Raw genomic sequence first — 72,089 nt, forward strand, 5'->3', positions numbered from 1 at the left:
CTTTCCAGTTGCTAGCAGAGGCCTCTTGATCCAATCCTGCCCTTTATCAAGGGAGAGACACAAGATGGAGGATTAGTGAAACCGACCCCAGTGTTTTAACTCGTAATGTGTTTAAGATCGTTCTCGAGAGGTGTCGATAATCTGTTCCCTTTCCTTTAATCCTTTTAAGCAGATACTGTGGAAGACCAGGGTTGTGCGGTGCAGGTCCAATGCAGCCAACACAATGTACGTTTCCCAGGTCTGGTTAGTCTGAAAGGGTTTTGTTTAAAAGTCGGCGAGCTCAAGCCGCGGTAACAAAAGCGGTATTGTCTTGTGGATCATGAGGAGCCAGGATATTTCTGTCACAATGTCTGTCTCCAGGACTGAGCTGATTAATATGAGGCTTGCTTGCTACAATGTAATTAGTTGTAAACACATTTGGACAGAGACCTTGCTCTGGCGTATGATGTCTCTCCAGAAGCCTTTCCCACGCTATTTCTCTGAGAAAGGCCTTCATACGCCGTGACATGTTTGGCTTGAAGCATCGGGGAGACAGACTCTTTTCACTCGGGTCTCCAGAACAAAGACAACTTTAATTCTCTTTTCATACAAAATATTTAATAAATATGACTTTCAAAAAAATATATTGCCAGATCAACACAAATAATTCTCAATTCATAACACAAGAGTCAAAAGGGGAAAAAGGACACGAAATGTTGCCATGATCTCAAAGGGTTAACAAATGAGATAAAACATGTTTGTCTTTTAAGAGCCTCATTTAAAAAGAAACGAATGTGCAGAGAGAGAACCGAGCAGAGCAGACTCCTGCAGAGCAAGGCAGTGTGTTTGATCACAGTGTTCCCATTGCCTTCCTGTTCAAGTACTCATGGTCTAGCTTAGGATATTATGCGGACTAAAATGCAGACATTACATACACCATCACGTGCCAGCGAGAACTGATCAACGAGCTTTATTTGTAGATCAGTTCTCATCAGTATGTGACATCGTACTATGGAGTATGAATCGTGCACGATGTATACTTGTCGCACACTGAAAATATCTAATCTACAAGCTCACATCGCAAGCTTGTAGGATCTGCCAATCTCGGTGCGCAACCAAGTATAAATCCAGCTTTAGGCTTAAAGCAGATGGGAATTCTGGCGTGTCATGTTGATGAGTGATTTATCTTGCGAGTTGGCAGATTCGAACAGCCTTTTCATGTCAATGGTTAATTTTTTTTTTTTTTTTTTTAGAAACTGCTAAAGGACTTTGTTCCCTTAAGTGTTTATCTTTTTTTGTGGCAAGCAATATGTCTGCCATCATTGTGCATTCCTCAAAGCAGCCCTTCTCTTGTCTTTGTTTATTTCCTACCCCACTTGCATTACATCAAGGTCCTGGCAAAATAAAAACTAAATTCAAATTTGTAAAAAAAAAAAAGAAAAAAAAAATCTTTCAGGCCAAAGTGCCCATCCTTTGTCTTCTTTGAAATTTTGGCATTTGTAGAAGTAAAAAGTAAAAAAAAAAAGTCATTGAAAGAAACGGTAAGCTTCCACAAGCTATCAAAACCTTCAAACTCTAGACAGAACATATAAATAAAAAGGAATGATATCTTAAGGCTCTTGATTATTAAGTTAATAAATCAAATATACACAATGATTAATAAAAAAAATGTACATATCTACATGTTCTAAAATCGACACATAAATTCTTCATATTGGCAGCAACTGCTGACATTGATCCCGCCCACCCCAAACAAAGAAATAAAAATAAATAATAAAGTTGATCTTTTTTTTACTCATTTTTTGACAGTTGCTTAGGTCTAATGCTGAAAAGGCACTTCTCCAAACTATTTGTTCATCACCTAGGGCGAACTCAAACACATACTAAAAAAAATAATTAGCTTTAGTGTTGAATGTCATGTGTACTTTTACTTGTACAACAAGAAGTAATACTAAAAAATATTTTAAATAACGCTGAAAAGAAAAACAAAGACTGGACCAGGGAGCCCCTCCGATGTCTCCGCCAAATTGGCGGGAAGTGAAATGCTTCGAGGACACTTGTTGCATCAAAGGTCTGCGGTGAAATGTATATCGGTGCCTATTATTTCCAGCCAACCAAAGCAACTGTCACCTGCCAGTGTAAGCCAGCTTGTCAAAACTTAAATTAACGCAGGGATGTAAATAATACCAGCTGCGGAGTCAAAAGAATGACACGACAGTTTAGGAACTACATTGTATCCCCCCAAAAAAACTTCCCCGGTTGACCCGCCACGGGGGTGCACGAGGGCATAGGGCTTGGTTGCACGGCAACGCAGCTGTCTGCTATACAATGTAGTCCATCCTGTTTATGCTGTTTGCCGTCTCCAAGTCTCTGTTGTCCTGTTTATTAGTCCAATTGGGGTGTTTGCTGGGCGTGGAGTTGGGGATGGACATGGGAGTCCTCTCCTCACGCTCCACCAGTGTGTATGCTGGCTGTTTGGCGAAGCGGCCCTTCTGTAGGTGCCTCTCCTTGTCGTCCTCGTCCCCCTCAGGGTGATTTGTCCTTATTTTGGCAATGATGGAGTTCTTGTCCTCGTAGTCTTTGATGGCCACCGTGAGGCCCACGTGTTTCTCTATAGGGTTCTTGATCTGGTTCAGCTGCTCGCGCACGTTGTTGGTGGTGTTGTCCTCCGAGCCCGCGGCAGACGCGCCGCCGTTCGCGCCCTGTTTTCGCCGGCGGCGCACGCACCAGAGGAAGACGGACACCAGGACCAAGAGCCATATGACGATGAACACCGAGCTGAGTAGGGGTACCAGGTAGTCTGCAGGGAAATAAATAAAAGGGACAGTTAGTGTCGCATTGACGCAAGCATGCACGCTAAAGGAACATTTATACACCATCTTATGATGGTGTCGCATGGCCGAAAAGAACAGAGGTACACGCCAGCAATATTGCGTTGCTCACTTGTAGATCTGTTGTTTTTGGCAAGCGCTACCTTCACACGATGGGAGTGAAATTAAGCTTAACACATGATCCCCAATCCAAATGGAATAACATAAGGACCATGACAGTAGCATCAGCTCTTATGGCGTTTAAACCCATTAATCATTAGGAGTGAAATACAGCTAAACCACACACACAGTAAACAGTATAGAGCTCTTTTTGTGTCTTCCAAATTCAGCAAGAAAAATATTGATTTTAGGATATCAGATAGGATATCAGAATCCCATGATAATCCATGGCTGAGACAATACATCATTCAGATTCCCTGCCTTTCCAGAAATTCTATTAATTGTGGGAACCCTGCATACAGTATAGAGAAGGTTAAACTGAAAACAAAGTGAGTGGTATTCAATGTTTTGCCTAAACTCAATGCTGGTACTTAAAGCTACAATCAGGGAATCATTTGAACCACATGAACCCTAGCGTTCATATTCTCAGATCAGATCTAGAAGCTCACAATGCGTCGCAACACATTGTGATCTCAGGTGGTCGACGTACTCTTTTCATTGAGAAATGTTGACCATGGTGTCAGGTGTAGAACACTGACTGGTTGACAATATCAATAAAGTTATTTGAAGCAGATGCACTGCCATCTTTATTGTAGTACGGTCATCACTGCAGTTTCCTCCAAAGCATAAAACTAAGAGTTGTAACCACTTCTGAGTTAACATGCTCTACTATATAAAATCTGACCTGTGCGCTCTGAACAAGCAATGAGAGGCAGTCAAACTGCAGTATGAGCCCACAGAAAATCCTGGCTAGACTGTAGTAGAGCATAGCTGTAGAGTGTTACCGCTCTCGTGTGAAGGCAGGGTAAGGCCGAACACGGCAGTGTGCGAGAACTAGGTGCTATTTTTCATGTATGTGTGTTACGTTTTTAACTCTGGTGTGCCGGTTTCTATTCAGGGCTACAGTATCCTACATCCATCTTCTCACTGATCTGTTCCAAAAATCCTCCCACCCTTTCTTTTACACATGCAAGTGTGTGCAAGTCTCGGGGAAAACCTAACAGACGTGAGCAGCGATAAACACAGTTGGAGGGAGGCGGTTCATACCAGTTTTGCTGGGGCTTGGCACGCGCACTTCTGCGATGGCTTGGATGATGGTGTTGTTCCCATTGCGTTTGCTCACCATGTCGATGAGCCTGTCAGTGATCTCTTTAATGGGGCTCCTGTCCAGTCTATGGTCCTCTGTCGACTTGAGAGGGGAAAGAAGAGGTTGGAACGCGTTAGCGTGGGTGTACGTTTTTCACCCGGTGATTATTTAGCTTGCTTTTGCATGCATTTCTTTGCTTGTTGTCAACCGCTATTAGCATAGCATAGCCAAAGCCACCACATGTCCCACAAGAGCATGCTTAATCTGTACCCCTCCTTAAAAATAAGCCTTAGGCCATTAAATAAGAGAGAGATCTTTCAGCGGCATGTTTAGTTCAACAAGTTTTCTTTTCAATAGTAAGAGCCAGACAAACAACAGCGCGTGTCCGCGGGGCGGACGACAGCCTCGAGAAATTACTTACAATACAAACGTGGATCTCGTTGCTGGCCGAGAACGAGGGGTCACAGGCTATGGAGACGGAATGCTCCAAGGAGAGGTTCTTCACCACGTACAAGTGCCTCAGTTCCTTGCACACGTCCTCCACGGTCAGACCCTGGACACAGCGGCGAGAGAAATGAACTCATTGTTAACACATTCATTGCCCGCGGGTTATTTAATCCATTAAATCAGTAGGCCCAGCAATTTATAGCAGCGGAGCACTTTTACCGACAGACCGGATGTTATCCCGGATGTGACTGTAGCAGCTAGATGTAGCCAAAACACTTGAGTCGATCGACAACAACGGGAGGTATGATTAAATCTACCGCGACTAGCGACGGGACCTCTGTGGGCCGTCTATCACATGATCTTTGCTTAGAATTGGACGGAATGATTTAGATCAAGAGTTAACGTTTTAAGATCTTCGGTCTCGTCGGCTATACAGGTGGGGAACATTTTCGATGACGTCCCACTGTTGCGCAACATCGAATGTTGCACAGCCTGTGTTGCTCCCAGCCTGTGGAGCGATGGGATCGGTTTTGATATCAATAATCTCCGTCCTGTTAATCAATCTCCGACTCTAGGTCATCAGACTGTACTAATTAACTGGACCGTCTGGGACCCTTAAACTGTTAATGCACATGGTGGTTGGGGGGGGGGGGGGGGCTAAAAAAAGAAGGAAGGGTCTACGTTGTGTCCAAGGCAATCCGTTTGACACCCTGGCCGGTTGAGGTCCGCCTCGTTTAGAATATTAAGCGGGGCTCACTTGCTTGCCACTATCTGCCGTCATGCTCGTTAGCCAGCTGCAGAGCGATGATCCTACGTGGTGACAGTTGCCCAGTGATCCTGTTATAGCTCAGACCCCACGACGTGACCTCGTAATTACTCTTACAGCATAGTTATGTTAACCACGTTAACTCTGGCGTCAATATACTGGGCACATTGTCAATACAATCTTACATTGGATTTTCTTTTTTAATTATTATCAATGGGTTTTTTTTTTATGTCAGATTGGCCATTTAAGTGGTTAACGAGTGGATTAGGCATTATGTTTTTTTTGTTTCTGGGGGCTACCAAAACCTGTACGCAGACAAGCGACAAGAGACCCCCCCCACCCCCTTTCATCCTGGAACACATGTGCACTATACACGACTGAACCCTTCACGAGACACGCGGACTGGAAACTTATTTCCCGGGAGGAGAGTCTGAAAAACCTGATCTTTCACAGTTTACAGCTTTGACTGAGTTAAGGCTGGACGGAAAAGCAGGGTGGAGGAGGAGTAGAGGCATGAAAAATGACCCAAAAACCTTTAATTCAATCTCCTCCTCTCACTCTCTCTCTCTCTGTCGGAGGCAGTAACTCACTCGAGGCATGGTCTCCTTGTTGAAAGTGAAGGTGATGTTGGCACAGCTGTTGTCTTGGTAACTGGAGCTGGGGTGGCATTTGGTGGAGGGAGGTGGAGGGTTGGAGCGCCAGCACTCTCCGAGGCCCAGGCAGGGCCTCACAAAGCAGTGGCCTTCTCGGATCGGGACACAGCTCTGGCCTGAAGGACACCCGCCACGACCTTTGGCACCCAGCTGACATGACTTTGGGCCACACCACATCTAGATTAGCAAACATGGTGAGAAAGTGTCAGGAGCATGCACACATATTGTGTTTCGTCCGGTAAAAGCTAACGTGCAATCATGTCAAACCACTATTCATGGAACACCATGGAAAAAAAATAAGAAAAGAAAAAGCATGGTAAACAGGGAAAACTCTAAATGATGGAACCTCTACCATCACATTTTCCCACACTCAAGGATTGTGGGGACTCTGATGCGTTTCCTGGAATGGTTTTCACTCTACCATCACTTAATACTAATGTTAGTCACGACTGAAAGATTCTTCGGGATCCCCTTAGGAAAATGACAAAATAGTAATTTCTTATTGCAACTTAAAGGCGGCATCATGTTTAACAGCGAATTACAGTCAAGTCTTTTGTATACATTTTCTTTTTCCTTTATTTTTCTTAAATAGTGCAACTACTGTCCCTCATGCACACACACACACACCATGTCATTGTTTAGAATTATCTTATTGACAATTGTGATTATTCAACCAGCCAGTGCCTGACAAGAACAGCAATATGCCATGTCCTTTTAAATCAAAATTAACCTGTTGTGACAGAGCAGCCTCTGTCAGAGTAATGTAATGTACAATATACATTCATTGTATTGTTTCTGTATGGTATGTGTAACAGGTTGATTCTCAGTCCCACAGAAGGTGCACATTCTGCTGTGACATGTGAATTAATATACTTGTGTTTATCTATGCAGATGCTGTAGTTTTGGAAGCTGCCTTGATGGCCTGAAGAGAGCTCTGATTGCTTGTGTTGTTAAATGCCTTGTGATTCGCTGACTGCTTAGCCAGGGGTGGAGTCAGGAGTCTATATAGAGGGGAAATGGCTCAGTAGAGTTTGTGCTGCCATGGGGAGAGGTTGACACCAGTACCTCTCTGTTCAAAGTTAAGTTGTGTTATGTTGTTTGAGTTGTTTTGAGTTATTTCTTTTCTTTATTATTCACTATGTTGTCCAGGCCTGGAACTTATTAAAACTTATCTTCACCTGCAAGTCTGCCTCATGTCCAATATGTAATTTAAAAGGTTTTATTACTGACAAACAGCCGATCCACAATCCCACTTGGTAACACCGTTTAATCCCAATGCAGTTTGTTGAGCCATATCATTAGGTTTAAATGCATAGTTTAAAACCAAATAATTAATTAAATACAGATCAAGTTGAGTATTTTTTGATGGCCCTAAGTCGTTCAATATGTCTGTCAATGATCCAATATAAAACAAACTACCTATTTACCCTATTGAAATTACTCGTGTTCAGTGACTGTACCCGTCTCTAGAAGACACGTACAGGTACAGTTCTAAGCTGTGTACTGTATGTTTTGACAGGATACAGTATATGCCAGATGTATGGAGGATGGATATGACTGGAGATGCTGCTGGAGGTCTCGTCCGAGGATGAACCAGAGAGACGGACGCTCTATCACTTTGTCCATGGGATCCAAAGTTTGACCCTGACCATCACTTACACAACTGATGAGGTCAAGTAGAAGACGGCTCAAAGTAGGAACCTCGTTTTATATTTTCTTTCTTTCTTTCTTTGCTGCTGCTTGTTGTAAGCTGTGTGTATACTAATGTGATTTAAAGTGTGTTTATTTTGGGACCCAATGACTGGGTGGCTGATGTTCAGTTACTGTTTCTGGCCCTGGAATTGAAGGCTGAAGTCGATCTACTGTGTATATGTTGAGTTGTATCTGAATCTACTGTCAGTGTATATGTTGAGTTGTATCTGAATCTACTGTGTCAGTGTATATGTTGAGTTGTATCTGAATCTACTGTGTCAGTGTATATGTTGAGTTGTATCTGAATCTACTGTGTCAGTGTATATGTTGAGTTGTATCTGTCGTTGAAGGTAGTGAGTTGTAACAAGGAACACATGTTCACATGGAATTGAAGATGATGATGTGGATCTACAGCGTGTCTGTTGTGGCTGTTGTTGAAGCTTATGAGTTGTGACAGGATGGCTGTATTGGTTCATGACTGGCTTGGTGGCTAAACCCATTACATACATTATATTACGTATAAAGTCCTGGACTTTATTGTGTCTCATTCTCTAGATGGCTTTGTGTTATTACTTTTAAACTTAACCATGGTCATGATAAATGTGACCGGTGGGGATTAAACGAGTTAACAACCAAAGTAGTTATAGGAGACCCAGGAACTAACATTTGTTATTTTTAACACCATTGTTGTGTAACTGTTAGAAATACACTACGTCATTGCTGCATTGAACACAGACTGCATCATCGCTGTATTGAATTCTACACGTGACCTGTGCACTCCACCCCATGACACAATCCATTATAGCCTTTGATGGCCTATTGTGTTTCTCTGTAACGTGACGTCCATGAATACAATGAAAATATTTAGATGACAGATCTGATCACGAGAATGCTTCTCAGACCAGCGCAGAGACACTCCGTGAACGAACATTTCATTTTGATTGCATCCTCCATCTATGGAGACATAATAGTATATTATGATGACCTTTACCCTTGTGCAGACGACCTTTCCATTGGAACAGTGGCAGGTGTTGCAGTCATCATCCCATTTGGCACCATCAGGGGTGGCGTGTCCATTAACAGAGCAAGGTCGTCTTGTTACTGTTTAAAACGAAGCAAATGTGTTTAAGTATAATTGAATGAATTGAATAATTGGCGCTTTTCCACTACGTGGTACCGGCTCAACTTTATTTTGGTTTTACATTTCAGAAATTCAGCACACATTTTACTTAGGACTTTTTTTAAATAATATCTGTCGAGGTTCCAAGTGAGCTAAGACGATACTAAAAGTTGACGTGAAAACACTCTTTATTTGCTTAAAGATGGACACCCTCGTCCCGAATACTGTTAAACCTTTGAACTAGCCATTTGTAAATATTGAGCAATTGCATGGTTTATTTCTCACCTAAAATATTAATAAGAACTGCTTTTGTTGGACTGTACAGGTGCAATAGAGCAGAGGTATTTTTATGTAGCTAAGCGTAAAGTACTTCCAGTCCAGGGGACTCGACTCATTTTGCAGTGGAAAAGTGCCATGTGCGAGTGATTTGCTCTTAAGAAGACGCGTTACCTTCTTGACAGCGAGGTCCAGTCTTGTCTGGCGGACAGAGGCAGCGGTAGCCATTGATCTCATCCACACACGTGGAGCCGAAGGCACAGGGGGAAGACTGGCACTCGTTAATATCTGCCAGAAAGAGGGAAAGCTACCAGTAAGGAACGGCTCTCCAACAAACTGCCCCCATGTAGCCACGTCGGAAATCTGCATGCACATCTAAATTCCCAAGGCCCGATTCACCAAAGTCACATGTGTCATTTGAACCACATGCGCCACTATGTGCACGGCAGTTAATAAAAGACAAGCAAACAAGCTTTAAATCAGCCTCGGACCATTTGCCCTGCGCGGCTCGATATTAAAAGCAGCATCATTAGCAGGTATGCGGGAGCTAAAGGCTGGACTTAATAGAACAAAGGGTTCCGAATGGGAAAGAATGTGGCCATCTGAAAGACTTTAAGAGGGAAAACAATCTGTGTAATCAGTGTCAGAGAGCATGGCTGATTAGCTGTTGGCCTGGTAAGCCCGTTTCCCCCCTGGGGACGGGCAGCGGAGCAGAGTGCTGGGCCCGCGCGGCGGAGTGACATGGACATGGCCGGGCCTGGCCCTCTGCCTAAAGCACACATAATTGGCCGGCTAGACCTTCCATTTGGAAGGGGCCGCGACCGTCCCACATTCAGATTAGGCCCAGTCTGAACCAGGGATCAGGGGGGGGGGGGGGGGGTTGACCACTTTCAACCTGGCACGATTTGAAATGTGCACCCTATGGCCTGTGTTTGACTAGGCTTTTACTGGATTGCTGAATTCCTATAATGGTCCATAATGCTTTGGTGCACTGCCCCTCCTTGTGGACAGGGGGAGGCTGCATGGGGGTGTGACTTGTAGTCCAGGAAGGAAGTGAGACCACATTTTCATGACAAATTTTGGTCATGAACATGGCGTCATGACTAAAATAAATATCTAAAAACACACATTGCACAGTAAAAGGCCCAGGAAAGTGTTTCTTGTGTCCTAAACACCATTGAAATAAGATCTGGTTGCAAAAGGGGTGAAGTGGCCCTTTAATACTCACTGATCCGACAGTCTGGACCGGCGAATCCGGGGGCACACTCGCATCGGTACCAGTTATCCCCGTCGACGCACGTTCCACTATTGTAGCTGCAAAAGGGCGAGAGGTGGAACAGTCGTTAGTGTCTTAAGTTTATCACTGGAACATCTCAGGAGACCATAAAGACCTTGCTGATGACATGCTGATGTATATATATCTGTCTGCTCTCACTTATGCGATTAACACTTCACATTCAAAACCATTTCAGGGGTGGAATTTTTCCTCCAATCAACATTATAATAACCATTTCTGGTTTAGGCAATCATGCTTGTTCTCTTTAATGGACACAAGTATGTATGGGTTTGGGAGTGAGCTCCAGAGCTGTGTGGTTAACTAAAGCGGTGCCTGCGGAGCTCACAATAGAGGGTTAGCTGATTTCACCCCAGGAATGACAGAGAAGGGTGTGTGCCTGTTTCCCTCTGGAGACAGCAACACAGAGAGATAAAGACAGAAAGAGCCTGCAGGTGAGAAACTATCGCACCCTGTTTACGCTAATCTAACTCTACAGGAAATGTTTGGCTTCCACTTACCAAGGGTGGGGACTGCAGTCGTTGGTATCTGAAAGAGAATGAAAGAAAAGAGAGAGGGAAGAGAAAGGGAGGGACACAGAGAGAAAAAAACAAGAGAGTGTGTTATTTTTCACATGCATTGGAGTGTTTAGGGCAGATGACAACACGGGGAGAGAGCACGTCTGAGCTTGCGTGTGCAGAGGCGTGTTGGGCCGGTCGGGGCTCCACAGCGACTGATTACTCTGCCTTATTAACTACGCAGAGCAAACAACGCCGGCGTCTCTCACCCTCCAAATGAGTTCCAGCTTTTCCTCTCCTCCACACGAGCAACCCCCCCTGTCCCCCCATAACCCCCCCACCCTCCCCTTCCCTCTCCCCAGTTCCCACCCCGACACTTCTCTCCCTCTGTCATAAAATGTAGAGAGAGAGGGGAATTTATGTTTTGGAGTACACGCATATAAGGGCAGGGATCCCGGCGAAGCCAGGGAAATGGAAGAGGGCTGCGGAACAAGCCGACATGTCACTGTTTGGACAGGAATGCACAAGGAGAGAGAGAGAGAGAGTGGTGGTGTGGAGGGGGGGAACATCTGTCTCCACTTTCCTCCGTTTAAACTCCTTTCTCTTTCCCTCCCTCCCTCCTTCCCTCTTTCTCTCTCTCTCTCATGGCCGGCAACAGCCTGCAGCCAGAGGGAGGTGGAGATGGAGAGAGAGAGAGCAGTGGGATGGGGATGGGGATGGGGGGGGGGGGTTGAGGATGAAAGAAGGGCAGAGGTAAGGATCACAGTAGGGAGGGGGGGTTGGAGAGATGAAAGGTATACACGGGACTGACAAGAGATCTGGGACTGTTCTAGGCAGGGAACGTTTCATTTTTGTATTTTTTATTATCGCTTAACTGTTACTTCCCACCCTGACCTCAACGGGTGTTCCTGCCTTGGAGGCGTGTTGGTACTCACTTTGGGTGCAGGTGGGGCCCTCCCAACCCTCCTTGCAGACGCACGTGAAGGTATCGCCGCTCACCACACAGGTGCCACCGTTCTCACAGGGGTTTGGCAGGCAGCTCGAGTTCTTGGCTGAAACGGGAAATGGGGGGGGGGAGGGGGTTACTTTTAGATTACAATGATTGCAGGTTATCAGCTAAATCAACCGTCTTAAAATGCTAGCGTTACATGAAGAAAACCGATGTCGGTTTAGGTCGATCCATCAAAGAAGCTTGGTTCCTATTTCTCCTTTAGGGAAGTCAGCATTCCGCATGCCTTGAAATAGATTATCAGTGGCAATAGGGGGGTGCTTGAGCCGAGAGCTGTCAACACTGAGGAAAAAAACTAAAACGGAAAGAAAAAATGGTGGAGGGAGATGGGAAGGAAGGGAGCGATGACAGACCTCACAGATCTGGCAGATAAAAAAAGAGCTCTCCCTCAAAACTATGTATTAATACAGGCATGTTCTTTTGTGCGTTTTGGCCAAATAACCAGTGGACGTTTCTTTGTGACTTACCTATGTTGCATGTGGTCCCCTCCCACCCTGGAGAACATTTGCAATGGAACGAGTCTCCTTCGTCATGGCAAGTGCCTCCATTGTTACACGTAGCCTCGTCACACTGGCTCTCGCCTGTGAGGGGGAGGGGGGGCAACATTGAAATATTAGGATTGCTTAAGCTGTACACACACACACACACACACACACACACACACACACACACACACACACACACACACACACACACACACACACACACACACACACACACACACACACACACATGCAGCAGATCAGTCTAATTGCACACAGCCATGAGCACATACCACGAGCCTGCACGGACAGACAACATGAGTTGGGCGGGATGCAAAGCAGAAAAGAAAAAAGGGAGGCTCTTACGGGAGTGGCAGGTCTTTCCCTTCCAGCCGTTCTTGCACTCGCAGAAGAAGTCAGTCACCAGGTCTCGACATGTCCCTCCATTGTGACACGGGTTGGTGCTGCAGTCGTCAATGTCTGGGAGAGAACATCAAAAGGAGCATGATTTATGCTTCGGCATGACACGCAAATCGTCCGCCAAGCAGTAGGTGCACTTGAAACGAACCAGCTATGTTTGAGTGAGAGATTACGACATGTGAATAGATGATGATGCCAGGAATCCTACTCACTGATCTCGCAATGGTCGCCTTCCCAGCCATCTCCGCAGATGCACTGGTACACGCTCACTTTGTCAATGCAGGTACCTCCGTTGCGACATGGATTACTCTCACAGTCATTGATGTCTAAAGAGAAAATAAAATTAGATTTTATATTCTTTCATTCTGAATGTACTGCAATTTGCTTTCAGCATTGGAATGGCGATCTCCGCGCGCCCCTTACTCTCATGGCAGTAGGTGCCTCGGAAGCCCTCCTGGCATTCACAGCTGAACTGGCCCCCGGCCTGGCTCCGGCAGCGACCGTGGGGACCGCACACGTTGGATGAAATGTAGCGCTCTCCTCCTGGCGTGCTGTTGGATGCAACAGCGACCGTACAGCTGTCAATCACTGTGAACCAGAGGAAGAGAGAGACACCCACTGAGTTCAGGTGACAATAGGGACTAACTGAAGTGAACACAGCACACTCAAAATCAACAAATAATCATCTGTGAATCGTAAAACGTTGTTTTGCATCAGAATTCATGCTGCTTTTGTCAAGAACGTGATGGAAAGATTTTATAAGAAGAGGCAACAGCAATAAACTGGGCTTTCGGACTGATCTTTTTCACTATGCTGAAATCCCCCTCTTTTCCCCCACGTCTGATCTGGTTAGACAAGGGGGTAAATTAGCTCCCCTGTAAACACTAAATTCCTGCCAAGAAAGAGGAATCACACGGTCTATGGTATCAGGCTCCGTGGTTGGTCCACACGCGCGCACACACACAAAAATGTGCACACTCATTGACAAAAAAAAGAAAAGAAAAAAAGAAGTCGAGGTAGCCCACCAAGTCATTACCAAGAACACACACAGCGCTATCAGGCTTTTGCCAGATTTTCACTAGACTCGGAGGAGGGGAAACTTTTTGGAAACAACTCTGCTGGTGGAAGAGGAGAGGGGGGGGCAATCCATCAAAGAAGCTTGAGTCAGAAAGCAGCCCACCTTGGCCTATGGAGCTTTTTGCCGTTTGAAACTGAAACTTTAGGTATTGCTCCCATGGGAAATGTGTGGGCAAAGAGTTCGGGCGAATGGCTGAAGTTCGAGCATTGCTACGCAAAAGGCCTGGAAAGTTTGGTACGATATGAGAAGAGCAGGAGTTTGTAGCTGTTGGGAGACGGGCGAGACGTTATGGTGCCGCACACCGAAAATAGAAGTTGGCTGTCGACACCGCGTTATGGTGTCGCGCACCGGAAATGGCCGATCTACAGCCCACAACACCTCACAGTGTGAGGCTAAACCGAGCCTTACCTTTGCACGTGGTGGTGCGACAGTGGTCTTTGAGGTGAGAACAGTTCTTGCCCTCGTAATCCTCTGAGCAGGCGCAGTAGTAGTCCGTGGCCAGGTTGAAGCAGGGCGCTCCGTTCTGACATGGGTTGGGCAGGCAGTAATCGATATCCAGCTGAGGCAGAAAAAAAAACACAAGGGTATTGAAAAGAAGAGCGATGAACCCGATAGCTGACATAGTTTTCTGCAACACTAAACAGAGCACAACCCACAGCATCCTCCCCGCAGATGATGCCAGGACACACACACACACACACACACACAACTCCCTAGGAAAGGAAAAATAAGGCAGAGACATAGGAGCCGTCCTCTGAGTCTGGGGTTCAGTGCTAAGGAATGCATCTCTCTGTAGCCAGGAGCAGCTTCAACAAAGCGCTGCCTTTAAAAAGGAGGATTGTGGAACAAGAGCCATTTAAGAGGGTGGGGCAGGAAAAACTGTTCACAATGAGCCCCGAAGATCCAACAATGCTGGCAGAGGAGAGAGGACAAGACTAAGATGCTAAATGATAGAAGGGTGATGCATGCGTTTCTGTGTGCGGTTAGTGGCGTGCATGACTGATGAGCGTGGTGACAGACGTTGGAGGAGCCATTTTCGCGTTGGGGTCTCTCACCTGGCAGAGGTTTCCTGAGAAGCCAGCCAGACACAGACACTGGAATCCACTCACATCGTCCTGACAGCGCCCGCCATTCAGGCATGGAGCGCTGGCGCACTCGTCAATGTCTCTCTCGCAGTGCTCCCCGGCGTAGCCCGGCGGACACATGCAGCGATAGCCGTTTACCAAGTCCTGAGAGAGAGAGAGAGAGAGAGAAAGAGAAATGGAGAGAGAGAAAAAAAACAGAGGTTACCCTCACGTTGCCAAGAATTCAGTAATCACTTTGAAAGGGTGGAGTCTTGAACAATAACTGTCAAAGTGGGAAGAGAATGAAGAGTAGAGAGGGAGAGGCTGTGGGGGGGGGTGCATTATCACAGCTCCACAATTATTTCAACACATTTTCCTGGCACTGACTCAACACAATAATGTTTATGGTAATTCAATCCGATGGCGGTCAAGGAGCCTCTCTGTCCCTCCCTCACAAACCCCTCTGAACCCACTCCCGTCAGATTTGATTTCAGACAGGAATTCCACAACAATTCCACTGTTGGGTTTGGAAGAGAACGGTTTACAGCCAAACGGGTTGAAAACAAGGAACAAAAGGCAAGTATATAAACAAACAAGGAAGCAAGCAGACAAAGCGGTGAGTCCAGACAGCACGGAAATGCTTCTGACAACAACAACAACAACATACCTTGCAAGTTCCCCCATTCAGACACTGGTCCTTGCAGTCGTTAATATCTAAAACGGGAAAAACAGATTTCTGGATTAATGCTCAGAACGGTGCATGTCTTAGCTTAACAGCCTATTTGTAAAACCAGTTCTCCACCTCATGTTTTCCCCTGCAAGGGGCCTGAGTAAGCTTTGCAGGCGCTGGAAAACATTCCGCCTCAGATAATATGGGTACAGAGTGAATGCAACACTGCATATTGGGCAATACCGACTGTGCCCGTTGCCAAGTGAAACCAGAGCAGGATTGTTTTTAGCTTGCGCTAATAACCACAGCCCTGGCCACACACAGACCCAATAATGATCGAGGCAGATCATTTACACTATAAGACAAGACCAGCCTTGTCCAACTGTCCACTTCTGTCTTAAACGTCATGCATGTGCTTGTGAGTGAGATGTAGCGAGAGAACGGACAGAGAGCAAGAGAGAGGAGGAAGACTCTACACAGCTGAAGCCGACAGCCATCAACTCACTGGTGTCGCAGTTTTGCCCCGTCCAACCAGGGATGCACTCGCAGAAGTATCCACCAATCAGATTGCGGCAGGAGTTTGCATTGACGCAAGGCTTGCTGTCACACTCGTTGGCATCTACAGCGAGAAAAGGGGCCAACAATGGTCATTGAACATCATATTTGTGTACAATCGATACAATTATGACTTCACTTATGACTAGGAGACAAAAGAGAGATTGGAGCTCACCTATGAGACAAGTCTTGCCTGTCCACTGCGTGGGACAGTGACACTTGTAACCGTTGACCAGATCCTGGCAGGTGCCTCCGTGGTTACACGGATTTGGACTGCATTCGTCGACATCTGAGAGTTACGGGGGAGTATGGTCAAATTCAGATGATCCACATCATACTTTGGTTTTTGTATTGAAGAGGATATGGAATGTTTTAGTGTTAGCAGTCTTACTGATGACACAGGATGGTCCACTCCACCCTGGGGCACACTGACATTCATAGCCTTGGCTGGTCTCTGCACAGCTGCCGCCGTTGGAGCAAGGATTGGACAGACAGGCGTGCTCCGCTGTGAAGGAGGTGGGGACACACAACAGTTTTAGAAGTATACCCCCACAAACACACCTTTTAGAGTATTTGGCTTCGTTCATATGCTTCTGATCTGTATGATTGACTGTCCACACTGCTATTTGCAAGTGATCAGATTGGATTTGTTGTGTAATTAGACATCATCAAGTGGTCTGCATTGGTTGTTGTGGTAACAAGGAATAATGCTTAATTTATAGTTACCGACTGTCATATGACAATGTTTGAAAATGGCCTATCTACAAGCTCTCAACACATTGTGAACTTGTACATTTGGCGAGCGATTTGGCGAGCGACACCGTTGTATGACAAAAAGTATAAATCAGGCTTTCAAGTGTCCAGACTGAGACAAATCCTATTTGGAACACATTTACCACCAGGTATTACCAGGTAATATAGGTTAAATGTGCTTTGCAGAAATTTGTTTCTATGGATTAATTTAGTGTTCAGATACATGATAAAAACCAATACGATTCTAATCTGGATAGGCCAACATTTGGCACTCTGCTTTGAGGCTTCACAGTTCTGTCTTGTAATCCAGAGCCCCATCTATAACATCCCACCACCCTCCACCCTCCTTGGACCACCCCATCGTACCTACAGCCCCCTCCACTCTGCCCCTATATCCCGCTCAGATCCCTGTCTTGCTCTTATTACCCGCCCGGTGGACCACACCGACAGGAAATCATCTTTCATGCTAAGTTGACCTGGCCAATGCACCGTGACTTCCCCTCTGTCTCCCCGCCATTCTTCCTGTGAGAGGCGGCACAAGATGAGAGGCTGGGCGGGAGAGAGGGAAGGCTCCGGCACCGAGTTTCTCTTTTGTGGTTCGATTTAAGGATGAGTGGGTCCGGAATGAATCAAAAAATGAATGATTCACACGGGGAGAGTCACCAGGCTGCTGGAGGTGACCAGTGGATAGTTCTTGGTATGCGGCGGGGGGAGGAGGGGAAGAGGATGCAGGGGTGCACTGGGGGCCTCTCTCCGCTACAATGGCCTGGCCAATCCGTTGGTCTGTGGGACCTCCTGTTAAGAAGGGCACGGTTTCCTGACATCTCTGCAGTTAAGCTGTCAGCGCCCCGCGAGGCTCAGATTTAATGAGGAAAAAACCATCATCTCCATGGTAAGTGTTCCCAGCAGCTGAACTTTAGCACCGTACCCATCTGTCTCAAGTGTCTGAGGAGCTGAGCGATGACCCACCCTGGCGGATCAAACCACTGGATTACCTGACTGGGGTGGGGGGGGGGGGGGCAGCCGCAGTAGAAACAGATTAGGGCCAAGTTACCACCTCCTCTGATTGCAAACTCAGGTCACCTCCTGACCCTTTCCTCTACGAGCTCATCAAGGCCAGAATCACTCCCCTTTGTCCAGATTCCAAAGCCTGTTACAGATCACGTTTTTATTCTACTGAATTAACCACGTTCTGGCTTTTAATTGTCTTTTACCAATCTTAAATTATTTTTTAGAAAAAAATTTAGATTTAAATGCTTTGCATTTTAAATAAAATGTCAAAACATAGTGTCAAACTGTCAATCATTTAAAGTCCAAAGTTGTGTCTATATAGTGCAGTGCTATATACTATACAAGTATACAGCATGTACCCAAGTGATACTTGGGTACAAGCCCAGAAATGCTTGTGGTGTTCTTACTTCCAGTAACAATTTAGCATTGAACTTTGGTTTGAGGAACTTACCCCTCTCACAGTTGGCTCCAGAGTAACCCTCAGAACAGGAGCACTGGTACTTGTCTGGTCCCGTGTTGATGCATGTCCCTCCATTGAGGCATGGCTGGTGAGTGCCACAGAAGTTCAGATCTGTCAGGAAAGCATGTTTGACATTTAATTTTATTGTAACGCGACACAACTTGGGGGAAAAGACACATTCACGCAAGCTTTGCAACCAAGACTTCGTTTAAGAAATTGAGAAAGTAAATTAACCTTTATCGCAAAGATGGCCGCCCCAGTTTGTGTCACACAGGCATTGCCAGGGTTCTACACAGGTCCCATGCACACAGCCAGGGTGGGGGATGCACTTGTCACAGTACTGGCCCTGCCAACCATACAGACACCTGCAAGACACAGACATAAGAGCCACCAGATATTTAGCCTCTGCAACTGAACCTAGATTAAAAAGATGCTACACAAACAAGATATGCACACACACGCACGCGCATATGCAGACAACATGCAAATTCAGAGCAATAAAGTCGGTTAAATAATCCACGGGGTATCATTATCAGTTTCATCTGAATATTTTTGGTTCACCTAAATTCCTTTTAAAAGCAATCTTGTGATAATCTGAACTTAATGAACTACGAATTAGCATACACAGATGGAGCCACGCAAATAAACAAACAAAGGCGCTATTCTTGCCCTAACAACTGCGCTGTCTTAAAAGACCACAAATGAATCTTAAGTAGTAGGCATGTTTATGCAACAGCTCTTCAACAATACTTGGGGGCAAACAACAGAGGAGTATTTAGCCCTTTTACCAAACAAAAAAACAAAACACTAAATTACGGCTCCAATGGGACCTTTAGCATGGCTAACATTAGCATGCGGCCAGACGCTCTCTGCAACAACACTATGCCTGTGGCTTGGCAGCAGTAAGTGCCAGGCAGGGGGAGTGTTCAGCCCACTCTCTAAATGGCTGCTGTTACTGTAGAACACAGCAGTAGTACTAGTGGTCCTTCCCATGAGTCAGGAGTTAAGAGCTGGGCCTCGGGGCCGCGAGAAGGACAGAGATTTCTGACCACGGCACGGAGACGTCCAGGTCCATAATTACGCTGATAAAAAGTTGGCCCTTCTTTCCCGGGCTCCGCAATTAAGGTAATTCAGGCCTGGGCCTCTGACTGATAACTGGGCTCTTTTTTAAAAGGGTGGCGATACGGTGCTCCTCGGGAGCACGGTGGCAGGAAATCAGTGTCCCCCTGGGAGAACGGCACGCTGATTAGCCACGAGAAAACGGACGGACTGTAAAAATAAACGCGTGGTTAAGTAAACATGAGTCTGTGATTAAAATGGGCTATTCTTAAAAGCGTGCTAATCCTCTCCATGAGAAGCAGAACAGGATTCCACAGTGGGATCCCAAATTGTCACTAGTTAGTTACATAGTGCCAAAGTGCCAGGGAATTGGACGATACATTACGAAGCACTGGTGGGGAGCACAGAAACAGTTTCAGTTCTAGACAGAAAGCAGGCTTTGCTTTCAAAGAGCTAATCCATGTTTGTAGCTGCATTGCCTGCATATGCAGGCAGTAGTGGCTAACTTGGTCCCTTGGTGCGCTAGCTGTCATAGTTGAATAACAACCATTTTAAAAGGTCCAGTCTAAAATGCCCCAGGGAGTGTTGTTAGCAGTGACTATGCAGACATAAGATTAGCGACTGCCCTGCCGCTCACAGGACTTACTGTAGAACCGCTGTTGTATAATGCTACAATAAATCCCTGTGACGAGAAAGCAACTCGTAGAAAGCAACTCTACAACGTAGACCAAGACCAGCATTTGCCAAGACGGTTTGCTGGCTGAACGCATCTAAACAACTTTAAGCCCTTGAGTTTGAAACGTAACCACACCTGTACAGAGAACAAGGCAGTCCAATATTCCTATTCTGGCAAAGCTAGCCATCATAAGAAAACTGATGATGTCAAAAGCTTGTGAAAACAATACAGCCGCAACAGAGAAAAACAAACTTGATCAAGGAACAGCTTGATTTGTGGCCATACCCGACAGGCGAAAGCAGCCAATCGCTGAGAACCTACCACTGTAGGGCCTCTTCCAGGATGAGGATATGATTGCTTTTGGTTTTAGGAAGAACTGTGCACAATACCCCAGTGCAGATAGGCATCTGCGCCTGGCTTTCCTTCAGGCTGTGTTCACAAACGGCATTAGGAAACCATTAGCTGCACAAACAGTGCACTTTTAGGCTCATCCAAGAGTTCCACACAATTTGACTGATAAAGCCTGTCTCATTAGGGGGAATACATATAGCCCACAATTTCAACATGGAGTCTAGGCCGTTTAGCCTTTCCTCTCTCAAGACTTCCCTAGCCAGCCATCCATCCAGCCAGCCATCCAGCTAGCTAGCTCAAGACCATAGTTGCAGAGGACAGCTTCCTGAACGGCTCAGCATGCATCTATGTTAAAACACTGGTGCTTGGATCCAATCCCTACATGAGTGAACACAGCACTGCAGGCCTTTGGCACAGGCCGGCATCATAAGTTAAGACACTTGAACTGCCCTTCCAATTCTAAACAGCGGTCCTAATACGTTTCACATGATAAAAGCCCACAGTTTGTCAGGTCATGAATCACAGGCTGATAAATAATGCTGGAAGAAAAAAAAAGAGGAAGAGTGAAAAATCACGATAACTTACTTGCAGCCACCTGGCTCCTTGCATGATCCATGTTCCGTGCTGCAGCCCTGACGACATATCGCTACAGGAGGAAGAGAACAATATGTTTACATGCCTGGTCCTCAGATTCATATACATTGTGTAGATTGTAGTGCAGTGGTTCCCAAACTTTTTAGCCCATGACCCAAAGGGGCACTTTATGTCTCCCCGGGGGGTGCCAAAGCGAGTGAAAATAGCAGATCTACAAGCTCACAATGCGCCACTTCGCACCGTGTTGTGAGCTTGTAGATCGGCTATTTTCACTACTTCTTAAACATTTGTTTTCTAATGTATGGAAATTCTTAGATTTTTCCTTGATTTCTTCATGAAATTACTGGAAAAGAAATCATGGAATTTGTTTTTAATTCATGAAAAATGAATGAAATGCTTTTTTGGGACTGTCTCACATCCTGCTGTAGTCCGGTCCTACCTTGATAAACTCAATATGATTTGATAACCTTTATTTAAAAAATGCAAACAATAAACAAAAAGCGGTTATATAAACCTGTGTTGCAGTCTGCCCCGGACCATCCTTCTAGACAGGTCTTGTTTCCATTGTAGTCACAGGTGTAGTGTCCAAAGAACTCGTCCCTGGGTCGGCAGAACTTGTTGCAGCCAAAGCCGTAGTAATGCTCGTCACAGCTGACCCGTATCTGGTACTCAAACTGGGCTATGGGGCCGTTGTGGGTCAGTTTCTGCCAGTGGGGGCCGGGGTTGATCATGGCGGAATGAGAGGCTTTCTCTATCACCTGCCCATCTGCACCTAAAACAGTTTCAACACAGTCAGTCAGTGTCCGTCTATGGATGAGGTTCAAAAATTAAATCAACAAAACTAGGCTGGTATGTTTGAGTACAGGAACTAGGGACTAAAGGACAGTACAGGAACGTGTCATGCACCGTACTCCACTGTACTGTTCTTGTTCATGGGAGTTCCAGCGTAAAGATGTGATGATCACACAGCAGAATCCAAAATGTCCCCAAAACATTCTTCTGACACAAATTGCAGAAGATCTCACTGACTCACAGAATGCCATGTAATTACAAGACCGTGTGCGCCCTGACGAGGAAGGAAAGTGCAAGGCGGAAATGCAGAAAAATGAAAAGCCTGACTGTAATGAGTACTGTTCACTGCCTTTTTTCTCACGCTCTCCCTCCCGGCTCGGTTTCCGTCTCTCAGGTTTTTGAGCGTCAGGATATTACTGGGCTCAGATGCTGCCATCCCCATCTGCTTCGGCGAGGACAGAACCACAGCCACCATAAATTACAGTGTGCAAGGACACCAACGGCACTAGTGGCTGCTGGGAGGCCTGCCAGTGCGCCATCAGCACTTTTTAGCCCTCCCTTATGTCTGGTTTATACTTGGTTGTGCATCATGTCGCACACCAGAAAGAGAAGATCTACAAGCGCTACAATGCAATTATGCAACACACTGCAAAGCCCTTGTAGCTTGTAGATCTGCCTTTTTTTGCATGACACCAACACACAACCAAGTATAAATAGGCCTCTGTCTTTCTCTCTTAGGTGCAATCACATAAAAACTGGAAAGGGTCTTGCTGCCTAGCTGAATATCTGTGCAAAAGCCTAAAGGGTTGTGGAACGGACGAGGCCACTCTGAACAGGATCATGATGAGTCAATTTCAAGTCAATTATTATTTATTATAGTGCCAAATCACTACAAGTTTTCTCAAGACACTTGGGACACACAGCAGAGATCCAAAGCTGACTACCCCCGGGCTTTTTCGAGAATTTATGTTTTCAAACACACTTTCACAGAGTATCTGTCTGCAATTCAGCCCTGCGGAGGCCACTGTGCAATCATTGAGTGGGACTACAACCAGAGGCTTGTGTTGCTTTCCTTTTTATCCCCTCAGCCTCGTCAAACAGACCGGGTCATGGGTCTGTCAGAAGGGCAAGGACTAGCCTGGGAGCCAAGCGCTCTAATGGGCTTCACACGTAGTGCAAACACACTCGTACTGAGCAAACACACAGCTGCACTGTACACACACATGTGCATTTGCGTGCAGGGAAATGAGTTGCGCGCATGAACGTTGCACACGGATCCACTTGCACACAAATATAAAGCGATCACTCCTTGATTATCTAAATCTGCACTTGGGGAGAGAATGAGAAACGTATGTCAGACGATTTATTTACCATCCTAGGAAAAAAGACGAGGTCACTGGCCTTTTCACTGAATCGCCTCTCTGTGAAGTATGATGCAACGCAGCAGCTACTGTCATTTATTTACTATACATGGGGTGTGTGGGGGGGTGCATGCTGAAATCACAGTGGGCAGTAACATTTCACAGTGGCCTGGAATCCAGAGCTCAGCTATGTGGCATTTCTCTACCGCACGCTGGCCTGCTGCGTGTGGGGTGGCACATCCTTATTACCTGCTCCCTGGCTGGGAGCGGAGTATAAATCACAACACACAACCCCCATAACGGGCACGCTCACAGACCAGAGACACCAAAATACTCTCGTAGAGGAGAAAATAGGCTGCGGTTAAATGATGGTAAGTGGTTCGAATTCTCACCGGTGAGCTAGATATGAAACGTTTGCTGAAAAGTTGGCAAGTGCAGCTCGACTAGATTAAAATGTGAAAATGCCGGCTCAGTGATATTATGAGCATAAAAATGATGCATAAAAAAAAGTATGTATGTGTATTTTCTTAACAGGGATGCCATATGTCTACACATTAATTGTGCTATAGTAATGATCATGTAAAGCTAATTGAGACCCAAGCTAGCCTACACTGTAAAAGCTTGAGTGCTATTTAAACTGTGTGTGCTACAAATTGACCCCTACGGCACTTGGGTGCTATGCTAGTAATGGCAAGTCAAGCAAACAGAGCCCCAGGCTAGTCTAAACTGTAAACTCCTGAGTATTATTTTAACTCTAGAGTAAAAAAAAAATCCATTCTTGCACTCCGAGTTAAGTTGACACTCAGGACTTTACAGTGTAGTTGAGCTCAGAGGGGCTTAACAGGCATCGAGTGTGTACATTCAGGGGGCTTCTCACACCAATGCCCTAATGGCTCTCTGGGGAGCGGCAAATACAGCAGAAAAGACCGAAACCTTGTTGACCTCAAACAGTTACTTCATCAACAAGCACGGTATAACGGAGTAGAGAGGTGCAGCCTGCCCTCAGCTGGAATCACCACGCCGCTGCCAATCTAACCACAAACCAGCAGGAATCACCACGCCGCTGCCCATCTAACCACAAACCAGCAGGAATCACCACGCCGCTGCCCATCTAACCACAAACCAGCAGGAATCACCACGCCGCTGCCCATCTAACCACAAACCAGCAGGAATCACCACGCCGCTGCCAATCTAACCACAAACCAGCAGGAATCCAGGGCCATAAACTGTACAACCCAAACCCAAGACCAGAGAGTACAGATGCAACTTGATATCACTGTGAAACTCTAAGTGCCTCTTTGGCGGAGAGAAATACAGTTTTCTCCAGACGGTGTACAAAATAGCCCCTTCACCTTTCACACTGTACGACATGAACGAACACTGCTCTGGCTCCGGCAACCACCCTAAATCACGCGCACACACACACCTGTACCTGAGGTAACTTTAACCAAACGGACAGCGTATAGCACAAAGGCCTCGGCTGTACATTGCGACCGGAGCCAGGTTGCGCTGCAGGGGCTGGGGCGGCCGGATGAACTCGCATGTTTCACGCCTCAGTGACAGTGAGACCGTGTGACCCTGACCCCGGCTAGCAGCACCTGCCATCAGTCATCAGCCAAATGAAAACATTTTCATAGAGGGCAGCATGCCCCCTCCCCCCGCCCCATGACCCACAACCCCCCCCACCTCCTCTACCTCACCATACTTCCTTCTCTCTGTCTGCTGCACTGCTTTGTTCCCTGCCTCAGCCTCTTCCTCTCTCCCCCCTCTCCACTTCCCTGTACCGTTTTCCCTTGTTACAGGCACCTGTCAACACACTTTCTACAACGCACACATACACACCGCGAACGCGCACGTACACAGACAGTGGGGCCATATGGGAGAGGGCAGAGGGTTGAGGGATGAATAAATGTCAGTTTCTGACCTTCAACACTCCTCCTCCCTGTGGGAAGGGGATATGAGAGAGGAACAAGATGGAAATGCCAGAGAAGGACAGATACTCACCACTGGTTTCGTTGTTGAAGTCCAAGGCTTCTACTATCAAAGTGTAGGACCTCTGAGGAAGATAGAGATACAAGCGGTGTCAGGCACAACAAACACCATACATCAAAAGGGAGAGATCATTGAATAGTTGCCAAGGTTAACGTTCAAGGATGAGTAGTTAAGACAGTATAGAACCTTGTGTCAAGACTTTACTAAATCCTTCTCTGAACAGAACATTATCCCCGATATATATTTGGTATACATCCCAGAGCGACGTGTTGTGAGCTTGTAGATCAGCTATTTTCAGTGCATGACACTGGTGCGCAACCAAGTATAGATCACCCTTTACTGACATATTTGAGTGCCATTTTGTGCTAACTAAGGCCATGACACAATGGCACATTATTGTATTTGGGTTATTCATCAATTCAAATTTAAAACCAGTTGTACCAACAGCCAACATTTACTGTATATGTTGAACCGACTGATTTAAATAAACAAAAACCTCCATGACATTTATAATAAATTTTTCAGCCAAGCTGTCAAGAACGGCTTTTGCCTGTACTGTATGTATGCATTTATGTCCCCAAACAATAGACCAATCACGTGGTGTGTGATTTCACAAAAAGATGCCTAAATTATTTATAAAGATTGTCATTTCCATTTGGCCATAGGAGACACCAAACTATTCAACATGCCCAGTTGCCCACAAGCAGCCAATAGCAGAATTTGCATTTGTGCAGATTAATTAATGAACTGAACAGCTAGTGACATGCTGTTGATAGGTAAAGATTAGACTGTAATGTTTTGTTTATGGATGTTCATCGTTTTCTTTTTCTACGACTTTTTGTTTCCTTTTTCTGCCTTTGTTGACAGTATACAGTATATAGGCAGGAAATAGGGAGAGAGAGACCGGCAGTGACACGCAGCAACGGTTGTCGAAATCGGGATTCAAACCCGCCGATAGGCTGCGTTGGAGCCTCAGTGCCCAAGCGGTCCGGGCCTATACTTCACCAGCTTTTCTATGACTGCGGGAACCCTGCTAATAAAGCTTCATCTCCTTCTCATGGGATTAACTTGAAATGAGACTTAAAACAACAGTTCTGCTGATCTTCTTAAGAGGGGCTAAGCTTGTGGTTGTTCAGGGGCCTGTGCTGTACATATTAGGATGGCAGACACATGGGCAGTGGTCTGGTCCACTACATCCACCCAGCAGGAGGGCGTCTGAGGCGCCACAACTAGCAGGGTGAGAATAGGGCAGCTCAGGACACACTGCCAGGTTGATAATAATAAAGAAATAAAAACCACACGGAAAACATAATTTCAAATGTTTAACATTATGTCTAGATCACGGCATGCTTGATTTTCGGTCGGCTTCAAACCGTGGGTATCACTTAGGCCACATTTGTTTAATGAACAGGCAGTCAGAAAATAAATGCCAATCTGCATTTCTGTTTTGCACAGTTGCACAACTTGCACTGCATACATAAATCCCCATTACGTGCTAAATATATATCGCAGACATACAGCTAAATGCCAGCCACATCCTTCTGATTGTTCCAGTCAGGACCCGTACTATAAAGGCACATGAAAACAGAGACAGAGAACAACAGACAAGCAGACAAACTAAAGAGAGAGAGACAGAGATGCTCAGCCCTAGTGTTTGGGTGAGGTGGTGTGGGTGGGTGGGGGGGGGGGGATCTCTGGAGGGCCTGTCTTGATTTCAGCACTCCTAAAACGCTTTGTCTGACTCAGGGTCAGTAGCGCTCACACCAGTATCAGCTTACACATCCCTACAGGTCTGTGCCACAGCCATGGGGGAATGGACAGTAATGTGGGTATTTCTGTGTGCAACGACACAGAAATCGTGTGTGTGTGTGTGTGTGAGTGTGTGAGAGTGAGAGAGAGAGAGAGAGAGAGAGAGAGATCCACTTACAACCCTCGAGCATCCACTAGAAACACCTACTTGTTATATTCGCACACACCCTCATCCCTGACAGCAGAGCTGGGAGGCATTTCAGACATTCTACATGGCCACTGCTGCTAAACCACCAGCACAGTGACCTCATCGTAAACACACCTACTAGATCCAGAAGAACCTCTCATTCACTTTCCAAGAGAAGGGTCATTTCCAAGAGAAGAGTAATTTATACTCCATCGCATAATGGTGTCTCTTGACGAAAATAACGGTCTTTCAACCTAACAACAACACGGCACACTGCAGCTTGGAAATCTGTTCCTTCCGGCAAGTGACACCATGCGATGGAGAATTCATTAAACTTAAACTTAAGAGACACTCCTGGAACTTTTGATGTTCTTCCTCATGGTAGTTTAATAGCTCATCAGCTAAACTGCCATGTGTCATTCCAACAGACATACAGTAAGTCTGTGGCTATGTAATCCATAGTTGGAGTGACAAATGCAGTAATCAATCAACAACACAGCTAGCCCCTGCAGCATGTTCTGTTTTACAAAGAAGAACAAAATAAACGCCTTCACTTATCGAACTAATCACTAGTACTACACGCTACAATTAATCTCAGACAAATGCCTTAGTGGCAGTGTGATGCCATTAACCACGTCAAACCAGGCTACACAGCTATCCATGTCAAATCGATAGCATACATCCATTAGCTCCTCTGTGACAGATCTTCATGCATTAGTGTTGGCCTAAACAGCATTTAGAGTTTAATCTAATTATATGCACTGTCTGATGTCTTGCTGGTCAACTCATCAGGTCATACTGACAAAAAACAGGATCGCTTACACAGGACAAGAGCATTTGAAAGTGAAAAACGAAAGATGATTACAAGACACAAACTAACAAGAGTGCATTGTGTCGATTGAATAGCCATTGTATCCCTGCACTCGAGCTTACTAAAGTTATGATAAATTAATATCTGGTGAGCCGTGACCTGGCTGGCATATGTGGGACTTTTTTGCCAATCTGGTCTCAAATGAATATGATTATGAAGGGAAGAAATCTGAATCTGCACCACAAGGTTCTGTGGAATTTCAAAGGATAAAGCCAATGATGTCTACATGTTCTCTTGAGCCATCCATGGACCATAACTGATGGATATTTAAATGGAAATTAACAGACAGATAACTGTTTTAAGAGAAGCTGCCAAATTATTACGGGGAGAAGAATTTGTTGGAGGAGGGTGGACCTGCAATGTGTTATGGGAAAATCCACAAATCCATATTGCACTTTGGACTCGCCTAGACATGGAAACTATTGCAGCAGCATTGGTTGATCCTACTGGATATTAGCCACCATTACCATAATTTTAACACATTTGGCTTAAAATCATCGTGATAAAATGAAGCAGCTTTGACCGCAAATACTAGTATGTAACAGACTACCTACAATTAACTTTTTGTTCAATTTGTTCTACATTAAATGGTTAAATTCTTCAACTGAGCCTACCGATTAAAAGGATTTGTATTACGTGACCTCATTGTCAATGCTAGGCAATGTCTTGATCAAACGTGAAGCAAAACCGGTACTGTTGAAACATTTGGGCCTAGACCTTGTAATTGCCTCTAAAAAGTGAGATACTGCATGCCTCCTCCTTCCCCGACACCCCATAACTCCTGGGCGGTTATCAGTTTGGAATTGTGTGCCACTGCCAGGTTCACTTTTCCCAGGCTCCCAGCTGACTCACAACTTCTCTTTGAACTACCGAAGAGACACACACACACACACACACACACACACACACACACACACACACACACACACACACACAAATATATGCGGCCATATGTCTCCTTATCTGTCCTGGTAATCCAGACACTGTCCAACAAACAGACAGCATAACTGATAAAGACCATTCCAGTTCGAATCACACCAACCTGCCAAAGAACACTACTGGATTCACTCTAGGGGAATTCACCGAACTTGCACACAGAGAGCCCTATCACTCTATACCAGACTGGAAATGGAGCCAATTGATGTGCCTTTCCAAAGCATTCAAATTCAATAAGAGAGGGAATGTCCCTCTTACCACCAAGTAAAAGAAATAGCCATGTGCCCTAAATAAAGTCTGCAAAACAGTTGCATAGCCCAAGCAAGCAAAAGGAGGGGTAACGTAAACAATGTAATCAAAAGGATGTTGACCTGCTGTATCACTTTTCCTGAGTCAAGTTCAACCACTTAAAGTAAGATCTGACTGATTGATTTACACTGCTAGGTAACCGTTTTCCATAAAACCTGGTTAAGAAAAGACAACTGCAACTACTTTCAAAACCATGGCACTGATGAGCTGGGAAGAAGTAACATTATTTGCCACAAATTTTAAACAATCCTCCTCTGGCACTTCAGCTAGGATAATAAGGCAGATGTGGAAGCCTTTGCCAATCGAACCAGATCAAGATAATTACTCAGGTCAAGGGCCAAGCAAGACAAACATACGTGCATTCGCTGCTGAACTTGAAAGGTGTGCAAGTGCAACCTTTCTCTCATTTCAAAAGACTGCTACCTTCTTTTAAAAGGGCGACTTGAGTGTTGTTGGCGAAGCAAAACTGAAAGAGTATAAGCATAAGTAAAATACATTTCTCAAACATGATGCTTACATACAGTACATACTAGGCTACTTCATGTGTTTAACCATGGTCCGCAATAACATTTCAGAAGTTGTCACATAACACCAAACCGAAACACCGCGAGTGCATAAAAAGCACTCCCTTGTTAAAGCAGAAGACTGTTGGAGATGGGGGGGAGAAGAACACGTTTTTCTCTTTCACTTGAGTAATTTGCACTTAACTGCCACATCAGAGCAGACTATATAAAGCAAACATGTCATTAGACCCACAGTTGCTGGCGGTGCTTACCCTCAAGGCTGAGCTGAGCGTTGTTCAACAATTCACCTGACCCCCAGCTCTTTGACCATTCCAACTAGTCATCAATCATTCTGATGCTGACACATCCCAGGTCTGGGGGAGGCATGCCAGGTTCGTGTTAAAAGAACACTAGGGAAATACGGTGAATATAAAAATCAACCGAGAGTAGGATTTGACTGCCAGAACAACTAATGGCTCATTTATACCGAATAACGTTGACATGTTTTTACAGTTGAAAATCTGTTATTTTTCGTCAAGTGCCACAGTCGTGTGACAAAGTGTAAATTAAGAATAAGACTCCAGAAGTGAGGCAGGACGTTTCTCAAGAAGAAACATTTGTACTATGCAGAAACCTGGCCAGAGCTTGCAAAGAAAAATGAACTAGTATCCAAAAAAGCTAGTCATTACTATTCTATAAATGTTACTTCCATGGTGGAGGGATGTCATCAGCAAACATGCTGAGGGGGCCATAGAGAAGTAAGGTTGGGTTTGTCTGAGAGCCAACCTCACCACTGCTGAGTCTACTACTGCTGCTTCCTGTTGCTTGCCCTGTGTTGGCATTATATCTGCACTGCCTCCATTATGCTCTGTAATCCTCACTGTAGTCACAGTCGGCACACCATTGTCCCTGCTTGATAAGCTGTGAGGGCCTGCCTCAGTCTGGGTGGCTGGGCCCACACTTTTCTGTGGAATAAAAGCACGGATCCCTGAACATAGCTGTAAAGGGCTAGCTGCAAAATGGGAAGTTTGTGAATCCATATGGAGCTCTAAAAACAAATATTCGCCAGATACTAAACATGTCCCGGCTGAAACATTCAGCTGATGTCTAGCTCGTGCCCTACCTGATCTAAGCACATGTGGTTTGCCTCATTAAGTGCAGCAGTTACTGTGGGTGGCAAGGTTAAAGCGATGAAATGCCTAGGGTCCAACCGAGCGTGACTTAAACAAAGCCCTGGGCCTGGACATGAGGCCAACTTCAGGCAGCTCTTGAGAGGATGGAGGAATAAAAAATAAAAAAACGTCATGAACTCGAAGCACCCGACAACCCAATTTCCCTGCACTGCCATCTGTCCACAACAGCCAATCAACTTATGCGAAGTACAAAGACTGATATCATAACTAACCTGACGATTGTTGATGTGCACTGAAGTAGAGCGCTACAAGTGAGGGAAGGGGGAACTCCAACAACAGGCTCTGTTCTCCCCTAAACTCTGCCAATGTGATTAGACCTCCTCTTTTCTACAGTACAGTTATATTTAAATGCTTTTGTTTTACATGAAATTTCCAGACCACTCTATTAACAAAAATGACACAAGAATAACAATACCATGTAGTTAGTGGTGTAAAAGTCAGCAAGACTGATGTACTCTGGTCTCCCAAAACATTTTTGCTAGTTTGAATGGGCTGTAAATACAAAAAAGGCTATGACTGGTGGTTCATGCAGACTGATCGATGGACATGGGGCCATTTTCACTGTACTGTATCACTATTTCTTGACCAACAGTGTGAGAAAGACTAGGAGGAGCCTATAGTTGTAAATGGGGCATGGATTGAATTTCCATGTTAAAGTAGTTTTCTGACAATTTGGTGAATACTATTCCAACTGGAAAAATGTATTGATTGGTTTGGTTTTACAATAACATGGACACATAGCAACCTTTGTGCTTTGAAAATTATGAGACAATAAAAAAAACAAAGAAGCATATCAAATTTTATACTGCCATGAATGCCCCTAAAAGCGTAGCCTATTTAAATAATGCAACCAATTTGAAGAGGCCTACCTACACACCATAAAAGGACAACATGAGCAGTTATCACAATTCAATCAAGTTGCATGTTCTTCTTGCTCATATCCTACTCTTTCTTCTTCACGTGGTTTAAGAATTAAGATACTAAATGTGCTTGAGACTCAGAAATAATGCCAAGAACATCCATTCAGGTTGTGATAAAAATAGCATGAATGTAATTGGACACGTGCATACCAATGAACTGTGCGTTTCGCCCATCAGTCACGTATAGAACATTGTGGGCCAGTGCCATGGGGCCACTCAGTCTGTGCAGAGTGAGTTCCACTTTTTCATTACCTCTACATATGTTCCAGCATGACAAATCATCTCTTACAAAACCCACATCCCTCCCATTGGCCTGTCAGCTTCGTTTATTTACTCTATTATGAAGAATTAAGGCTCCGGATAGAAGGATTTCACTGCAAGTGGGCGTAAAGTGTGCAACTCCCACCAAAAATGTCGTTGCTGGGGTAAAATATTAAATCAGCTGCTGGTTTTATGGCGCTTTCGTCTATGTAACTTAAAAAACGTACAACTTTTCTGAGATGATTATTATTATATGCTATTGGAACGAAAATTTAAATTAAATAAAAGAGTAGTAGTAGTAGTAGACCTGAAGAAAACACCTGCATGATCTGGTTAATTGGCCTGCAGTAATCAGGGGACCATGGGGCTCTTTACTCAAAGGACAATTCATGAAGGGCTGTCTATCAAGAGGCTTTGACAGCAAACAAACAAAAATAAAAATTCATTCATTGTTTCCTTTGGGGGGGGGGGGGGCACTGATGACCAGTAAATTGCAGAGAATTGCCCTACAAGCCGGTGTTTTCCCAACGTTTTTTTTTTTTGACAAGCGCGCCAGGGAAAAGTCGCTGCAGCAGCAGATTTCTTTTTTTCTTTTCTTTTTTTTCACTCATCATCAACTTACCGGCCAGGCAAAACTGAACGGCAAAACTATCCTGGATCGTTCATTCCTCACAGTGCTCTTCAAAGAAAACGTATTCCCTCCGAGAACCGGCGTAGATCCCGTGCCGAAGCTGCAGGGCCCCGCGGCGGACACCCGCGACTGGTATTCCTTCAGGCAAACTCTGAAAAACGTATCGCACTCGTCCCGCGTGCACTTTCGATCCGCAGAACTCCTGCTGCCGTCGCAGCACAGGCCGCTCAGCAGCTCTCCGTTCACATTATGCATCGACACGACCTGCAGCTCGAATTGTCCCGATCCTGACACCTGTTGACACAATACACAACACCGTAAGTTGATTGAATGCATGGGGGGCGACATTGATTGACGTACAATACAGATAACAGTGGTGGGTCGGGGGGGAAAGTACTCGCATGTTTTACTTAAGTAAAAGTATCAATACTGCACTGCAGAAATAGCCTAGGCTACTCTGTTACAACTACAAGTTCGGTATTCAAAATGTAGTTGAGTAAAATTAGCTACAAAAGTGGCATCAAATTCAAAAGTTAAAGTAGCCTAGGCCTACTTATTATTATGCCGTATGTCCATTTCACAAGTTTGTCATGTAGCATAAAACAACCCTTTGAAAATAGCACACAAGTGACACTAGCCTAGCTAAAGTTTTCAAATAATAGTGGAGTAAAAAGAAGGCTAAATATAAATTAAAAAAATCCAAATTGTACTTAAGCACAGTACTTAAGTAGGCCTACAGTACTTGAGTAGTATGAGTACATGTACTTAGTTACTTTCCACCACTGATGGGGACGACATTGATACAGAATAAAGACAGTCAACCTGGTAAAAGTTGTGCTAACGGTGTCCCTGAGGCCGAATGCATTATACTTGCTTTATGCTTAATTCATATACACCGTCGTACGAAGCGATATAAATTCGGCATAACATGCACAGCAGCTGGCTAACTAACTGTCGACACCACACAGCACAGCCTGCCTTGCATGATGTATGTGAGCCATACATTTAAAGGCTATAGACAACAAGACATGCAAGGTGCATCCTTTATAGGATTATTCTGTTTGTTTAAAAAAAGAAAGAAACAAAAGACAAAAAAAAGTAAAGTAATCCACATACCTTGGCAAGAAAACAAAGTAAAAAGGCAGCAACGACTGAGCCCCGTCTCAAAATCATGCCTCCGCACACTGGTGTTGTGTTGCCACTCGTTTTTGATATTAGTTGTCTGGCCGACACACGGCACAAATGTACTCCTCTGATTTAAACATGCACGAGTAGTGGGGGAACAAGCACGTCTATCAACAGAGCATAGAATGATGTCCCGATTCATAGAAGAAGAAGAAAAAAAGGCTTCTTCCTAGTATAGTCCCTCAAACTTTTAAAGGAAAAAGTAGAGTTCGTTCTTCTCGTATTTATATCCGACAGCTTCCACTTCCACTATACACGACGAAAGGTCTACTACACACAGTAGCCATGCGGCAGCCGAGTCCACAACTGACTGCTTTGGTCGAAGTCGAACCAGCTACACAAGTTCAACACGAAGGCGTGGTTGTGTCGCTCCGTGTTCATTATTCATGAGCTGGGCACAAGACAATCCCGCCCATGGTTTTTCCTTTTTTACTATGTGGATGCTTTATTATGACTATCGGACAATAATCTACCATAACGCCGAATCAGATTACACCAAGGTCAGTGGCTGAGTGGTATTTCAGTGGAATTTCAATAAATGCACGGAATGCTAAAAAGGGTAGGTTACCCTTATCCCGCCCTCCTTGTAACGTGAGTCTTGGAGAAAAACAATAACAATTCTGCAATTCCAGCATCACGATTTATTTCTACATTTTATTTCAGAAGCCAAATATGTAAGTCAAAGCATAGTCGATGGGTGTTATTGTGTCAGTGTGTGAAACGTCAGATTCCAATACTGAATGAGCAACCTAACTTCAAAGTTAAACACATGTGCATTGCAGGTTTTATAGGCCTATCTGCCTGTAGTCAGATACAATTTATGTTTATGGCAAGCCACCATAAACTGTCTGCTACTTACAACTAATAATCAGCCTTGTATTTATGGTCATATCAAATGGCAGAATATGCATGACACGCTGAATACTTGAATTAAACACCAAAGTCGAAATGAAAAGTGGAGAATGACTCAACTAAAAATGGCCTCAATAACCTTCTCTACTCTACCCCAATGTAGGCAGGCATTTGCACCCAGATATAGGCCCACCTCCAGGATAAAGTGGATACTGTGATAAGGACAAGGAAGGTACCACACACATCATGCATACACACGCACGCACAGACGCATGCATGCAGTAACAAGAGGATGGGGAGCCCATTTGTCCCAGTAGTTAGTGATTTGCGTGGAGCAATTACACAGGTCATTCCGGTCACAATCACGGAAACACGGTTGGGAACTCTTGCATTGCAGGAAAGGCTGCCCATATCAATCAGTAACCACAACATGTTTCATCATCATTTTTTATAGATGTTTATGAGGGTGTCACACATTTCTCGGATGCATGCGTTCCCATTGACAAGCCGAAACGTGTGATATTTCAACACATTTTTGTGAGGAAGCTCAGCAGTGATAGAGGTTTATGCATTGTTTTCACCTCTAAAGAAGCCTAGCAAGGGCCTTATCTTATGTCAGACGTCTCAGCAGACCAGGCCTAACAGTAGCTTCTGGATTGGTTGCTAGCATTCCTGGTCTGGGTATGTGATGTCATAATAGGTGATCATTCAGGGAAAATAGGCAAACATTCAGTGCAAATAGCAGATCCCTCCCTACAGTACAACAACAGTCTCATAGCTTGTGAGCTTAGTATATAGACTAGAGACAGAGTTGCTTGATTCAGTATTTATTTAGATATTTGATATTCATTTAGACACTTCCCCTTCCTATAACGCATCGTAACTTCAAAGTCCATTTCAACCATGATAAATTCATCAAAAACACCTGTTCTTGGTGCTGGTGACTGATGTCCTTTTAACACGTGAGGGGATAATAATGGAATAATGGAAAAGCAAAAAACACAGGCGCCACACTCCTTAGAAGGCCAATATCAGTCACCAGAACTAGCCTATAAGATTTTATCGAGAGTCTAAAGGCTTCGTTAATATAAGGTGCTTACCCTGATGCCCCAAATGTTAGAGAGGCCTACGTGCAGTGTGATTGCAAAGTATTAGTAGTCCGTAGTTTTAAATAAAGAAGTAATGCACGTGTGCAACTTTGAAGTTAGGTTGCTCATTCAGTATCTGATTATTTGAAATCCACAGCACTGAAATAATTCATGGCTTAAGTTAACATGTGTCAATACATTCATATTTTATTTGCCTTGTGGCCACCAAATCAAGATGATGATGTTTCCTGTTGCTGCCTTCCTCTTTACCTTCCTCAGTCAATCCATCCCATAGACGTCTCAGGTTACAGACCTTATTTAAATGTTCCTTTTTGGGGTAATTAGGGTTAATTGGGAGAACCTTTTTAACCTTTGTGGCACTACAATTTGCCATCATGATATAGCCAAATTAGTCTCGTAGAAGAGAGCTTGTAGAAGGGTTGAGGGACTGGGACCTGATGGGGACTATGCCCCTGTGACCTTCCCAGAGGTGATGATTGTGTTGAAAGTGATGATGAAGAGGGGGGAGGAAGGTGATAGTTAACCTCAATAAAAATAAACGCCTTGTTGTAGCTGAGCATATGGACTGAAGAGAGGCCAGATACGTTAGCTTGTTACATTTAGGTTGCTATGGGGAAAACATCTGACATAGGTCCAAGATGGTTTATTGTTGACGTGCAATAATACAGCAGATGGCAACATTTTTGAATAACTGTGAGATTGGGTACGCTTGTGATGTATAGATAGATAGATAGATAGATAGATAGCCTAGACAGACATACAGTACATGCAGACAGACAGACTTATCAGTGACTTATCTTCAATCAATAGTATGTAATGGCCTCTGTGATTTATTGTGCCTCTCTGAGCCTGATGAATGGGGAGATGGGTTGTACAAGGTTCCAGTTATTAACCTGGGTTTATTGATGGGATGGGATAAGTGCAAGGTGCAACAGATGACCAAATTAAATGTTTGACTTTGAATTCATTGAGAAGTTTCACAATGACATAACTGTGAAAGCTGTTGTACTGCCCAGTCTGCCCTAGGATGTTTCTGTGTCCTGTGTCGGCCCTGCTTTTCCATCCATGTCTGTCATTTAGCTTATGCCTATCTGAACAGCGTGGTGTTCGGAGCATGCTCTGTGATGGTGTGCCCCTTGCACGCTCAATAGTCGTCATGGAGCAGAGACAGTGTTTCTCCTCTGAGGCCAGGGTGCTAATCTCCTCCAGCCTTAATGTGATTATGGTAATGATCACACAAATGACCCCTGGGCTTTGAGGGATCCGTGATTCACACATCCAAACACAGGCCATTGCATAGGCAGGCACTGTGACTCTGCTCGCCTGCATACTAGACACCAGAAATTCAGAATTATGACAATTTATGTTCGTCCGTACGACAGTGTCACCCACCAAAAATTGCAGATCTACAAGCTCACAACGTGTCACATCTGTGACGCGTTGTGAGCTTGTAGATTGGCTATTTTCGGCATAAGCCAGTCCTGGTGGCCTGCTCCTGTTGTTCTGTCCTTGCTGAGCTTGGAAGAGTAGAGTGAATGACCAAATAAATTCCATCCAGCAACAAAAGGGGCTCAGCGGCCACGAGAGAGATGGATATCTTTTGTTGTCTGACACTCAATGCCGTATACCAATCCAATTACCTCAGCCTTTTGCAACCCCTCCTATTACACCACACGGCATTGAAGCTTGCCTGAATGCAGACTCGGACCCCTAACAAGAATGTGGAGGATTATGTGCTTAATGAGCACTCCCCTCCCCCTACTTTTACAGAATTCTGGTGTGCAGGCCTGAAAAATGTATACTTTGTTGTACTAAAAATGGGAAACATGCAGTGTGTCACGTGTGTAGAGAGTCATTTATTTTCAGCGAGCAACATTGTCATTATGACGAAAGATAATATTTGCCATTAGTGTTGCCTTTTTGTTTATGCTACATTCAGTGCCCCCTACTTTGTATGTCATCCTTTTGAAATAAAAGATAGTTATGTCCGCCAGTATTGTCTTATGGGTAGAAGTGATATGCCAGTGTTGCTTCAACAATAAGCCCTTTTGTGGACAGTAAACATATTGATAGCACTCCGCATTACGCCATGCAGTCATTAGGGAAGGCAGGGGAGTGAATTTAGTGACACTTTACGAAGTATCTCCACATGTGAGTCCAAGATGTGCTGTATGGTGAAGTAAGTGAAGATGGGTGTTCTAGCATGGCTCATCCTGGACCTGGACAGAGCACTTTCTGTGTGTAAACCCATTGCCGTTGGGAGATTTTGAGTGAGTGAGCAATGGGGAGGATGTCTGAAGTTCAATCTTCGCCTATTTAAAAGTTGTACAGTGTTTACACAGCATGTTTATTAGAGCTGCTTTTACAGAATGTGTTACAGATGGTATCAACGATCCACTCTGGGATAAATATTATTTTCCACTGTAAAGGTGGTCGGTCGCTTTGTTATTTTCAACATTTATTCAAGGGCTAGCTCTGTGAGGTGATGGTTATTTTGATGTCTAAGTATAAATTAAGTAAGACATTCGATGAAGTTGCTGCGAAGGAAGTCCAGCTGCTAGTTGGGCCGGGTGTAGAACATTTATTTTTAGAGCTAGACAGATTCAGATTTTCATCATCTGCCTGCTCATTTGTTCCCATAGAAAGAGTTATAAGAAACCTGGTAGAATTCTTCTATTATGAAAATGATAAAACGCAAGCTTAACTTGAATTTATGTCATATATATGTTATATATGCCCGAAATAATTCTTGTTGTAGCCATATAAGACCATAATAAGGGCTCTCTATTGTGTATGTGAAATTGTCAGACTGACGTTAATATGAACAAGGAATGGGCCACATCGACACTGTCAACAGAGGGGCCTGGATCAGCGGTGTGTGTGAGTGTGTGTGTGTGTTTCAGCATGTATGTTTGTGTCTGTGTGTGGGAAGCCTTAAACCAGTAAAGCCCTACAGAGAGAACCTGTGAATGGATCATCTGCCTGTGGGTGTCCTGTCCTCACACCTAATGTTTGATCCGGCGAGGGGAGGGCGGAGGGCTGCCGTCAGTGGAACAAATCAGATTATCTCTGCTTTAGGGCTCACCACCATTTCCACCTGGCTAACAATACACAACCCTCATACTCCTGAACTGACCCTGATCATGTGATTACACGCACACCACGCACACTGTGTGCGTGTGGCCGTGCGCATGTGTGGAGTTTGCGATAGCACAGTTGCTTTACTGTGAAGGGTAAATATGCATTTGATTAGATTTGTCTCTGCAGTGGAGTGGACAGCTCCAGAATGACTTGGAATGCGAAGCAGGAATGCTCGCCACTTACTTTGCTTGATGTATGTGACAATGCACTAGTTGGGGTGGGGGTGAAACTAGCCGAGGCACAAAGATTAGGTCCTATGCACATCATCTCACCATGGGACTTGGTCCAATAGAATTAGGAAAGTCCATGGGCCGCCTTACCCGCCTATAGGATCAACGAGTCAGAACAGTATCCTCCTACAACAGGATATTGGCCCTTGAGCGAGGTAAGCGAGGATAATTACCTGTATTTCCCGGAGGAGGTGACACTGATAATATCCTTCCTCTAGTAGTCTATGTTGTCCCTCATCATGTTACACATTGTGTGTGTGTGTGTGTGTGTGTGTGTGTGTGTGTGTGTGTGTGTGTGTGTGTGTGTGTGTGTGTGTGTGTGTGTGTGTGTGTGTGTGTGTGTGTGTGTGTGTGTGTGTGTGTGTGCGCACATGCGCGCGCGAGAGAGAGAAATCCTTTTTTTAGATACAATCTTGTAATCTTTGCATCTAGGCAGAATGATCTGTGTGCAGCATGTAAAGAAACTTCAACATGTAGGGCTAGTCAAAATGACAGCCACTGCCAGCGTCGAGTGAAAATATTGATACTGGCAAAGTTTTTAAGTCGCTAGCGGCATGACGTAGCGGTTTTTCCATGACACATTTGATGATTGTTTCCAAATGGGCTTGTCAGTTTTAATAAAGGCAACCACGGCATTTCAGCTTTCCTAAAGTAAACAAAATCCATCGGCTCTCCCAGACACATACAGAACGTATGATCACACACCAGGACAGCGTCTTGAGGTAGAACAGGCAATTGCGAGCTGATGTATGTTTTCATGTTCAATCTTCTCAATCTTCAAGGAATGTATTAGGCAGCGGGCGGCCTGAATTTATAATGTTTTCCTAAGTTTTCAGTCTGAAAGCCACAGTGTTGTTTTTAGACAAATGGATGTGGGCCAGTAATGTGATGTTGAAGAATGATCATGAATTGTTAGGAAGTCAGAACATATCCTGTACGACCAACAGGACTTAAGCTAATTTGTTTTTTTTAAAGAATGCCGATAGAAAGATCGTTGTCACATCATTTGTTCTTCAAACATGATTTCTTCAAGCAAGTCGACCTTTTAACTAATTTCTCTAGTTTATATCCTATAAAAGGATATCCTATTAAATCCTATCGACGACACCCAACATCAACATTGACTGAATAAATATACCGTTTAAAACAGATACTTTACTCTCCAGGGCAAAAGTATAGGCCTAGCACCACGTGTAAGTGGAGGTACGGTAAGGGAACTGTACACATGGCCAGTGGAGCATGCATACTGTATACTAGGACATGCAAATGGCTGGAAGCAACTCTCCCTCCCTGGTATAATGCCATGGTTGAGCTCTACTTCATTGAAGCATGTCAACTACCTGTTAATGTTAAACTAATGAGCCTACTTTTCCTTGTCATTGTGGTTGTGCTGCTCAGTTAAGATTTGACATAAATCACCATACTAGTGTAATGATTGGCTCAGTCTCCATAGTCTCCCGTATTGTCCCGAATATAACTATATAAGACGACTCTGATTATAAGACGACCCCCATTTTTCAAGACTCATTTATAGAAAAAGAACATTGCATGTCAAATAGTCTATAGTCCCCGATTTTAATACGACCCCGTTTTTTTTGCATATTTCCATTTGAAAAGAAAAAACGTATTCTTATATTCAGGCCAATAGGGTACGTATTTTTCTGTGCTTGCTGTATAAAATGCAGTGACATCTTTGTCATCAAACATAAGTTTAAGTAAGAGTTAACTATTAAATCCAAGGCTTGTTTGGTGAATGTACACAGTAAAATCCTGTGTTAATTTCTCTATCTGTAACTCTGAGAGTGTACACATTACATTTATATACTGACTACAGCGTTACAGATGAATAAATGAACATTTATTCATCTGATTTTACTGTGAATCACATACACCACACTGTGTGAGTGTGTGTGTGTGTGTGTGCGTGCGTGCATGCATGCATGTGGGATTGTGGGTGAGTGCATTGACCACAACGTGCCAGCCTGCCAGGTCCATGGAACATGTGTTTATTCAGATGGGATATATGAAGTAGGTTCTGGCTTTAATACAGCTGTGACAGCAACAACAAACTCACTTATGATGTATAGAGCAATAAAGAATCACCCCTTCATTTGAATCCTTTAGTGAGTGAGGTGTGAGCCCTGGAACATAATTGCAAAATTAATAGAATAATGGGTTTTTGAGGATGTTTATGAAAGACAAAGTTTTTGTTATTTCGCCTACACAAATCTGTCAGCAGTGCAGCGGTTCTCTATGGATGCCCCTGTCACATGTCAAGTCAGTCCATCTGTCATCTATCCACCACTTTGGCCCCAAACAACCTCAAAAAGTGCTGGTTGGATTGCTATGGGATTTACTGTGCTCACCAGAGGATGAACCCTATTGATGTTTATGATCCAGGTCTCTCCTCTAGCGCCACCATTAGGCCAAGATGTCCACTTAATGCACACAAGATATCTCAAATTATAATGGGCAGATTGATGGCGTCTGCAAGTGTACTGTCCAAAAATGTGTGTTTGCAAAAATCTGCCTCCTGGTGGCGCTATAAGAGGCCAATGTGAAAAATGTGGGGCAGAGGTTCTGCTCTGCCATCCAGGGAGTGTGTGTGCACAGTTTTGCTGCGATCAAGACAACGGTGGCGGAGATTACCTGTCCATAGACGGACACACACAGACACACAGATGGACGGACAGGGTCCAAAACATAATCTCTCCCCATGCCTTCGGCCTGGTGGAGACAAAAATACACATGCGTCGCCGCCTAAGATACAGAAGGACTTAAAACCCCCAAATGAACCTCCCCTGAAATTACACAATCACAGACACTTTGAAAATTGAATGAAAATTGAATTAATGAAAATTGATTGAAATCTAAGAAAAGTAGCTCTTAGCATATTTGCAGTGTCGATCCAATGACCTTTAGGCTTCTTAAATAGCTAAGGCTGGTTCTTCTCACACGGTAGAGCGTCCTGTGAGACCTAACAGAAGGTCGAAGGCTCGAAGACCCTCCAAACGTTGAGTGTTTATACCAATGCCGATTTAGCTACTGAGAGATGCTTAACTCCTCCATTTTACTACCCTCCTTCTTTTCTTGGCCATGAACCTCAAAATGCTGCGTCGAGTCGAGTGGTCATAAAACTGTCAGTAGCAGCAATATTTTCCATGGAACATGACGATGACAAATTAGTGTTTAGACGTTTGCATGCATGGATGTCATAGAAAACACATTTATCCATTCACACACAATTCTTTGGATTATGGATCTGAATACAGCTGGATTATCTCTGCATGTTATCTAACTAACCAGCGTTGCTTCTGTGCAACCTCTCACTTGTTATCACCAATGCTTGGGAAGCACGTACGGTGGAACAGGAAGTGTACAGTGGCACAGTCAAGCAGGTGGTTACCATGCAAAACACCCAATCAGATTTAAATGGGAGGCCAAGCCTCGCCTTTTGAACTGGGGTCAGAAAGAGGATACCTCTGCCGGGCCGCGGCCTACACACGTCCCTTTGAAGAGGTGTCCTCTTTCCAGCCTCCCAATCAACTGACCTCTTTGCCGGGTTCTGCACAGTAAAATCCCGGGTGTTCATTTGACCCCCCCTGAGAGTGTAAAAATGGATCCAAATGACCCGTGAAGCCTGATTTTTATTTTGTTGTACGATGTATCCTGTGCCGAAAATGGCCAATCTTCAAGCTCACAACGCATTGCGATGCAACATGTTGTGAGATTGTAGATTAGCTATTATCAGGGTTAAATTAACCCTGAGCATGTTACTGTGTATTCTCTCAATGTTACACCACAGTAAATGATCCAGAACGAAAAGCAAAGTGTTTTCATTCCAAACCAATAGGGAGATAAAAAGCATTTGATCTAAAGTAATATTGATAAGAGGGTGAGGCTGAGAGAAAGCAGTCAACCCAGGCGAAATGAACACGGTGATAGAATTACTGAAGAGTTTCTAAAATGCATGAACGATACTGATAAGTGATCTTTGGAAAGTGGAGACAGAGAGGTCATGCCACTGACTATACCTGCAGGAGCTTAAAGGACCACTTCACCACTTTTCAACCTATCTTCATATAATAGGTCCTCACTAATAATCATGATAAAATGGCACGATTTTTTCCTACTCAGTCTGTGTCTCATAGGAGTGCTGTGGGCAGTTTAGAAACAGTCTTCCAGTGACATCATCATTAGGCAGATTCTTTTTTTAAACAAGATTTTATTTACAAAAATGTTTAGATTTTCATTATCGTGAGAACGATGGCTTCCATTTTCGCATTGCAACTTTTCAGGACTAGAAAGCCTGCAGTTTCTATTAGCTTGTATTCCCCATCGATGATGTCACTGGAAGACGGTTTCTGAACTGCCCACAGCCCTCCTATGAGACACAGACCGAGTAGGAAAAAAATGCACCATTTTTTTCATGATTATTAGTGAGGACCTATTATATATAGATAGGTTGAAAAGTGGTGAAGTGGTCCTTTAAGTTTATACAAAAAATGTCAGCAACAGCGACGTGATCTTTAGCTGTTTTGACTGGGCTACATTGCTTATTTGCTTCTGCTGTGATAGTAAGAATGTATCCTTGCATATCTAACAGATATGCGATATCGAGATGCCCGCAGCCTCTCTTGGTTGGCTGAAGGCCACAGACTGGCTGGCTGACAGACAGACATGCAGGAGGACAGACAGACTGTGTTTTGACATCTGGGTGCCTGTCTTTCACTGGCCCAGTAGACGTGCGCTGAAAGAGATCAAACCACTGGCAGGGATCTCATGGCCACCACAGCAGAGGGGGTCACTCTGTTTTCTTAATTCACCGATAGACATAGTTTATGATGATGGCTAACCATAAAAAGCGAGTCGGTGGTAATCCAGTGTATCTCTCAACATTGTTTTGATGCATTTCACTCCTGTTGTATTTTTCAATCAGATTTAATCAGTGTGTTGTGCCAAAGCATAACTGGCCTCTCTCTCTCTCTCTCTCTCTCTCTCTCTCTCTCTCTCTCTCTGCTTTGTACTTATATGTATGTATGTATATGTATATAAATTAATGACAGTGTGACCGACATTCCTTATTGTTTTGGTAAAAGACATTCATTTTTTACATCATATCTTGTGGAATGATACATTACTCCCTGCTGTGGCACAGTGGTTTGTGCACGTCTATTGTGCGTCTATTCACAGGGGTGAACGTGTGAAGTTCTGCTTGTTAACAGGCTAAGAATGTGATCCAGTCTGGGAATTGTAACAGTCATCCTCTTCTCAGAAGCAAGCTATGGTCTAGCATGGAAAAAGTAAGACAATGCTAGAAACCATGGAATTCAAGTTGTGCGGCTAATTGATAAAAGCAACAACATTGGCAAGAAGAACAACACATGCTAAATAACCTCACATTAACCACTTTCAACCCAGAGATCCAAATCCTATTTTATAACCTTGTTATATACATTATAAGCAGTTGTTTTTTATTACAAAATAATGAAAATAGCTGACCTACAAGTTCACAATGCTTCGTGGTGCAACAGGTAAGCTTGTAGATTGTATTTTTTGCTATTTGTCATACAACAAAGTATGCAGGACTTGAGTGGACTTAATTCTGGCTCAATTAATACAGAGTGCATTCACATTAAGCGGCGATCATTACGCCCCATCGATCTGAAGGCCATTGTGACACAGGCACTTGAAGAAGCCTTTTGTGTAATAGAAGAATGGCAGGGTGACCCCCGGCAGCGCAGAGCAAGGCCAGGGAGACGTGTGTTTCAGTTTACCCACCGCTGCTCCACTCAGAGACCCCGGGGTAAAGTTTCAGGGTCCGAGCAACCATGAGTGCCGCTGAGTGATAGGCAGAGAGAGAGAGAGAGGGGACCCTAAACCCAATAGCTTTGATGATTGAAACAAAACACAGAGTCCCTCCAGACAATAGCCTGCAGCACTGTGACTAAGTGCACTGGTGTGTGTGTGTGTGTGTGTGTGTGTGTGTGTGTGTGTGTGTGTGTGTGTGTGTGTGTGTGTGTGTGTGTGTGTGTGTGTGTGTGTGTGTGTGTGTGTGTGTGTGTGTGTGTGTGTGTGTGTGTGTAGCATGTATGTACAGTATGAGCGTTGCAGCCTCCCACATGTGCATGGGTCTCTCTATTCAATGTGTTTGTGTTGTGTCTAGATCTGTGAGCATGAACAAGTCTCTCCCCAAATCTAGAAATACGTTGCCCCCTCAGGCTCAGGAGCTTTGAAAACAAATATAGGAGACTGACTGCATAGACAGCGTGGCAGTGATTTTCTGGGGTCAAGTCAAGTGTACATTTCCTGGTGCAGTACAACTCCCAACTCCTACTATGAAACAAGGGGTGATCTCATCTGGAATGCAGAAGTAGTTAAGCAAACGTTCTATTTGTCCACCAAATACGTCCACCAGCTGTTCATTGAAATTATGATTCAACATTAATTTGTTACATGTCATAATAACTACACAATAGTAAAACATTTTGCAGAGCCTACTGGCTTTGGTCTTGGAGCCGTGAATGCAGAACTGCAACATGCGGTAGCTTATGGGAACAGTCCGTGGCTGAGGTGGCTGTGGTCTTTGATAGCGGATCTGCTGATCGCAAGTAAGAGCCTCGGTTCTCCTGATTCTAGCTTTGCGAGAGACATGTTATATTGAATGTTTTGAGCGCCGAAGTCCTGACGTCACCCGCTCATCACCTGGTTCTGCCTGGTTCACGGAAGTAATTTCTCTATGGACAATAACATGGGGTCATCCAAAAATCGGTTCATATAAGCATTGTCATGGTCCAAAAATAAACAAGCTTTCTCAGCGTTATTGTCAGGGAGGTGTCTCTGTATCGTTTGTGACAGTCAGTCACTCATAATGTAACTAATTCAGTAGCAGTAACAATAGAGTTTTCTCTCAGTCAGTTGATTCTTCATATCCATGAGTGAAACGGCCGGGATGACATGTTTATTTTTTTTAAACAGTTCTTATATGAGGCGATCTAAAACCCCCCTATGGGGATTACAATGCAAATAAAATGTACATGAACCTGTGGATTTGCGCCCTCTACCGATATTGACGTCAGATTTCGGGGCTCTATTGAATACTGACATTTGCTTGAAATTAGGTTAAAGTTTTGAGTCTTCAGGATATTCTATTCTGTATGAGTGAGAAGAACGCAGCCGAGCGACGCGAAAAATGCTTGAGTGTCACATGACGAAATTGGGTCTTGCTCAATGCTCAATCAAAGGCTCAATAGCGCCGCTTTCTCCCTTTATCACTCTCTGGAAACATGCTCACGGTATAATTATGTTATCATTCTGAGAGAGGGAGGGAGCTCTCACACAGCTGAACAAAGGCAATGCAAACAGCTGTGCCAACGCAAACATCAGTCAGATTATACGCCGGTACAAAGTAAGACAGGCCTCTCTATGATAATACCTGCCATTAAATCATAATGGTCCATGTGCTCTTCATTTGTGCCTGTTTTGTTTTACATTTGACCGCTTTCCATTGTGTTGTTATAAAATTCTACCCTGCTCTACGGGAACATATTGTATTAGAATGCCACAAATCTGGGCTTAAACACTAGATTGCTGATTATTTGCAATAACAAACTACTTCTAAGTTACCCATGTGAAAGAGACTTTCCTTGCCTTGCCATTGATCAGATGCACTCAGAAGATGATTCTCAGACTATTCTCAGTTGCAGTAGGTGGATCAGTGTTGATACAGCTGATCCTTGTTGTTCCAAGTGAAATATATGGCCCTGTTTGTTTTCATTGATAGCCCCAACACTTTGCTTCAAGTTCATATTTATCCAATGTGGGAAATATGTCAGCACTGAGAGCCAAATTGCACTTTCGCACACTTAGTTCATCCCATCGAGACACTGATCAGCAATAAACAATTGTGTTTTGTGGTTGATGGAAAGATTCGTTATTGTTACGTGGATAACCAACACCATGTTGGTTGATCAAATTACTTAAAACCACAAAATTACCATGAGGTTTCGTCTTGCACAAATGTCTTCATGTAAGGGATTAATTAATCTAATTTGTGAAATTTGATACGCATTGCTCACAGTATTTCCACTTATGATCGTCTGCTTCGTGCCTCCTTAAACTGAAGCCGGGCCAAAGGAACATGCTTATTTAGGATTAAGCCTCTCTGAACTGTGCAAGATTAGAGGTGTTAGGTTTTAAAGCCATGTTCCAACAGATATGAACACTGTTACCCTCCGGCTCAAAATGACATTCTCCAGCCCCCTCTAGGTGTAGAGAGCGGTGCCAGTGAGTTGAAATACGTGCAGAGCAGTCATTTCAGAGTTTAGTGCGAGAGACAATAGGTGTCACTACTCTGAATGGATTTCCCTTGAGAGACTTTATTTGGTGTCTATAGGAAAATAAATACATAATTATTATTGGAGGTGTTGTGTGACGGGACTCAAAGTAAGGTAACCCACGAGGTGGTGACGTCTCAATAGTCAGCAATAACACTGTCAGGGACAGCTGTGTCACTAAATTAGATTCATAATCCTGCATGCTGCCATTGTCCAAGATTTCTGATGGAGTTACTACCTCAAAATCCCTATTGGAAACATTGCCGCTGGCATGCAGGTTTCTCACAGAATTTGGGCTTAACATGATATTCATGTTAGACTCACTTAGCATTACTTCAAATTGAGTTGATGTAATGACCTCAGTGTTGTGAGGCAATACAGTGTTCCTGTACTTCTTTGGAGAGCAAGGGGAAGTCCCCGTGTCTGTGTGCCGTTCGGCTGGACGGTTGAGTAATGCAGCCTGGGATTAGGTGGAGTGGGCTCACAGCAGCGAGCGAACCCTTCCTAACATTGATCTGTGTCTGGACCCACACAAGCCATGGCCTGGTTCACAACCACAGCTGGCCCACCAGGTCCCTCCACTGATGTGTGAGACTATGCACTATGCAGGCTATAGCCTCAGAGTCAGACAGTCAAAAACAAATGCACACAGCTCAGTGCAATCCTTCATGATAATTTAAGGGTACAAATTATAACCATCATTTTGTATCCTCTGAGTTACAAATGGCTAAATGAACACTGACGATTTTACTGTGTGTCAGTGTTTCTTGACACGGACCATCCTGTAACCAGTATTTATTAAAATTGAGCAACAATTTAGTTCAAAATGAATTACAGTAGATCAATGGAAGCAATGGAATACATCAGTGGCAGAAAAAACGAGTTACTGTACAATATGTCAACGTTAAATTATCATAAGATTTCTCAGGGGAGGCAATTTGAAGTAATATGAAATGATGATTAATGGAGGAATGTGACAGATGGGGTCTTGGCCAAATGGGTAGAGTCCCTTCATACTAGTGGTTACAGTGTCTTTAAATCTGAAAACACTCCTCCCTGAGTGCTGACAGACAGCCACAAATAATATTATATGACCCCCCTATCGTTGCACGCATTAACATCGCAATGGAAAGTTAATATGAATGTAAATTACAAATTAAAAGCCACAATTGCAAGTGCAAGGAAGTGTGTTGGTGGTTAATTTGTTTGGTTTAATTAAAAAAACCGTGGGAAGAGACATCTTTGCAGGACAGTTTCTGTGAACAATCAAGCGTACTCTAGCTTTAGAGGGTACATTTACTGTAGAGTTGGGAGGCTTCTTTTTTCTTTTTCTTTTTTGTATCAGTTTACTTATTATGCCAATTCCCACACTTCTGTCCCCAAAGTTGGTCATGTCCAATCGAACATGTCCAATCGTTGGAGCTCCCAGCCAAGTCTGAGACACTGTGGAGGATTGGGGCAACCTTTTTCGCAGAGCGTGGGACCTGATGGGGCGCTTGTTTTACATCGCCGGTTACTACTAGTATTATTAGGGCTACTACTAGTAGCAGGAAGTAGTGGGCACCCTTGGGGTGGGGCTTTCTCACATTCTAATACAAAAAGAAAACTATTCTGGCAGCCAGCTCGTTAGTCATTAGACTGCCAACAACCACGGACTAGTACGTTAGTGTTAAGTTTAAGGTTAGGTTTCGGTATATAGCTGAGGGCGATTCATACTCCTATTTTACCGCTGTTTCGGCGCTGTAGTGCCGAAATGATTTCGGCTCGTCAGACAATTTCAGTAGCACCGAAGAGCCGACTTTAGGACGGGGCCCACCCCCCCCCGAACCTCAATTTTTGTCACATTGTAGGCTCTACAGAGCCGAACCGACTTTTATTCGGCTCTAAAATAGGAGTATGAATCGGCCCTTAGGTATGGGTATAAGGTTTTCAAAAATCTGTGCAAACCCGTTGGGCGCGCTCACTAGTGGTCTGTTTGCACATACTCAAATATTAGATATGTATAGCTATGGTTGTAAACCAAAATAATTGATAAAAGAGATTCAAATTCAATTCAATTCATTCTCCACAATGGTGGGCAGGACTCTACTCTACATCAATATAATAATAATGGAAGACAAATCCATGGAGGGGTGCGCAGCCCAGAGTGTAGAGTAGTAGAGTAGCAACATGCTTTGATCTCGCCGCAAAGCGGGTGCCTATGGGCTATAGTTCCAAACATTGCTCCTATGGCTGGAACTATCTCATTGAGATAGAATGAGCACTTCCGCATTCCATTGTTACAATGGGAATCAAAGCTAGTGTCGCCACTCTCTTACTATATTACTATGGCGCAGCCATAGCTGAGGTGTACCATTAGCGCAACTTGACACCTCAGTTTTGATTGCCTACACCTGGCCTACGGGGCACCTCTCCATCGTGGATTTGTTGTTCATAGTTTTAATTTAATGGCCATTCACAATTTGCGTCCTCACTTTTGTCTTCAATGTTTGTGTAACACTCAAAACTGGCCATTCATTGTCAATGGCATTCAATTTTTATGTTAGGACAATGTTTGTGTTTACACAAAACCCTCAAAGCTGGACATAGGAGGGGCAAGCGCCCCTCAAAAATGGTACCATGTTAATGAGCATTAGTGAGGACCTATTATATGAAGATAGGTTGAAAAGTCGTCCTTTAAGGTCTGTCAGTTTTGATTGCCTACACCTGGCCTACGGGGCACCTCTCCATCATGGATTTGTTGTTCATAGTTTTAATTTAAAAGCCACAATTGTAAGTGCAAGGAAGTATACTGGTGGTTTGTTTTAATTTGAAAACGTGCAACATATGAGTGCAACAGTTTGCCGGACTGTGAACGATCAAGCAGCTTCAAAGGATTACACTGCTTACAGTTGCAACATGTGTGAAGACGTAACCATGTATACTTTTTCTGTTGCATTTGTATATCCTTTAGTTTTTAATGTCCTACCTGTTAGGGCTCATTATTTATACTTCATTGTATGATGGCCGGCCTGCTGCAAAAATAGGCGACCTGCACGCTCACAGCAGGTTGCATGGCCCAGTGGGTGACAGACCCCCATTCCGAAACACCGCCATTCAGAAACACCGCCATTCAGAAACCCGGTTAGGGTTAGGGTTAGGGTTAGGGTTAGAACATAAACATAAAGATAAAGATAGTGGTTTAGGGGTCCTGGCTCGCCACCCAGCGCAGCATGGCACGGGCTACTCCAAGCAGCCCTCCAGGTCTGCTCCTAACTGAGTAACAATCAGCTATGTAACTGGGTGAAAATTGGCTGTATATTATGAAAAGATTACAATCTAAGCAATGCGGTGTGTGCAGGTAATTCATTCCATATCATGTCAAGGCCTGCGGGTTAAACAGCCATTACTTAAGCTACAGTAACATGTATGACACTTCAATCACTGGGAGGCCCAAATAGGATAAAGCGGGGAATTTGCTGCAGGCAGTTTATCGTGAATGACATTAGTTTTTAAGGAAATTAAGCTTAGGTATTAAGTTCTGCGTTTGTAAGAAATATACATTTACGGTTAATGCACCACTGTGACCCCTTTTCCACCGGTTAGTTCCCAATGGGAACCGGTTCAGTTCTTTAAGGTTCTTAGTCCATGAGAAAGAGCTCCAAAATTGGAACGTTAATAATGAATTGAGTGTGCGAAACTATACCTACATTATATTGTTTATAGGATCAATATAAGTAAATAAATATATATGATAACCCTTCCACAGTAGTAGCTTTTTCATATTTTACAATTTTTTCATATTTTCCTATATAATGCCTCATTTGCATATTACACATTGAAATGTTGTAATACAATAACTCATTGTCTTCGTGCAAGTAATTAACTGGGGAAGTTTCATGGTGATAACAATATAATATAGGTATGGTTTTGCACACTCAAATCATAATTAATGTTCCAATTTTGGAGCTCTGGCTCATGGACTAAGAACCAAAAAGAACTGAAGCAACCGGTGGAAAAGGGGTCTGAGTGACTCTCAGTTCTGCATCCACCCTTAAAATGAGTAAAAAGTTGTTTATTTTGTCCTGGGGGACTTTTCTCTCAAATGTACAGGCTGTGACATTTCCTGTCTATCTGTGTATTTGTGATTTTGTCAGACACTGCAGTATCACCTTATTTTTGCAGAGGGCAATGGGTTCGTTATACTATACACAAATCACCTACAGCAGTCATGTATTACGATTATGCATTACGGGTTTACGATCGCAAGGTGAGAGATTTTGAGATGAAGGGGAGGGAAGAAGTTGACAAAATGACAAATGTCTGAGAGCAGGCAACATGTACGCCGACTCGCTGAGGTGATGGATTGGGTTGGGTTGGGGAGGTGGGGGGCGAGGAGTTGAGTGGGTGGCTAACGGCACACAGCTGGTTTCTATGTTTCTCTTGCGGCAGCCAGCCTCTCTGGGGTGTCTGCAGTCTCTGCGCTGGTAGAGCTCTGTCGGACTTCCACACCCAGGTCCAGTCCCAGCCCCGGCCTGGATCTGTGTGGAGTGACAGATTGGAACAGTGAGGGAAGTATTTAACCCCACCACCCTTCCAATTAGCCAGCTTGTGTCCCATTTCCATGTTGAGCTGTGGGGCATAACGTACCAGGGATGAAGGGCTTTAGTATGACCAATTACAAAAATAAGTCCCTTGAGTCATTTGCACAGCCAGCAGTTTCATGTCTTGATTATGAAACGTGTGTATCTCAGTGTTTGTACAGATAAAAGGAATACGTAAGCACACACCGTTGCGTGTGGAACTGGTTGGTTTTGTTTCACGGGAAGAAGACCGCTGTTTAATGTTCAGGTTTGTGGTAAATGGGAGCCAATTGAATACAAACTCGACACGAGTTTACAAACAGCCATCGGAGAGGGGATTTCTAGGACAACGTGCAAACATGAAGTGACAGATGCAGCTTGACTTTAGCTTGGGAGCCTGGGAGGATAAACATGAAACCAGATCTGTGACCTGATTCCTCTGCACAGTCGCTGAGCGTGATATAGAGGAAACAGCAGGGATGGTGTTTGGGGATAATGACCCTTCTCTCTATGGTCTACCAACCCTTCCAACCTCTTAAAGGCTCCCATGCTGCCAATCAACACCTGATTAACACCAAAGGCTTCAGTTCTCTCTCCCCTCCCTGCTTTCATCTCCACGGTGATCTGCCCTCTGAATGAAACGGAGACTTTGGCCTTGTCAAAACCTCATCAGTGGACAGTCTGTGTCCTGCTATTAACACCTCTTTTATTTTATTTATTTATTACCTTTTTTTCACTCTAAGGCTGAGGCACAACACATCACATTCTTGAATAAGATTTAGAACACAATTAAATGCAAACGTTGTGACGTTTCATTACCTCGATCTTCCTGATCCTTTTTTTCCTTTTTTGTAAAGCCTGTCAAAACAAACGATGACAGTTGTACTACTGTAGCTGAATGTGACTGCTTTGAACTTGGCAGAAAAAATATATATCGAGAGATCGAAATTGGATCTGACCCACTTGCATGGTTTTCATCGACAACTGAAGAAAATCCCCTTAACGGTTAACGGAAGGTCACCAGTGAATGGGGGGGATTTGGGCCCGTGCACTTACCAAGTCCCCAGAGAGGTCCTATATGATGGATGGTCCATCTGCTAAGCAGGTATAATCAGACTATAGAATAGAGCGCAGGTGAGCCACAGATGGTAGCTGGATATGTGTATCTTCATTTTAATGGACTCAACATTTCACAGAGTATGCTTTTAGCTAGGGCAGCTAGGCTAAATTTCAAGGTCATGATGGCAAACCTTTGTTGAACCTCGGCTCTGCAGACATCAAATTATTATGTTTTTCCTTTATATAAGACTTTATATCAATGAATTGATCCAGAGGACAAGGAATTCATAGACTAGACACGTGACCAGTTATATGTCACCTTCCAGCTAAGGCTTTTTGCATTTAAAACAATATCGTTTTTAACCCATTCTGAACGGGAACCCCTTTTGGTGTTTTAAGCATTATGTTATACTTTAGCTATTGGAAAATAGCAGATCTACAAGCTCGTAGCATGGCACAGAGTGCCGCGCTACGAGCTTGTAGATCTGCTAACTTTTTTTAATCGTGAAAATGTGGCGCAAGTCTTTGAATATATTATTCTTTCAGAACGTTTTTAACTGAAATCTTTGCTTCTGGGAGGTCCCTGGAACTACATATTTTCATATGAGGGTCCGCGGCCAAATACAGATAATTCTGGGGGTTCTTGACATGAAAAAGACTGAGCACCACTGACATAGAAACATAGGTTTTTCAGAAAACATTTAGGATTTAGAAGACATTTTTGTAGAATCGGCCTCAGGTCTAAAACCTTCGCCCATTTTAGTATCTTCATATAGGTGCTCCTGATAAATTAAATCATATTTTTGTCTCATAGGACGGCTGTCTGTGTACACTTCAGAAACCTGCCTACCAGTTACATCATTAGGAATGTTTTTTTCCCTTCATTATACCATGCCTGCAGTTTCTATTATCTTGGATTCACCAACGATGATGTCACTGGTAGGCGTGTTTCTGAACTGTCCACAGCCGTCGAAAAAAAGACATGTAGGAAAAAGATCACACCTGTGTGAAGTGAGGGGCGCTCTTATCATCATATCATCTCATTCCGGCCATTCACAATTTGCGTCCTCACTTTTGTCTTCAATGTTTGTGTAACACTCAAAACTGGCCATTCATTGTCAATGGCTTTCAATTTTTATGTTAGGACAATGTTTGTGTTTACACAAAACCCTCAAAGCTGGACATAGGAGGGGCAAGCGCCCCTCAAAAATGGTACCATGTTAATGAGCATTAGTGAGGACCTATTATATGAAGATAGGTTGAAAAGTTGTCCTTTAAGGTCTGTTAGTTTAGGAGTGTTGTTTCTGGAAGGAATTTTCTTTTTTTACTGCATTGCTGCTTTATCTTGTCCTCAAAGAAGACATTATTTCTAAATTCCAACCTCAAAATATGTGGGACACACACGCGCGCACGCGCGCGCACACACACACACACACACACACACACACACACACACACACACACGCTCACGAGTGATATTTCTGGTGACACCTTTTCTACCGGCCCACCAACAGTTGGCTCTTATTAGCTCCGTGTTTATTTGAGTCCAGCTTCACAACACATGCATATACGTATAGGATTTCATTACTAAAGCATCACCACTGGACTCGCAGGGGAGAGAAAGGGGTGTGATTTCAGGAAAACACAACCACTTATTAAAGTCTAGACGCTACATAAAACCATGAGAAGTCCTGGTGTAAGCACTCGCAGGCTCTCTCTCATGGACGGCGCTGTCAGTATCTCCTCAACCACCCCCTGGGTTTTCCACCGCTGTCTGAGCCGTGTTAGGGGAGATTTAGTGCACAGCACTGAACACATCAATACGTCCCTTCTAATCGCTGACGACGGAGTCAAAGGAAGTCACTTAACCAACTATATCATACCAGAACAAGGAGAGGACAAATAAAAAACTGAAGCTAAATATGGCGTGCCGGGGTCACTATAGAGCGGTCTACCAGACTGAACAATACGAGATGTGCCTTAAACACACTGTCTGCAGAGTCTACTGGACCTGGGGGGATTTGGAGACAGACAGTAAGGAGACGGGCTTAGCTCCTTACATCTGACTAAAGGAGGCCTTTGGTATGTGCATTGTGCACATAGAATAAAAACGCTGTCCCATTTTCTGTTCTTTTATAACCACTTAAACCCCATGTACTTAGTTGACCAGGGTCCCCCAAGGCTCTATACTAGGTCCACTCCTTTCTTTTCCTCAACACCAAAATCGCGTTACCGAAAATAGCCGACCTGCAAGCCCACAGCGCGTTTAAGAGCTTGTAGATCTGCTATTTCCGCAGAATAGGAACACTATTGGTCATGTGTTAACATAAATCCCGCCTCTCATGGAAAATGCCCCTTGTGACTTGCAATGTTTTCAACTCTCGCAGATAGTTCATTTTATTACTGATGGTTTCCCCCGTGCTGATGCCAAGAAAGACATGCATGCTTCAATGTCCAGAGGTCCTCCACCTGGGAGGAAAATCCATTTACAGGCTCTAACTCTCTGTGTTTGAATGACGGGACCTGCAATGTTCAAGGAGTGGGAAATATGTGCTTTTACTTTCAAAACTAAACAATGTCATGTCTGACTATCTGTTGTTTTTGGGAACATATCGCTGCTGTCGGGCACAAACCTTGTATTTCCGTATGTCGTCTTTTTATGTTTTGTTTTGTTTTTCCTCCATAAATGAAGTGCAAAAATAACCAATCTACAATTTTGGGAATACCGGTATATACTATTTATTACCATTTTGGCAGTGGTGGAAAAAGTATTAATACTGCAGGGTAGAATTACTTGAGTATAAGTACAAAAGCATTGGCATCAAAATATACTTAAAGTACCAAAAGTAATAGTACTCATTATCCAGAATGTCCCGTTTCACAATCTGCAAACACTACAGTATGTTTCCTCCCCTAGATCGGCTATTTTCATTTTCAAATGGCCGAAATGTATATAGGGCTGAAGTGGTTAATGTGTGTTTTGTAATAATAATCAAAATCTTCAAAGCCAAAGTAACTAGGAAGTTATTAATTTTCAAATTATTGCAGTGGAATGAAAGTGTATTTGCCTCTGATATGTAGTGGAGTAAATGTAAAAGTACAGAAAATTGGAAATACTTCAGTGAAAGTGATAAGATATTCAAAGTACTTGAGTATTGCCGGTACTTCACACCACTGCATTTTGAACATACAAGGTTTCTGCCCGTCAGTCACGATACAGATATGTTCCGTACATGCTCCAGCAGGCTCAGCATGAATTGCAAAATAATAACATTGACATTAAAGAGGAACTGAACATCAATAAGGAAGTTAAAGATAATCCCCAGGCCAAGATATGTAACCAAACACTTATTTTCCCTATACCCACAGCAATTGTGTGGCAGGTAATTCTTGTCTGTGAATTAAATAGCTTGAAAGCGGATGGCTGGGTTTTCATAAAACTGATCAGGTGGCTGCCCCAAGGACATGATCGACTATTGGGTTGAAATAGTCAAGGTCTGAGTTACGGTCATAAATAAGTAAGGTGTGGTTTGATGCACACCTGGAAAATGAGGAAAAAATAACTTTCGTTAAAAGGTTTTAAACTGAGGATTGCACCATGGCACTTTACCTATACGCTTATTGGGGGTTCTTCAATGTTTGTCTATGTTGTGTGTTCTTATGATGGTCTTTAGATGGTGTATGTTGCACTGTTGCATGTGGCTGAGGGGGAATGGTATTAGTGATTAGTGGTATCACTGTTGCATGTGGCTGAGGGGGAATGGTATTAGTGATTAGTGGTATCACTGTTGCATGTGTCTGAGGGGGAATGGTATTAGTGATTAGTGGTATCACTGTTGCATGTGGCTGAGGGGGAATGGTATTAGTGATTAGTGGTACCACTGTTGCATGTGTCTGAGGGGGAATGGTATTAGTGATTAGTGGTACCACTGTTGCATGTGTCTGAGGGGGAATGGTATTAGTGATTAGTGGTATCACTGTTGCATGTGGCTGAGGGGGGGAATGGTATTAGTGATTAGTGGTATCACTGTTGCATGTGGCTGAGGGGGGGGATGGTATTAGTGATTAGTGGTATCACTGTTGCATGTGGCTGAGGGGGAATGGTATTAGTGATTAGTGGTACTGTTGCATGTGGCTGAGGGGGAATGGTATTAGTGATTAGTGGTACTGTTGCATGTGGCTGAGGGGGAATGGTATTAGTGATTAGTGGTATCACTGTTGCATGTGGCTGAGGGGGGGGGGGTGGTATTAGTGATTAGTGGTATCACTGTTGCATGTGGCTGAGGGGGAATGGTATTAGTGATTCTGAATGAGTCGTGGTCACAAGTACCTTACATTATCAATCGTACAGTATCTGAGGAATGTCGAGACAAGAGATGATTATTTTATGCAATTCTATGTGGTCTCTTTGGTGTCCAATTTGATAACCTTGTATTGTTAAATTCTTTGTAAAAAATGTATTGTACAATCTTTGTTCCGTGCAACAAAGCAGCACACACGAGACTTTGTAGGCACTAGGCACCGTAGGCAGACAGTATCTTTCTTGACATTCAAAGGGAAGCCATGTTGGCGTTTCGGAATGATCGCATTTCTCTAATCTGTTAGCACGCATTGAGATAGAGAGGGAACATAGCAGGTTGGAGGGAACGGGGCTGCTTGCTTCTGAGTGCAGGCACAGGTCTCAGGAGTCCTGAGGTCTGGCCCACTCTTCAAATGGCACGGTGTTTGTTGGGGAATGTGCAATTATGGAGGCCGGGCCTTTGATCCAGGTTTTCCATCAGGGCTAAATTGTCCTCACATTGAGCACTGCAGTGTATCCTTGGGCACTCCTTTATACTGTGGTGCTCTTTCATGTGCACCCCTCTGGAACTCAAAGCATCCCCTCTTGAAAAGTGAGCTTTTGCCCGGTCCATGCTCCAATGCAGGAGAAAAACTGGCCTCTCTCTCTCTCTGTGTGTGTGTGTGTGTGTGTGTGTGTGTGTGTGTGTGTGTGTGTGTGTGTGTGTGTGTGTGTGTACGTGCGGGCGATCATCATACACGATGAACAGCTAAGATGGTGTCTGTGTGAGCGATATTTCTCCCAAGGGTTGCTAGAGAGATTTAAAGTTTTGAGCACAATTATATGCTTGACCACAGTTTTGATATTTGAATGAGGAGACATTGGTAGTGTGTGGTTAGATACACTGTACAGCCCTTGGTCTCAACTCAACTCTTACAGGTCCTTTTGGTTGCATTTGAACGCTCGGGTTTACAAACTGTGTACTCTGTAGGGGCATGCATGGCTACGGATGGGCTTAATTTCATGTTGCGTGTGTTACTGTGTAGATGTGCAGAACAAGTGTTTGTGACAGGAAGTTTGTGTTTGTGCACTTGCGTGTGTTGCTCTGTGATTGTGATTTGTTCCACATGCTCCCATGTGTTATCTGTCCGCATAATAACTACCACCTCCATCTGATTAACCACAGGACCTTTCTTTCTTTCTTTCTTTCTTTCTTTCTTTCTTTCTTTCTTTCTTTCTTTCTTTCTTTCTTTCTTTCTTTCTTTCTTTCTTTCTTTACTTGTTCCCTTAACTCCTTTCATGCAGTTACATAATGTACCTAGAAGTAAATTAAATTAAACTTTAAGGAACAGGAGAAACAGTTTGAGCAGAGGAAGCAGTGAGTATCATGATAGAAACAAGATTAATAGGTGGAAATAGTCTCTATATCAGGGGTATAGAGACTTAAAAACCCATTTAGACCTGAGGACGATTCTACAAATGTCTTCTAAATTATTCTATGTCAGTCGTTCTCAAACATTTTCATGTCAAGGACCCCCAAGATATAATTGGCTGCCGACCCCCATCTGAAAATATGTTGTTCCAGGGACCCCCCAGAAGCAAAGATTTGAGTTAAAAACGTTGGCTCTGAAAGAATATATTCAAAGCTTTGCACCACATTTTCACGATTTTTCAAAAATAGCAGACCTACAAGCTCGTAGCGCGGCACTCGGTGCCCCTCTATGAGCTAGTAGATCTGCTATTTTTCAATAGCTAAAGCATAACATAATGCTTAAAACAACAAAAAGGGTTCTCGCCCAAAATGGGGGGGAAACCATTCATTTCTTATGTCAGTATAATAGTCCCATCATATTAGATTAGGTCCTGACCTTAGAATAGGCCCTGTATGACGCAGTCTTCTGACATGATACTGCAAATCAACCTCTATAATAATGAAGTGCAAACAAAGGCCAGATGTTGTATGAGGCGAGCAAATAAAATAACAGCCCGGAAAAAGGTGTTTAACAGGAATGCTTTCTTTGAACAACCATCTGTCTTTTATATATAAGTGACGTTTTCAAATGTCATTAATTAAAGGTAGAAAAATGGACTGCTGGAGTGCTGGTTGAATTCATAGTTACCGTAGACAGTAGATACTGTATACTTTAAGACAGTGGTTTCCAACCAGTGGTCCGGGGACCACCAGTGGTCGTTGAGGGGATTCCACGAGGTGGTCCCCAGCTAAATGATTGGGAGTTGGTAATGCAATGGACCCTTATAGATCTAGGGGCGGCAGTGGCTCAGGGGTAAAGTGACCGGATGGGAACCCGGATGGGAACCGCAAGGTTCCCAGTTCAAACTCGCACTCCCCCAGAGTTGGTGCCGAAGTGTCCTTGAGCAAGACTCTGTCTGAACCCCTAATTGCTCCCGATGTGCAGGTTGGTGCCTTGCATGGTTTCCTCTGGCATCGGTGTGTGAATGTGTGTGTGAATGGTTGAATGTTATGCACAATCTCTATAAAGCATAATTTACCATTTATCTTTTACACTTGAGAGTGTCAAATTAAACCAAATGGACCTGGGTTTCATTTTATGCTCTCAAGAATTAAATTGTTACACATCTGCATTTTTTAATTTCCAAGAAGTCTACACAATTAGAGAATGTAGAAGAATTGTTATTATGATCAACATTTGTCTGTTATCTCTCCTATGGTACCAACATCAATACAGCATGGAATTGTGGACAAACTCTTATCCAACGACAACAAAATATTCTTTAGTTTTGTGTCTGAGAGGCTAAATCTCAACAAATGGTGGTCTGTGGCTCAAATGGTCAATAAATAATGGACCTTGATATGAAAAGGGTTAAAAACCACTGGTGTACAGTATGTGGCTCTTGGTCAGCTCACTCTCTTTCTACATTACTTGTTTACTTATACACAAAGCTTATGGTGTCTCTCTCTCAACCTGCTTCACAGGTACAGTACACGAGCCAGGGTGATGACCTCAGACTCCCAAGCTCACCTTCTACTCAACCCTGAGTCCTTTCTCCTGTGACATGTTGTGAATGCTGGACCCTAGAGCCTTCCCTAAATCCCTGACCACTGCACTACACCAGAATGCTATGTGCAGTACTGAACATCCAAGGCTGAGTGAGAAGATGGCAGCCAGGAGAATGAGGCTGGTCGGGGGCCATTGATACTGGGAACAAAGTACTGGCCAGCTATGGAGGATGGAGATGATTGGAGACGCCGCTGGAGGGCTCATCATGACGCTGGGCATCACTTACACAACTGATGAAGTCAAGTGAGGACGGCTCAAGGTAGGAACTGTTTTTTCTTCTTTGCTGCTGCTGCTTGTGTCGTATGCTGTGTGCATACTATAGTGTGATTCAAGCTGGTGTACTATTACTGTCATTTTGGGACCCAATGACTGGGTGGCAATGAAACATGTTCAGTAACTGTTTGTGGCTCTGGAATTGAATGCTGATCTACAGTTTGTATGTTGTGTTGTATCTGCCGTTGAAGGTACAGTATGTGAGTTGTAACAGGGAACAGTATGTGTATGTGGCTCTTGATCACTTCAATATTCCTATGAGTGAATTTGCTATTTCCTTTTGGTTCGAGCTAGAAGTTCTGGGCTTTGACATAACAGCCAACAATTCCAAATGTTAATTTTCAATTGCAGACTGATGAACAGTAGGTTATGTGTGTTGTGTAAACAAACATAAAGGTAGGCGCCTCTTCCGGCGCTAGGGCGTCTGTATCTCAAGGGAAGGCAACATGAAGGCAACGGGAGGCGATATTGGCAAACTTTCACGAGATTCCATAGCGGAAGCAAAACGGAAGAACGGAAGGCCAATCAGAGGCACGACTCCCTCTTTCCCAGCAGCACTTGCTTTGGCAATGTCCCAGAAAAGAGGCGCTGTGATTGGCCTGTAGTCACTTGAGTGGCAGCGACGCAGCACGCCTTCAGGATTCCACTTGACTTCCTCCTCCCGTTGCAGACAGGTCGCTCTAACGAACTGCAGCGACCAATGAGGCATCTATATTTTGTAATATCTATGGTCAGGGTTGCCTTGCCCTGTTTATTGTAAGCTACAGTCCCCCCCCTCGTCCCCTCTCGTCCCTGTTGTAATGTTGTCTGAGCGAAGTCCCCCCTCCCTGTGCAACCCCTGAAGTCGACACTCGACAGACATCCACGGCATGAATCATACACATCATTGGGAGAGGGTCCTCTCTCCGAGGCGACAGACGCATGCAGGCCTGTTCAGAAAGGTGTAAACTCTCACACATGCTCAAGCATTGTTCTCATCGTCTGTCTGAAGTTATTTGTGTGGGGAAACTACCGGTAAAGGCTTTTGAGTGGTGATGTGCGGTTATTAGTAGACAATACCTTAATGGGTCCGTGAAATTGAATTGTCCCAAGACCTGATTGGTTCCGAGATCGTTTTTAATGACTGACCCGAACCGTGAAATTGTTACAGAGATCCGAGTAGAGCCGTCAGAAAACAAGAATGCCTCAGTCTAACTGCCAGGTGCACAAAATTATCTCTAACAATTGATGACAGATTTTTTCATTACATCTGACTAAATGTAGCCTCCAAATAAACAATGCATATGATTTTATTTGGTCAAATAGATTTGATTATGTTTATAATTTCTACTTCTAATAAGAGAAATGGATCACAGAAATGGAGCACAGTGTATCTTGATTGCGCAAAAATAATTCAAAATAATACATTTGTATTGCCATTACTGTCCAACCAAAATGCATACCGCATTTCCCGAAATAGTAGCCCGGCAGCAAACCTAATGGCTGCCGGGAGTTTGCTTTCATTTATTTTTACTATGTTATCTCCTGGCATGTCGATGCCTTCCTTGGCTTACCGCCTGTTTGGGTCCCGGGCAAACGTCTAATCTCTCATTTGGGTCTCTCAACCTGAAAAGTTCGGGAACCACTGCCTTATAAGGTACTTTTGCACAAATAAATATGCTGGACAGGAACTGTAACCAAATAATGGCCTGGTGCAGGTCGTGCAAAAATATATATAAAGCCTGCAACAAATAGCCGTGTGCAGTGTCCGTGTTGGACGCCTGGGGTCCAAGTCGATTTTGTGAAATAAACGCCCAGGCTACTATTTGGGGAAATATGGTAATTGCTTAGGTTCTCGAAACATTGCCTGTATCCTCCTGACAGCCAAGGCACATAAAACCAACCATTGCAAAATCGTCATGGTCTTACTGGACTCTACATTCAATGAATTTCATAATAAAGTACCATTTATTTTCTTTTTTTTTAATTCTTCTGACGTACAACAATAGGCTCTTTGTCAATATGGTTCAAAATGGACTGTAATGATAAGCATAAGGACTTAGGCACCATTTGTCTGTCGGTAGTACAGTGAGAGAAAAGCACTTCCATGGAAACAAAAGCAGACATTTCACAATACCATACAGCATACACTATTGTACATGATGGGAAATAGATATGCTGTGAAAGGCAGTGAGCTGCCTACTAATTATCTCTAAGCACTATAGGTGTCTCTCTGTCTCCATGAGTGGTAGGCATATTCACTGAGAACTGCGCACGGCATAGGATTCTACCCGTCAGCGTAATCTAGGGGCTTCTATATTGCATGGACACGAAGGATTTATGCTACCAGTAGACTGCTTACATGTGCAGTTTTGAGAGAGAGCCAACCCCATATCTGTTTTGAGAGAAAGCCAATCCCGTGTCTGTTTTGATCCCAGGAGTGCCAGGGAATGATGCAGGAAGGGGTACGGTATAAGGCTGTTTGGCACCGTGGATGAATCTTCCATGGATTCCACTCTCGGTTCCCTACTGATTTATTTTAATACGACGAGACCTCAACACCCTTTCTGCGACATGTCGACAGCAGTAACTTAATGGGGACACACACATGAGATTAAATATAGATGTGTGAATGAGTGTACACCTCGGCTGGGGGTTCGCTTGAACTGATATGTTTCGTGTTTCATGCTTCCTGTGGTCTAAGGTAATAGTTTTTTCTCCAACCCTCTGCATCCATCCCCACAGATCCATGGGAGTCTGGTCCACCTCAGCTGTTGGGCTGTGTTGAGGGCCTGTGTTAAATAGCTGGAGGAATGCGTTTTAAGTGGTCTCTGCGTTTCTTTGGATGAGGCCACTCGAAACCCCTCTTCCCTCCCTCCCACCCCCCACCCCACTGGCACACTGCCAGGTTCGGCTGCCCGCTGTTGCGTGCGTGGCTGTCGGTCCAAGTGTGGTGATGGTGTGTGTCTGTGTGTGTGTGTGTGTGTGTGTGTGTGTGTGGCTGTGTGTGTGTGTGTGTGTGTGTGTGTGTGTGTGTGTGTGTGTGTGTGTGTGTGTGTGTGTGTGTGTGTGTGTGTGTGTGTGTGTGTGTGTGTGTGTGTGTGTGTGTGTGTGTGTGTGTGTGTGTGTGTGTGTGTGTGAATGCTCATATGTTGCTGGGGAGTTATGGGCTTCGTTAGTGTCTGACGTGATGTCTCCCTTCTCTGTTGTCTGGGGGCTCTGCCTCGTGTGTACCTCGTCACTCAGCTCCCGTATAAACAACACGTACGTTCGCCACACACACACACACACACACACACCCGGAGAACCAAGGGCAACCTGCGCCACCATCTCCACCACGTGCCCCCGTTAAAAGATCTCGAGGGCGTTTGATCGGCCGCCAGCTGCTCATTACATTCTGTCCCAGACAGCGTTTGCTGTAACGGAGGAGTCGGGCCAGGGGATTAGCATTTCATCTTCTGGAAAGGGGCGAGCGACCACCAACAGTATTAAATATCAATTAAATGAGTTGGACATCTCCCTGTGACACAACGCGGGGTTCCTCCGCTGTGCGGTGGCACATGATTAATGGACCTCCAGGCGATTCCAAGACGGACCCATCTTGTTTGGATTTACCAGCATGGCTCGGCCACAGTCGCTGCCCGAAAAAAGAAAAATAGAAAAAAAAAAAAGAAGGATGCTGTACAGTAACATTACCTCTTTGCTGTCGTATACTGCAGTGTTCAGGAAGCACGAGTGGAAAGTGATATTTCAATCCTTGTGTGAAGCACATTCCCTTCTGATAAAAACAGCATTACCACTGACAAAGAGAGACGCTCTGAGAGTTAGGCTTTGGGCTGGGACCGGTGCCGCGGAGGGGCTTGGCGGGCAGCCCTGGAAAAGCCACACATGAGCGTATTTTAATTGCCAGACAGACCAGAATAATTCTTCCATAATCTGAATTTATACAGTCACTTGAGTGGGGCCATAACATGCTGACAGTGTACGTCGCATATCAAGGCCGCATGTGTCTGTCTGGCGCACATCGGGCCGAGGCACGGAGACGGGGAGGATAATGGCGGGCATTGTGATGAAGATGAACCCCCCCCCCCCACCCCCTGTTACGGCCGTACGTAGAACAGAACAGGCACCCGTACAGAGAGAACATTACATGTCCCTCTCGGTTAGCGGCAGGGAGACGCAGCAGCAGAAAAGCAGGGCCTCGGCCTTGGACAGAGCACACACTTGTCTGCGTGTTTTCAGTCTGGTTATCTTGTGAAGTGCAGACATGTGAGGGCCGTTGTGTGGCCCCCGACCGTACCCTGAAGAGTCAGTGGAATAAGTGAGAGTAGTGGCCTCGCTTCCTTTCAAGGGTCTTCTGAGTGCCACCCTCATTAGTCGCTCTGTGTCGAGCAAAGAGGAAAAGACGGAGTGCCGTGCATGTGTGTCTCTGTGTGTGCGTGTGGGTGTGTGTGTGTGTGTGTATTTCCCCATCTGTTTCTGACAACAAGGTTTCCGACCGACTGTGTGTGCGTGCGTGTGTGCGTGCGTGCGTCTTGCCAAGACACGCTGAGTGATGGATACCCTCGGCATGAAGGTCGACCATCCTCCCATAAGTGTCCCTGTGTTTTCGCCATGACCCTCTCAATGGGTCGTCCTGCCTGCTTGCATCTGTCCCGCTCTGCAGGCGCTCAAGGAGAAGTGTTTCTTTTTTCAGAAGGCACAAGGCCTGCAGGGCTATAGAGGCTTTTACTCCAGTCGTAGATCTTTCATGTCTCGCCTCTCTCTCTCCGTCCTTGAGGAGCTCCGAAGGACTCTCCTGTGTGGTCCTCTCGCTTCACCCTGACAACACGTCTGTCACGGCTCACACAGGAATGTTTTCTCCTACCCCATTTTGGAGAAGGAGATTCCCGAGGCAAGAATATTTTAAATTACAAGCGATGGTGGTGGTGATACTTGGGCCAGAATGCCCTTTTCGGCGGCATAGCTATTGTAAACATGCCCCGCGATGCAGTCATCCTGCATCTGTCCCACATTACTACCACAGACAGACAGACAGACAACTCTCTCTTGAATGTTACGCATTAGAACTGCGTTGGTGTTATTGCAGCTCAGAATGCTATAATGTGTCAACCGACTTGTTAACTTGCATTCCTAACAAAAAAGTGCAAAATGTCACTTTTCCAAACAATTCCTCTCGGCTATGAAACTTTACATACTGTATATTACAGGCAGCAGATGTTCAGCAAGTGTGCAGTATATAAAAAAGGAGTTCTACAATGTATACATCTTTATTATTCACATTGTTGGTGTCGGGCAGAATCCTCATCTGTGCAACGCTGTTACTTTTCAGGATTCCAGTAGCAAAGGTAGCAGATCTGCAAGCTCAAAACGCGCCGCACCGCAAATTGTTGTGAGCTTGTAAATCTGCTATTTTCACTACTTTTGTGCGACAAAGAAACAAAAAACACTGAAAGCTGGACACAAGGATTAATTCTGCCCGACAGCAACGATATATGAAAAAAATCACACCCGTGTGAAGTGTCGTACATCTTCCAATAAAAGATGAATATACTTCTTCATGAATTAATTTGTCAACTTATGTTATTATCTTTTAACCATGATATTTAAAAAACCCTCATCTTCACACCATGATCATGTAAGATGACAACTGAATTTATGCTCGTCTATGACGTAAATTTTCATTTCATTGTCTTTGGCATTTAATGTTTGTGTTGCCACAAATTTACGCCATATTATTTCAGGCACATATGACGTAAATTCTCATTTCTTTGTCGATGGCAAATGTGAGACGTGACGGGACGAAAAGCTGTATATAGCGTGTGAAGTGTGCAGCACTCATCATACATCATCATACATCACATTCCGTGCTCAGCCAATCAAATCATCACATTACGTGCTCAGCCAATCAAATTATCTTTTTTTTTATATAATTTTTATCCCACGATTTTGTAACCCATTTTTTCACCCAGTGTCAATTATCTAATGTAATCCTGGGTGCTACACTTCCTCTGCCAACCTCCAATCAAATTATCATAACATTCCGTTCTACAAACACATTCCGTGCTCAAACACACCTACACACCAAGCTGTGCATAGGAGCTCAAAAATAATCTGACCCAGGGGCAGCTTGCGGCCCTCAAAAGACTTCAGCGGAAACTCACATGTTCTTTCTTTTCTTCACATACTACATAATCCTCCGTTGTTTAATTGTTGCCGTTTATGTCAATATATGGTGGTATCAAAACTCAAAAAGACTAGTGTGGTGGCAATGATCATTGTAATTGTTTTGATTCCTCTGTAATGCACACCAATATCCTCTGAGCCATCCACTGAGCATATGTAGCAATGTATATAGTTGTATCAACTGCTGTGCCGGCTCCCCAGACAGTTATTCTGAAGATTTGCAGGCGAGATGAATTTGTGACGGTTCATGTTATGTGTCATCTTCACAGAGTAATTTCAAGCTGTAATTGGACTCAAATTACAGCACAGTGTTACTGAGTTTTCAATTCGTATAGGTGGATCATCTGGAATGTGCATATTTCAAACAGTGGCTGCAACCCCCATCTGTTTTCCCCATTCAGTCTGTGTACTGTAGATATTATGTTCCCTGATGTACACGCCATCGCAGGGGCAGTGTTCGTATGGCAAAAATAGCCGTTCTACAAGCTCACATCGCGTCGCATTGCGACGCGTTGTGAGCTTGTAGATCGGCTGTTTTCGGCACAGGACAATGGAATATAAATCAGCCATGAGGTGGACATGTTTTGGTGTTGAAGGCGATCTGATGATTTCTTGACTTAGTGAATGTGTTCTGTCCTTGTCGAGAGGGTACAGTTTCACCGAGTCTTCTATTCCCTGCATCTCAAGTGATGAAGGGCCGGCTCCCAAGTGACAATATGTACAGTAGTTATCATGGATGAAAGGATTGTACAGTAGCTGCAGTATGGCTCAGCAATAACTTGCGTTGCTCAACACCCGTGGTGTAAAGTAACTAAGCACATGTACTCAAGTTCTGTACTTTAGTACACTTTTGAGGCACTTTTACCTTGGGGGAAGTTCTTCTCCAATACATCTCAGAGGCAAATATTAGCTACTAGTTACTTTGTAAATTTGTATTATTATTATTTCAAAACGTTGCTTCCAACGTTGTTGCGTCGCACCTCGCCCTAGACATAACAGAACAGGTTCGGTTCAAATGAATAGGTCCTGAGAACACTTGCCTGGAGTGCCTTGCATGGGATAAGGAGAGTGTGGAAATAAGACCTTAAGAGGCGGCTGTTCATACAGTAGCTACAGTGGAGTCAGTACTGCTGTATGTTCATAGCTACAGTGGAGTCAGTACTGCTGTATGTTCATAGGTACAGTGGAGTCAGTACTGCTGTATGTTCATAGCTACAGTGGAGTCAGTACTGCTGTATGTTCATAGCTACAGTGGAGTCAGTACTGCTGTATGTTCATAGGTACAGTGGAGTCAGTACTGCTGTATGTTCATAGCTACAGTGGAGTCAGTACTGCTGTATGTTCATAGGTACAGTGGAGTCAGTACTGCTGTATGTTCATAGCTACAGTGGAGTCAGTACTGCTGTATGTTCATAGCTACAGTGGAGTCAGTACTGCTGTATGTTCATAGCTACAGTGGAGTCAGTACTGCTGTATGTTCATAGGTACAGTGGAGTCAGTACTGCTGTATGTTCATAGGTACAGTGGAGTCAGTACTGCTGTATGGGCATGCCATGCACCCTCACATAGCTACAGTGGAGTCAGTACTGCTGTATGGGCATGCACTGTTCATAGCTACAGTGGAGTCAGTACTGCTGTATGGGCATCAGAAATGTGGACCTCTCCTCCATGGGGACTTACGACAGGTCACACACAGAGAGTGAAGGATGTGGCTGGCAGGGCACTGTGTCAGGAACCCGGAACTATTGAGGCAAATCATTTGATTCTGTGGGCGCCAACCCAGGGCAAAGCCAGGAGGGGAAAGACAGCTTAGCTGACAACACTGTAGAGCTCAAGAACCTGATGTTAGGAGAGTGTGGAGGGCAGCGATCCAGGAGTCCCGAGTTGGTGTTGGCTAGACCTCACTCTCGCAGTAACTAACTAACGTCGGGCCTGCGGACCAACACGTCTGTAATTCTACGAGTGCACGGAATGCAACCAAATGAACACCCTTTTGTAGACTCAGAATTTAATAAACGCACATATTTTACAGTGCAGATTGGGATCCTAGAGATAAACAGATGACCCTGTAGCCTAATGCATGACAAACTGGGGGTCTTCCTTGGAATGAGAAAGGTTCATGCCAATCACTGAGATAACTCATCCTGAAGATTTATATTATTTGTAATTGTTAGTCACTAAGACCTAAATTATAATAGTGGTGGGTGCCGAAGCACAAATGTCATGTGCTGCAATATGTAACCATGTGATGAAGCCTGGTGCTCCAGAACTGTATTAAATCATAGTGAAGGACTGAAGTAATGAGTTGGATGCAGTAGGAGAATAACTCCCTGTGATCATGTAATATATATAGGCTGAACAGCAATGTCTTTCTGGCAAGTCACAAAATAAAGCATAATGTGAGCATTAGAAATACAAGCGAGTGTGTCTGTCTGTCTGTCTGTCTGTCTGTCTGTCTGTCTGTCTGTGTCTGTCTGTCTGTCTGTCTGTCTGTCTGTCTGTCTGTCTGTCTGTCTGTCTGTCTGTCTGTCTGTCTGTCTGTCTGTCTGTCTGTCTGTCTGTCTGTCTGTCTGTCTGTCTGTCTGTCTGTCTGTCTGTCTGTCTGTCTGTCTGTCTGTCTGTCTGTCTGTCTGTCCGTCCGTCCGTCCGTCCGTCCGTCCGTCCGTCCGTCCGTCCGTCCGTCCGTCCGTCCGTCCGTCCGCCCGCCCGCCCGCCCGCCCGCCTGCCTACTGGCAGTAGGCTAACTTAGTACATACAAAATTGTTGTTTGTTACATACTATTTTATAGGTTTTGAAATACCGGTACTTTAACTTTAATTTTGTAATTGTAGTCAGTGGGCCTGAAACCTTGCCCAAACTTGGAGTCATACATCATAGACGACTGACAGACAACCGACATCACAGGCGGGCCACATGAAGTCCACACAATTCCCATGTGGATGATCCCAAGACCGCATGATTTGATTTGTCTTGATTCGATTTGATCAAAAACTGCGGGAACATTGCCATAGATAGAGAATGTCTCTCATACGTGTTGTGTGCAATATGCGTGGTCTATTCTCAATCGATCTCTATTATGGCTGCTTAAACCCACAAGGTTTTGTAGAACAGCGATTTTCTAAAGAAGTATTTGCGACACTTAAGACTCCAACATGGCTCCTGTTTGATTTGTAGAATTAAAAGAAAGCCAGGACAAGAAGCAACAGTGGATGAAGGGAGAAATAACACTTGAAGCGCTGTGGAATCTTTTAATTACAGTCATTTGAATGAGGAATTACAAGTGGCTATTGCGTTCTGGATGAATGCATTGTATGCGCTCCACGCCTAGGCTGTCATTAGTGAATGTGTGGGAGGACTTTCACAGCAAGGAGCTGACCTCACACTATAATCATACAGATCCATAAGTTTAATAATAAATAGTCACTGTCACCAGCAAACAAAGACTATCTGGGAGTCTCTTCTTAAACCACTCTCTGATCCCTGCTGTGTCATTACGGAAGCCATTTTGTCTTGTCTCCTCCGATGACGTTGTTGGCGGATTTCTACCACTTTGATGGTCTTCACACGGAACGTGAGAAGATAAAAAAGACATGATGCACACGACCCCAATGTCCAATCCAGTGGCTGCTGGATCAAAACAATACTGAGAAGAAAGATCTGCACACCAAATGACTCCAATGAACCAAATGAACCACTCGGAAGCTAGAGGCCCAATTCTAGGCAAACACTTGGTGAAAATGGGAATGAGAAAATCTTAGAAGCTTAGAAGCTTAACAATGGGTCCCAGGCGGCGCATTGCATTGTGCGCTTGTAGATCGTCTATTTCCGCTATTTGACGTACGTAAGTATACAGCATAGTGTTTAAGTGGTTAAGACGGTTTTATGTCATGCAATGGCTTTTTGAGCAACACAGGCTCTTCCAACAGAAAGTCTCCATCTTAAATACCGTACTCATATTCCCTATTATAAAACCACATGATAAAACACATCTGTTGCATATTGCCATCGGTCAAACTGTAGATCATATACTGAACACAGACATTATACACATAATGGCTACATACTGTACATAAACAAGACAATCACAATGTATACAACTCAAACCAAAAAGATCTCAGGCTAAATACCGCAATCTATTAGAGGCATACATATCTATTAAAACGTATCTAGTATTGTAGGGAACATGTTACACCATACAAAGAAGAACACTACATTATACTGTTGGAGACATTCATAGGGACAGTGGTTGTACAGCAGCCCACCCATCTGACCTTTATTACGGTCAGATGGGTGGGCCGTGTGTTTATTTGAAGAATCAATCGATTGTGTGTGTGTGTGTGTGTGTGTGTGTGTGTGTGTGTGCGCGCGTGTGTGTGCGTGCATGCGTATATATATTTTTAATACACACAGCACTGTAATTTGTACTTTTGAAGTATTTGTATTATTTATTTTTTACAAGCAAATGGACTACTCCAGTACTACTTTAACTCAAGTACATGACACAGCAACTTTCACTTGCACTTGGGTAATAACTGGCCAGGAGTATCTATAAGTACTGGGTACTGTACTGAGTACTCTGTACTACAGTACTATACTGTACTGAGTACTCTGTCCACCACTGGCCGTGTGCAGTGAGAGAATGAGAGAATGATGTTCTGGACCCTGGAGCAGCCCACCGATGGAGAAAACCAGGAGGACGAGAGAGACAGCGAGAGAGAGAGAGAGGAGAGGAGAGAGTTCAAGAATGAGAGGGTGTGCAGGGAGGGAGAGAGAGAGAGAGAGAGGAGGGGAGAAAGCAGGACGCTCTCGAGTGTAATTTATGCTCCGTCTCACGACTGTGACGCATGCCGAAAATAGCAGACCTACAAGCTCACAGCGCGTTGCAGATGCGACGCGTTGTGAGCTTGTGGGTCTGATTTTTTTCCCGATGCGCGACACCCCTGTGCGACGACGTACGAGTCGGCCTTTCAGACAGGCTAGAACAAGAAAGCAAAGAAAAACATCTAATTGGAATCAAGTGTCCTGACAGAGTGCGTGGGCGACTGAATTCCGCCAAGCGTGCTGCTTTTCCACTTGCAAAAAAGAAAACTCGCAGAGAAAGAAAGATGAAGAAGAAGAAAAAAGAAAAAGAAAATCCCCTTTCATTTGGGTCTTTTTATTTCTGGGCGG

The 72,089-nt window shown here is 44.2% G+C and overlaps 1 protein-coding gene across 1 annotated transcript; it reads right to left on the reverse strand.

Annotated features, from left to right (window-relative positions):
- Positions 1-553: 553 nt before the first annotated feature.
- jag1b (jagged canonical Notch ligand 1b) lies at positions 554-34,166 on the reverse strand. Its single transcript, XM_083775226.1, has 26 exons — positions 33,805-34,166; positions 32,680-32,982; positions 25,141-25,192; positions 21,498-21,755; positions 20,975-21,035; positions 18,538-18,668; positions 18,295-18,414; positions 16,471-16,584; positions 16,255-16,368; positions 16,030-16,143; positions 15,522-15,568; positions 14,846-15,019; positions 14,199-14,349; positions 13,136-13,300; positions 12,925-13,038; positions 12,659-12,772; positions 12,278-12,391; positions 11,737-11,853; positions 10,805-10,832; positions 10,239-10,324; positions 9,185-9,298; positions 8,606-8,715; positions 5,860-6,099; positions 4,478-4,609; positions 4,017-4,158; positions 554-2,779 (listed from the first exon to the last, which is right to left on the reverse strand). Exons 1-26 carry the CDS (start codon positions 33,859-33,861, stop codon positions 2,301-2,303), a joined length of 3,651 nt encoding a protein of 1,216 aa, XP_083631352.1. The 5' UTR covers positions 33,862-34,166; the 3' UTR covers positions 554-2,300.
- Positions 34,167-72,089: the final 37,923 nt, after the last annotated feature.

The sequence above is a fragment of the Protomyctophum parallelum genome, assembly GCF_964188405.1.
Source record: "Protomyctophum parallelum genome assembly, chromosome: 10".
NCBI classification, from domain to species: Eukaryota; Metazoa; Chordata; class Actinopteri; order Myctophiformes; family Myctophidae; genus Protomyctophum; species Protomyctophum parallelum.

Bases quoted from the DNA above. Each gene is read 5' to 3' on its own strand.
- jag1b (XM_083775226.1), bottom strand. From the start codon at position 33,861: ATGATTTTGAGACGGGGCTCAGTCGTTGCTGCCTTTTTACTTTGTTTT. The intron at 16,585-18,294 runs GTAAGTTCCTCA...CCTCCTTCACAG, and splicing joins TGGAGCCAACTGTGAGAGGG to CGGAGCACGCCTGTCTGTCC. The intron at 6,100-8,605 runs GTAAAGGTCATC...TTGCTAATCTAG, and splicing joins GAAAGGTCGTCTGCACAAGG to ATGTGGTGTGGCCCAAAGTC.